This window comes from Talpa europaea (assembly GCF_964194135.1).
Source record: "Talpa europaea genome assembly, chromosome: 14".
In the NCBI taxonomy this organism is placed as follows: domain Eukaryota; kingdom Metazoa; phylum Chordata; class Mammalia; order Eulipotyphla; family Talpidae; genus Talpa; species Talpa europaea.
This window is the reverse complement of record NC_140082.1, coordinates 5,140,096-5,210,884: the sequence shown is the minus strand read 5'-3', so window position 1 is coordinate 5,210,884 and position 70,789 is coordinate 5,140,096. Positions and strand designations below refer to the sequence as shown.

At 49.8% G+C, this 70,789-nt stretch overlaps 2 protein-coding genes across 3 annotated transcripts; one reads left to right on the top strand and one right to left on the bottom strand.

Moving 5' to 3' along the window:
* Positions 1-16,729: 16,729 nt before the first annotated feature.
* On the top strand, positions 16,730-23,003 carry MYL2 (myosin light chain 2). 2 transcript variants are annotated; one of them, XM_084253078.1, is made up of 6 exons: positions 16,730-16,780; positions 18,725-18,800; positions 20,466-20,570; positions 21,021-21,099; positions 21,214-21,262; positions 22,770-23,003. In XM_084253078.1, exons 1-6 carry the CDS (start codon positions 16,745-16,747, stop codon positions 22,866-22,868), a joined length of 444 nt encoding a protein of 147 aa, XP_084109204.1. In that variant the 5' UTR covers positions 16,730-16,744; the 3' UTR covers positions 22,869-23,003. The 2 variants fall into 2 exon arrangements, with proteins under 2 accessions (XP_084109204.1, XP_084109205.1); XM_084253079.1 differs by lacking the exon at positions 18,725-18,800 and having other exon boundaries at positions 20,432-20,570.
* A 1,934-nt stretch (positions 23,004-24,937) lies between these two features.
* Positions 24,938-51,094, bottom strand: CCDC63 (coiled-coil domain containing 63; the record flags this gene model as incomplete). Its single annotated transcript, XM_084253187.1, has 10 exons — positions 51,021-51,094; positions 46,825-47,014; positions 43,589-43,708; positions 39,974-40,155; positions 38,859-39,040; positions 38,303-38,523; positions 34,499-34,573; positions 31,050-31,242; positions 27,036-27,242; positions 24,938-25,089 (listed from the first exon to the last, which is right to left on the bottom strand). The coding sequence occupies exons 1-10, from the start codon at positions 51,077-51,079 to the stop codon at positions 24,938-24,940; spliced, it is 1,581 nt and encodes a 526-aa protein (XP_084109313.1). The 5' UTR covers positions 51,080-51,094.
* Positions 51,095-70,789: the final 19,695 nt, after the last annotated feature.

Genomic DNA, 70,789 nt, shown 5'->3' with positions numbered 1-70,789 from the left:
TGAATCAGATTATCAATGTCTACAAAAAGAAAACCTGCTGGGATTTTCTTCAGGATTGCATTAAATCTGATATCGCCACAATATCGTCTTCTCATAAGTTTCCATTACTTAGGTCTTCAGTTTCTCTTAACAGTGTTTTGTAGTTTTCAGTTGACAAGTGTAGCAGAGTTTGGTGAGGTTTATCCCTAAATGCCTATTACTGTTGATGTTGTTGTAAATGGTATTGTTTTTTCAAATTTCCAGTTTCCAGTTGCTCATTGCCAATATATAGAAACACAATTGATTTTTGTATAATCTTCTATCTGCAACCCTGCTAAACCCACTTAATAATTCTAGTAACTTTTTTGTAGATTTCATCAGATTTCACTATATAGAGGATCATGTGATCTGCAAATTTTACTTCTCTTCCAATTTTGATGTTTTTGGTTTCCTTTTCTTGACTTACCAAAGTGGCTAGAACTTCCAGTACAGTGTTGAATAGAAATGGTGAGAGCAGACACCATATCTCATCCCACATATAAAAATTAAACCAAATATGGCTCATAGACCTAAATGAAAAAGTATAAAATTTTAAAACTTCCTGAAGAGAAAATTTTGTGAGCTTGATTAAGCAAAGATATAGATATATCTTAGATATACCACCAAAAGCATGTCATTTTAAAAATGGTTAATTGGAGTTTATCAAAGTTTAATACTTCTGCTTGGCTCTCTTGGGAAACTCTCAAGAAGCTCAGCCACCATGTTGTGAGGTAGCCCAAGCATCACTAGAAGTAGCTAACATGGCAAGGACCTAAAGTCCTCATTCTACTGTCCTGATTGAGATGCTGGCCAACGGTTAGCCCCAAGACACCAGCCAGCCATGAGAGTAGGTCATCTTAGGAGAAGTGGATCTTTTCACGCCCTGTTGAGCTGCTTCAACTGAAGTCCTGTGGAGCTGAGATAAGCTGACCCAACTGAATTCTATCAACATTGCTGATTCATGAGCAAAAGAATAAAAATAGATTTTTTCCAAGCCATGGGGTAGTTTGTAACACAGTGACCAATAAACAGAAGGCTTACGTAGAGGTAATTAAACATACTATAAAAATGGCCCAAGAGACAAATAAGAAAAAGATTTACAGATGAATGCTTTAAAGTGTAAAACTTCTGTGTATGAAAAGGAGCTAGAAACAAATAAAAGACAAGGTTAGAAGTTAAAGACACTCATTTCTGGGCATATACATGGAAGAATTGAAAGCAGAAATTCAAATAGATATTTGTGCACCCATGTTATTAGAGGCTTTATTCATAATAGTCAAGAGGAGGAAATAACCCAAATATTCATTGATGGATGAATGGATAAGCAAGATGTGGTATATCCATACAATGAAATATTACCCAACCCTGAAAAGTAAGGAAATTCTGATACATGCTACAACATAAATGAGTTTGGAAGACTTCACACTAAGTGAAATCACCTAGTCATAAAAGAATAAATGTTGTATAATCCCACTTATCTGAGGTCCCTACAGCAACCAGACACACAGAAGCTGAAAGAACAGATGTTGCTATGGGCTGAGGGGAAGTTTGGGCAGAGTTTCAGGTTGGGATGATGACAAAGTTCTGGAAATGGATGGTGGTGATGGCTGCACACAATGTGAATGTACTGAATGCCCCTGAACTGTACACTTAAAAATGGTTAAAATTGTAAATGTTATGTTTATCCTTACCACAATAAAAAACAAACTACATTTTAAAACAAGTAGAAAACTGATAGGAAAACTGTTGGTGATATATTTGCAAAAATAACTGATCTATTGCCTTTTTTAACATAGGAAAATGATAGAAACATGCAAGGCATAAGAAAAGTGAGAAGGAGAAATAAAAATGGCTAAGAAAGAACTTTGATGATACAGCCAATCTCCGCAGGGAGTGTTTTTAGGGAGGGTATGGGATAAGATGTATAGCTGGCGAGTGTGTAAATTAGCAGCTTTCTGGAAGGCAGTTTGGCTGCATGCATGAAATCTTTTTTAAAAAGTGCCATGACCTCACAATTGCTCTACAAGGAATTAATTCTAAAAAAGTGGTCAGATAAGATGCAAGGATAGCAATCGAGAATGACTTATAATCAGACAAAGTTTTGAATCAACTCAGAGGGCCATTAAGAAGGGGTTTGTAAAAGCTGGTACATTTGTGAGCTACTGGGCAACCTTTGGAAAGGATGGCATTCCGTTATATTTATTGACATGCAGGGGTGTTCAGGACATAGTTTAAGAGTTAAAAAATGCAGAATACGAAGTACTGTGTACAGTGTGGGGGCAGGGAGTGTGTGCGTGGGAATACATTAGATGTCTAGAAGACAAGTCTGCCATGCTGCTTTCTGGGTGAGGAAGCTCCAGACATATTTTCTTTCTTTAATCTTGCTTGGGTGTAACTTTTTTGGGGGGAGGGCACGGGGGGAGAAGGCGATGAGCAGACAAATACAGAAAGAACTTTTTTAAAAAAAGTTTATGCATACAACAGCTGGGGTACAGACCAGAGATGGGGTGGGGGTGAGAGGATTCACCAGAGACAGAGTGGGGAACAGAACAGGCAGAATGACTGAAATACACTGCTGAGGGGAGCAGCGGGCGAGATAGGAGAGGTCTGCCGTGCCATGTGGGTTGCTCCCTGGCTGTCTGGGGGTCAAACTCATGCTGCAGTGGCTGCTGCGGATTGCTTCACACTGCGGTGCTTTACCCCTTGCACCACCAGGGAGACCTAGGAAAAAGAACTTTTATTTACAACTACAGAGAAGTCCTGGTGGAAACAGAAAATGTTGCCATATTGTCCTCTGGGGAGCCCATCATGTAGATCTTGGCAGATCCAGAAGTGCCATAAGCAGGGGAATCATTTGACAGAAGAAGAAACTGAGGCTCTGAGAGTTTCAGTGAGCAGACAAGGTGGGAGGGAGGACAGAGTGGGCTCAAGATCAGACTTATAAATTCCCAAGCCTATGCTAGAACCATCCTGCTCTGTCTCCCCTGCCTCCCCACCCCTATCTCAGGCTGTCCTCTAGTTTATTTCTTCCTTCTGTTCCTCCTTCCTGTGCCAGGAATGCAGAGGACACAGAGAGGGGCTTCTGGTCTCTGTGTGCACCCCCAGCCCCACTCTGTCTGATCCTACCCTCCTGGGGTCACAGACCAGAGCATGGAGATGTTCTGGACATCGTTGTTTAACAGCACAACCAGTGCACCCAGAACAAAGTTGGACAGAACAAAGAATTCAAGTGACTTCTGCACAATGGAAATCTGCAGCCCTTGCAGAGAACATTGCAGGAACCATCTCTAAGACGCATTGACAAGTGAAGAAAGGCAGAATAGATGACAATATAAATGAGCCCATTTGGTTATTTTTAAAAAAATGTATAACAGGATCTTAATTTGATTGATTGATCATTGTTATGACAGTATTCTTTTTTATTGAGGTAAATTTCACAAAACATAAAATTAACCATTTTAAAGTGAACACTTCAATTCAGCATTTAGTACATTCACAATGTTGTACAACCAACTAGGTATGCCTAGAGCTTAACCTAGCTCCAAAACATGTTCATCACCTCAAAAGGAAACCCTATACCCACCAAACGATCCCTTCCTCCTGGCCACCACCACTCTGCTTTCTGTTGCTAAGGATTTGTCTGTTCTGGACATTCCAAATGCTTGGAAGCCCACCTTTTGACCCCTTTTGTGTCTGTCTTTCACTTACATGTGTCAATAAGGTTCATCCATGTGGTAGCAGGTGTCAGAACTTCATTCTTTTTATGGCTGACTAATATTCCACTGTGTGGGGTAAGCACATTTTCCTTATCCATTCATCAGTGGATGGATACATAGGTTGTTTCTATCTCTTTGCTATGATTGGAATGGTACTGTGTGAACATTTGTGTACACTATTTGTTTAAACACTTGTTTTTCATTCTTTTAGGTATATATCTAGGAGTAGAATAGTTGGGTCAGGTGATAATTCTACGTTTCACTTTTGAGGAACTGCTAAACTATTTTCCATAATGACTGTATCATTTTACATTCCCACCAGCCATGGACAAGGGTTCCAATTTCTCCACATCCTCTTCAATATTTTTTTTTATTTTCTGGCTTTTAAAAATTATTCTAGACTTCCTAATGAGTGCCCATTGTATCATCTCATGAAAATTGATATTTGTTCCCATTCCCTTAATGACTCATGAAGTTGAATATCGTTTAATGTACTTGTTGGCCTTTCATATAATTTCCTTGGAAAATTTATTCAAGTCTTTTGACCATTCAAAAAGCAGTTTATTTCTTATTTTGTTGTTGAGGTGTAAGAGTTCTCTAGCTGGTTTTTATGCGCATGCATGTTTATGGGGAGAAAGAAGTGTGTCAATTCACTCAAAAACATTCACAAATCTTTATTAAGCACCTACTGTGTGTTAGCCACTGGACAATGGTAGAGAAGACAGACAAAAATGCTGGCCTATAAGGAGCTTCTAGTGTGATAATGGAGACATATAATTAAGAAGCAAAACAATAAAACAATATCTACTAAGATTGTGGTAAGAGTGAAGAAGAAAGGAAATCAAGGTGATACAGAAGGAGAGAGGCCAGGGAGACCTCTCTTGGGAGGAGATATGTGGGCTGAGACAGACAGAAGAGAGAACAAAGAGCCATCCTTATGAAGATCTGGGAGAATGGCTGTGCAAAGGCCCTGAGGCCAAATGACTTTGGCCTGTTTGAGGAATAGCAAGAAGGCCTGCGTGGCTGGAGCAGAGAGAGCATGGGGAGAAAGGCATGTCAGTAAAGCCAGAAACGGTTGGGGTGTGGACTGTGTCTAAAAGCTGGACACACAAACCTATGGCAGCCCCTTCTAAGGGAGATATGGGTGTTCCCTTCCTTCTTTACACAGTTCTCTTGTGTTTGGTTTTTATGAAAAAAACAAGTATTGCTCTGGTTAGAAAAATTAATAAGAAAAGCAATGCAAGCCCAATATAGACAAAATTTAATATAGAAATGCATAAAGAAGAAAATTAAAATAAATGTACCCATATGGCCAGCCCCTACAGACAAGCCCTTGAGTGCAGTGTTTATTTCCCTTCAGAAAAGGGATTTCGTATGGAGAACATGCCCCCTATAGCTGCAGGTCTCCTAGGCATGCCCTCTTGGGTTGTGCAGCCTAAGGAAACAAGCAGCTACTTGGACACTGTAAAAAGGCTACAAGAATGGTAATATACATGCCTTGCCATATATAATTTAGGGAAAAAATGGAAAATAGCCTAAATGTCCATTAAAGAGGGAAATGGTTGGATAAAAGACAGGGCATGTTTACCGCGGGTGGACCTTCCATGGCTGTTAGAGTAATGATGGGGCTCCACAGGCGTGGACACGAATGATCTCCTTGTTACGTAACTTAGCAAATACGTGGTTTTGAAACATGCATGTAATGACCCCCATTTCTTTTTCTTTAAAAGATGTATTTATTTATGCATACAAGAACTCAGGTGCAGGCTAGAGGTGTGGGGGGTGAGAGGATCTACCAGAGACAGGTGGATCCAATGAAATACACCACTGAGGGGAGCAGTGGCAAGATAGGAGAGGTCTGCTGCGCCATGTGGGTCGGCTCCCTGCTGCAGACAGCTCCATAGCGCTGAGACTCAACCCCTTGAGCCACCAGGGAGGCCCAGACCCTCATTTATTAAAAAAAAAAAAGAAAAGAAAATGTGTGTGTTTGTACCTTTGTATGCTCAAAAATAGACCACAAAAATACACACCAGCATGTTAATAGCTGTTATTTCCGGGTAAAGGGATTACAAGTGATTTTTCCTTTTTCAATATCTGCTTTTCCCATAATAAATGGACATGACTTTGCACTTTTTAAAAGTAAAAAGGGAGGAACCACTAGCAAGGCCCCACCACAAGGGTCCTTACCCTGGCAACTCCCTCTGCTGGAATCTTCTCCCTCAGATAGCCTTCTTTCTCTTCTTATCTTGGTTCAAATGCCATTTTCTCCAGGAGTCTCCCCGACCAATCTATTTATCTAGTTAATATCTCCCTCTCCCCCTATGATGCTGTATTTCCTTCCTTATTCCATAGGAGAATTTATTGAATTTGACCTAATATATAGTTTATTTATTTTGTTCTTCATCTATGATCTCTTCCCCACCCAAAGCCCTCTAGTCATAGGTCAGCACCAGGAGGGCAAGAATTTTTGTCTGTTTTGTTCCCTGTTAATTCTTAGAGCTGAGAACAGGGCTTGGAGCAGTGTAGGACCTCAGGAACTATTTGAGGAATGAATGAAATAGAAACAGGCAAGTGGTTTTCCTTTTTGAAGACTTCTGTCTTCACCCTCCTGATTTTCAGAAGGGGTGTGGGTGCTATAGATCTGGCAGACCTGGAGAGGGACAGGTGGGAGAAAAGATGTCCCTCTCCCTTCCAGATTTCTGCTCCCTTCATTTGCCAGCGAAAAAGGTAGCAGTGCTGAGCCCTAAATCAGCAGCGCCCCCTGCTGGGAAATTTGAAGAACTGCAGAGCTCAACTGTAACCCCAGACACATTTCAAAGGCTACACCTGGGGATTTGGAAAGAAAAGAAGGCAAGTTATGGGTTGCCAGGCTGGGGCCACCTGGTCGGTGGGGGAAGGAGGAGATTTTGCTAGCTGGAAGAGGGGCTGTGAAGGAAACGGGCCCACTGTCTCAGCAGCGAGGTCCTGATCGCGTCAGAGTTCATCTCCCACACTGCATAGATTTCTCCTGCTGAGAAATGTGGCCAAGACTGAACTTGACAGCCATCAGCTATGACTTAGAGCCAACTCTCCAGGGGGTCTTTTTTTTTTTTTTTAACTTAAGGCTTCCCAGGGTCAAGTCCAGGGTGTTCTCTAGTTTTGTATTTGGCAGGTGTCCTTTTATCCAGCCCGTCTCACAGAAAGAGAATTTGCAGGTTTTACCTAGACTTTTTACCGAAGGCAAGTGTGTTCACAGACTGGGCTTTTTGTTGTTGTTGTTGGTTTGTTTTAGCAACTACTGTTTACAGGCCATGGGGATATGGCTCAGTCCTTGCTAAGCCCTGGGGGAAGACAGATGTGTAACTCACACACATGAACTCAGGTATCTACATGAGGACTGTGGGGAAAGTTCTAGAAGAGAACAAGGTGCTGCGAGGAGAGCAATGGGGTAGACTAGGGTGTGGAAGGGCCACAGAAGGACAAGATATTTTTCAAATTGAAGTAGCACCGCTTGATGGCAATCTGTCAGTTTCAGGTGTGCCTCGTTGTAAAGCAATGTGCGTCTACACTCGAGTAAGTTCACCACTGAGAGCCCAGTTCTGACCTTCACCTCATGGTCCACCCCTTCTCCCAGGGGCCGTCTCTGGGGGGCAGGTGAGAGAGGAGGGCATTTCCAGGTCCTCAGCCTTGTCAGTTTTTCCCCAGAGCGGAGTAATTTGTCCACTCTTGGAAACGTTCTGTCTGTGGGATGCACTGCAGCATAGTGGTTAAGATTCAGAGTCCCAGGTTCGAATCCTGGCTCTGCCCTTTTCATTCATTTCTACTTCCTTTGTCCCATAGAGCTATTATAAGGATTTGATGAGGTAATAGAAATCAAGCAATTACCTCGGCACCTGGCAAGTAGTGAGTCCTCAATCAGTGAACACCCATGCTGGGAAAGGCTCTGAAAAGATCTGCAGCAAATCCCTCCTGGGTCATAGAAACTTGTTATTGCAGAATATTCTTGTTCCTGTACATAGCTGGGAGGAGAGCGTTGAACAGACACTTTCATTGCCTACCACAGACCATTCTGCCATGTTTTTTCTTGCTAACACAACTTTGATACGTTCAGGAGTCAAAGAGTCTTTGATCTCAGGGAAGAAAAGACAGGCTCGGTCTGTATTCGGGCACCTTACCTTGTTCTGGTCAATGAAATGAATGCATTCTCCAGGGCCTCTGAGAAAGAGATTTTCCTCCTTGATAAGCAGCAGACGTATGTAAAAAAAACCTCCCTGCCCCCACCCACACCACCCTGCCCCTTGCTTTGAATGTGGAGTTGTGACAACAGGTGCTGGAAGCTGCGGCTGCCATCTTGGGAATGTGAGGGAAATACAGTAGAATCACGGGAACACCACAAGGATCCCCATTCCTCTCTGTTGCTGAAACCCTGGAATTGCCTTTCCCCAAACTCCTTGTTTGGGAGAAAAATAATCCCTCATTGGTTCAAGTAGCCATCCATGCTTTTCTGTCACCTGCATTCCAATGCTTTCTTCCCTAACGGCCCTCTGTTCAGCATTAAGTCAGCCTGGCTCTCTCCCTTTGTGTTCGCAGTCACTCGTTCACCCTGAGGACAGTCTCTCTGGCATCATCCAGGCAGAGCCATTCCCTTCCCTGGGCCTGTTCCCTTTTTAAAGTCCAGAGGCCCTTGCTGGCCTCACACCCTCATTCCAGAGCAGATTACATGATCCTTCTCTTTTTGTCTTTCTCTTCTCTCCTATCTATTTTTGTCTCTTGTAAAATGCCCTGGGCTCTGGCCGGGATACAGAAGTATTAGTACAAGCTTCCCCTTAATCCCTCAGGCTCCTGTTCCATTGTTCAAAGTCACCAGGGAGAACCAACCAGCTTGGCTTTACCTGGAGAAATGGAGCTGCTCCATTTTGTGCCCCAACCCTATTCTCCTGATTTCACTACCTATGGCCCTGGAGCTTTATTCTGTCTCAGCTCTCAGAGGACATCTACAGGAAGAATAGCCAATTCATGGCACATGACATGCATGTACTACTTCCTGATCCAGTGCCCATGGCAGACATGGCTAATCAATCACAGCACTCTTTCTTATTAAGCCAGGATAGCCATGTTTGATTGGCGTTTGCAGGGGAGAGGGGCTAGCCTCTTGACCACTGACACAGTTGGGGATAGGGGATAAACAATGATGTGCACATTCAGCTCAAGATTCCCCTGATAATCTGTTGGCTTCTCTTTCTCAGATGGGGCTGAGCTAGTCTGAAGACTGGGACAGGTCGGGGTGGTGTGAGGATCAATGACTTCAGCCTCCAGAGATACTGCATGGGACACTTGCCTTTCCTGCATATGTTCCAGACTCACTCCAGGACGATCTTCAGTTGCTTTGGGATTTAGTCCCATGGAATAAGCCCAGAACAATCACCTACTATGTGTCAGGATCAAGAGTCCTGGAAGTGCTACAGGGCAACCCCAATATAAAATGGGTTGCCTGACTGTGGGTCCTCACCCGCACGCTTAAAAGGGACTTACACTGCAGGCAAACATAAAAGGTTAACAAAAGGTTTATTTACAAAGGAAGGGGAATGAGGAAATGTACAACTCAGGGAGAAAAGAGGGAGATAAATTCTTAAACGTGTCATACCTGTTCCGCCGACCTGGAATCCCAAATGATCCACTGAGACCAAGCCTGCCTGGCCAAGAGCATGAGCCAAGTGTCTGAGACCCCACTAACATGCCTGGTTTTATTTACAAACAGAGAAAATGGCTGCTTAACTCTGCCCTTAGGTCCTCGCAACTTCCCTTTGGGGCTCATGGGATTTGTAGTTCCCAGTGTCTTGATGGAGTGGGGGTGGCATCCACAAAGCCTGTATGGAGTTTGCTCAGGACATCCTTTCCCCCTAACAGAAGGATGAATGAATCTTTGCCTCTGTCCTGGAAGGTACTAGAGGAAGAGACCGATAACAAGTGGATAAGACAGAATGCAGTGAATACTGCAAAGGAGCATCATCCAGTCATTCAACAAATAGTGATTAAGTGCCTACTATGTGCCACACACTGTGCTGGGGGAAGATGGTGAGCAAGACAGGCATTCGTCTCTACCCTGTGGAGCTACACCCAAGCAGAGAGTCAGCTGCTCATCAAGTAATCAGCCCAATAAGTACAAAATGCAACTGCAGAACGTGAGGGAGAGAGACCTTCCTCTCAGGGACTGGGGAGGGATGAGTAAGTCAACCTCTGGTTCTCCAATGGGGTGATTTTGCTCCCTAGTGGCCATGGGGCCACGGCTGGAGACATCTTTCTCGCACTTGAGTGGCATCTAGTGGGAGGAGGCTAGGATACTGCTCACTGTCTAGAGCGCAGGCCAGCCCCCAACAGAGAATTACCTGACCCCAAATGTCAGCAGTGCTGATGACATTGCTCGCTCCTTCACCTGGTGTTCTTTCAAAAGGGCCCTCTGGCTGCTGTGTGGCCGCAGGCTGCAGAGGGTCAAGGGCAGGAATGGGAGAGCAGCGGGAAGACTGCAGGAGCCATCCTGGTCACAGGGTTCCACCAGCATGGGCGAGCGCTCACTGCAGGCCTGTGCTGGGGGGGACAGAAGACCTGACACAAATTCAAGGGTGAAGTTGAGAATTCTGGTTGCCCTCTGCGGCTGGACAGTCTACATACTCAGCCCATTTCACTGATGAGAAAGGGGCGGTCCAGTTGCGAAAGGCCACCCCCCCCCCCCATCCTGTAGCTAGTCAGTGGCAGCGGCAGCATTCTACCCCAGCGCTGGCTCCAAATTTTCTTTCCACCCCCACAATCCCCCACCAGACCAGGAGACACCAGCAGGACAGAAAGGACGGTTGGTGGATTTCAGCGCCTCTAAACCATTCTCAGACTTTTTACTGGCAGGGAGCCCACCTCCTGCTCCAAGCAATAATTCTCTAGGTCAGCGCTTCTCCCAAGGGGACTCTGGCCGATGTCTGCAAACATTTTTGGTTGACACGATTCAGGGAGAAGGTTCGCCACAGACATCTACTGGGCAGGACCCGGGGTGCTGCTCAGCACCCTCCAGCGCCCAGTTCCCCACCCCAAAACAAATAAAGATCTGGCTCAACATGGCCACAGAGCAGCCGAGACTCCAGGAGCAGAATGCGAACCCGGGGCAGGGGCTGGCCCTGCAGAGCTGGGTGCTGGCTGAGGACTCGCTGAAAGGTCCTTCACCCCAGAGCCTGGGGTCAGACGACTATTTGGCCTGTCGGTCTTGATTCCTCTCCAGAGCTGGGCCTTGGTGACAGGTTTGGCTGTCAAGGCGCTGCGGTCTCAGCCAAAGGCTCCAGTGGGCAGAGGTGAGAGTGGCATAGCTGGAGGGGGCAGGACGGCAGCTGTGGCTGGAATTGGGCCTCGCCCAGGAGAGCAATGCCTACAGAATGCCAGGCATGCCACCCAAACAGCTGAGCTCCAGGCGGGGCCGGGGCAGGCGGGCATCTGAAGGGCACAAGTAAAAATGGAATTATCTGGGTGTCCCCCACACAGCAAGGCAGGTGACCGAGAGCTAAAAATACCAGGACGGACAAAGCCACTAAAGAGTTGTCTGGTGGCCTGGGGCTGGTCCCTACCTCCAGGTCTCCTGGGGGTGATGAGAACTGGTGCCCAGGTGCCCAAGCCCTGAAACCGCAGGAGCAAGAGCGGTGGCGGAATCTGACATTCTGGGCTCAAATCCCAGTGATGCCAGCACTAGTGATGGGGCCCTGGGCACTGACTGCTCTTCTCTGAGCCTTGGTTTCCTCATCTGGGAAATGGGTCGAATACCAGTACCTTCCTCACAGCGTTGGGAGGATGAAAGAAGATGATGGGTCAGGTCCCCGGCACAGGGCCTGTCTCACAGGAAGTTCTGGGCAAGTGGGCCACATGGTATCTTTAGGGACCTCAGCTTGGGGCGCTCAGGGAGCTAGGATCATCCAACTCATGTGTGTCCTTCCTCCACCATGAAGGCTTCCTTGACAGCTGCTGATCAATGAAGCATAGCAAGAGTCAGGAAACATCTTCCCCTAAAACTCTGTGAGAGTTGCCTGCGGGGTGAGGTGGGGAATGGAGCTGCTCTCATTAGTATCACAAGTATCTAGTTGTACTTTAAAAACAATCTTCTAAGATCAATACCATTGTTTCCACACACTCTTCCTCCCTCCATACTTATCAAGGAATCTAAAGTTTAGGGTGATTAAGTAGGCTTGTCCAGGGCCCCATAGTCGAGGAAGTAGAGGAGTTGACCTGGAACCCAGTTTCCAATCATTGCACCATTCTGGTAGGGTCAGGGTCAAGTGGTAAAAGATCTTAACTGTCAGGCCAAGGAGGGGAGATTTCCTCTCTGGTAGTAGGGAACCATCAAGGGTCCTCATCAGAGCTGGACATAGAGGGAAATATTTGGAGAGGGGGTATGTGAAAGATAGGAGTGGAAAGGCAAGAAAGAGGAGGCTCCAGACCAATAGAGAGCTAGGCCAGACCAGGGGTAGGGATACAGAGAAATGGATTTGCAAGACATTTTAGAGGCAAAATAGATTTTGTTGCCAATGGGACAGAATGAAGCGGTCTGAGGACTTTGGTCTGAGTGCCTAAAAGTGGTGAAGTCATTACTAGAAAATGATTTGGGAGAGGAAGAGGAAAGAGTATGAATTCATATTTGAACAGTTATCTCTCCCCCACCCCGACTCCCCATGTATGGTTGACAGTCAGCACCCAGGATCAGCCCTGTGTGCCCAGCCGTGTCCCAGCATTTTGTAATTATTATTCAACTCATTGAAACCTCACAAGGACGCTTTGAAGCATGGACGCTATGATCCCCACCTCGCAAATGAAGAAACCGAGGCTGGCCCAAGTTGTGCTGCGTGTCCAGCGGGCGCCCTGTCTGAGCGGCTGACTCACGCCCCATGCCAGGCCTGGTCTGCCCAGGACTGGTGGAAGGTGCCGCCTTGCCCCTTGCAGCGTCCCTGACACCCAGCGGCCCTGACACTGGAGATAGGCGCTATCGCTCGGTGACAGAGTCCATCAGCCTCCTGGCTCTGGGCTGGCAGGCGCCTCTGCCTTTGTTGTTCTGGGAGAGCTGACTTCACCTCCCTCCTCGCAGGGACATTGGGTCCTGGCACGCTGACACTCAGCCAGTTACAGGCTGCTGTCCCGAGCCTGCCTGCCTACCTGCCTGCCTTCTACCCTCCCTTCCTCCCTTCCAAAAGATTTTTTTTTTAATTTGTTTATATGTGCAAGAACTGAGGTGTAGGCCAGAGGTGCAGGGTATGAGAGGATTCACCAGAGACAGAGTGGGGAGCAAAACAGGCAGATCCACTGAAATCCACTGCTGAGGGGAGCAGCAGGGAGACAGGAGAGGTCTGCTGCTCCCTGTGGGTAGCTCCCTGGCCGGGGATGGAACTCGTGCTTCAGTGGATGGCGATAGCTTGATAACACTGAGACGGTAACCCCTATGCAACCAGGGAGACCCAGTAACTCTTATTTCTGATATGAATACGCGAACTCTTTCATCTGCAGAAGAGTTTCATGAAACAACCATCGACAGGTGGGAGAGTGACTTAGACTTGAATTCCTGGAGCTTAAGAGGAAGAAACACCTGCAAAGGAAATGAATTCATAAAAATGCCCTTTAGCTGGGACTGGATGAAAACCTTTAAAAAAACACCCAAACTGAAAAGACAGACATATAAGATGAAAGATAAAAACAGTATTAAATGGTCAGAACGTCCCACGATATTGATTCCCCCATTGACTGTTTTACGCCTTTAAAAAAAAAACAATTTAGCCCATTTCTCTGCCCCCCAAATTTTTTGGGTTTGGGGGTTTTCTTTGTTTTGTTCCTGGTGCCACTGCTTGGCTGGGCTCTCCCAGGTACTCAGGAATATTGTGATATGGCCCCACCCCCAACCTTCTGCTTGAATTTGTTTTCTGATTGTTCTAGAAGCTGCTATTCTGATGGTTCTACCCAGTATTTTTACTCTGGCTTCAGCAGAAAGTGTCTGCTCTTGGGCTCCATGGAACTAGTGACTGGATGCTGAGTGCAACCCCACAGGCAGCAGAAAGCAGGGGTCTCTATTCTGTGGACCTCAAGTCTCAGCCCACCCTCTGCCCGCGCAGCTCCCCGCATCCTGCCATGTGCTCTTGAAGTTGAAGCGTCTGGATCACTGGTTCTTTCAGCAGAGCCCAAGGCCTAAGCCACAGCTTTCGAAAGACAGGTTCTGCAGCCAGGGCCTCCTAGCCCCACCAGGGCACCAGACGCCCTGACACACAGGATCTAGCCTAATGGGGTGTATGCGCACCCTTTTTCAGCCTGGGAAACTGAGACCCTGAGAGGTTGAGGGCCCACACTTCTCCCTATTGAGCCAGACTCCTCCTCCAACACCCTTTCCAAAGGTGCTGGTGAATAAAAAGAAGGCCCAGCACCATGGGTGCCCCTCAGGGACACACAAAGAACAGCCACCTCTGGAGGGCCCGAGCCCATCCCACCATCTGAACCAGGGGCTCCCCCCCCCCCAGAGTGTTCTCCACTTCCTTGAGGCTGCAACAACCTTTTCACTTGGGCCATTTATAGCTACCGACTGCTCACACAGCTTTTTAACGAAAATCCATGGTGTGCCTATTAGTTAGGAAAACATTTATTCCAGTGGTGTCAGGGAATCTTGGCCAGAAAAGCTCCTCCTGAACTGTCTGTGTGGAAGTGCCAGTGTGTGTGAGTGTGCATGGTCCATGTGTCCATGAGTGCGTGAGTGTGTGTGTGTGCGTGCGCATTCTGTGCCTCTGTATGTGCTCATGTGCATGGGTGTACTTTTATGTGTGTGTGCACACTTATGCGTGTGGCTATAACTGTGTGTGCTACTCGCATGTTTGTGCACACATAGGAAAGCATATCTTTGGTTTTAAAGATCCCACTGGCAGGTCTCCTGGATCATTCTAACCCCGTGTGACTGGGGTAGAGAGAAAACGCCACACCTTCATTCACAGCTATTTGTGCTTCTTGAGTGTGTGCCCCCCATGCTGAAAACATTCCAGCCAAGAAGGGAAGTGAGTGATGGCCTGCTCACTGCGCCCCACCGGTGGGTAGTTGGAATCGGGGAATGCTGAACTGAGGAGGAAAAAATCCACCAACGAGTGGACCTGCAGTTCAAATATTGTTGTTCAAGGACAGCTGTAATTAAGTGACTTACACAGAAAGTGGTGGGTGCAGCGGAGAAAAACAGAGGTGAGAAGGGGTCTGGAAGATGGGGGGCGCTATTTTAAATAGGTGGTAGAGGCCTCCCTGAGAGGGTGGCACTGGAACAAAGATCTGAAGGAGTGAAGGAGAGGGTGGAGCTGATGTGGGTGGAAAGGCATTCCAGGCAGAGGGAAGCAGGTGCAAAGGCCCTGAGGCGGGTCCCGCACCTGCGATGTCAGAATGTTAACAGTCTCCCCTCGCTGCCGTTTTCTTTCTCAAAATTGACAGGCACAAGTGCCTCCCTCCCGAGCCTGCAGAGAGTCTGCAGCATCTCTCTCTCCCCGTGACCCAGCCCCCCTCTTTAACCTTGAAGGCATTTGTGGGTCTCACGTGTCACCGGGTGGCGGGTGAGCTGCCCTGACTTCAGAAGAACGGCATGGGGGGGGGGCCTTAGGTGGCGTCTGCTCACCTATTTCTGCCAAAAGTGGTCATGAGGTTATTTTTAAACATGGGGAGGAAGTATTTATTGTTCCAGGCAGAGGAGAGAGGGCAGCCTGTGGGATTCGTCCGGGAGTGCAGGCCCGTGTCCTTTCTACCATGGTGAGTAGTGAGGGCTCCCTGGGGTGGGCGAGCAGGGGCTCCGCCTTCAAGCACAGGACCCAAAGGGAGAGAGCGTGTGGTGGCTTTTGAGGGCCCCAGACCCTGGTGGAAAGTGCACTGCTCGCTGTGCGTGCAGAGAGGAACCCCAATCAATGCCCCGATAAACCACAAATAACAGCATCTCCCGGGGACTCACAAAAACAAAATAAGAGAGTTGGCTTTTTTATGGCTTGTCGACTGACCTCTAGAGGAATCGATAACTCCCAGGGCTTGCAAAATGGGATTGAACGCTTTTAAGGATCAAATTGTAATTCTTGTCTCCTGCTCAGGCAGTTGGGGAAGGGAATCTATTGGTTTTCACCTTTTGAACTTGCAAATTTAGAACCTTTCTCCCTGTGTGGTTTGGCTAGGTGTCCCCCTCCCGAAGCAGGCGCCCCCCAAGTCAGGGACAGCGAAGGAGAGTTTAGGGGCACACACCCTGCAGTCAGTCTCCTGAGTCCAACACTGGCTCTGCCTTTCTGTGACTGTGTGACCTCTGGCAAGTGACCCGACCTCTCTGAGCCTCCCCAGCCTCCCTGGGAGAGAACGTGACGGGACGAAGAGGACTGAGCGTGGTTGCGTCATCTGTAGAGTCCAAGCACTTGCTGAAATTGTTTAAAGTCAGGAAGAAGAGGGGTGAGGGGGAGACAGTAACTCACCCCAGTCCGCGATGTTTGCGAGGACAGAGATGTCGTCACCATTTTGGATAAAGTGGAAAATATTGGAGGGGAGCAGTGGGGTTTTAACTCCTTGAAAAAGTGTTGCTTCATCTCAGCATTCCTCAGGGCCCAGGAAACCTGGCTCCCAACACCCAACACACACCATCAATTTTCCTCCTGTGCATTACTGGGCTTTCTGTGAAATGCTTCGGAACCAAAGTGGCAGCATGCGGCTGGGCGTCCCTGAGACACCTCCACCTCCCTGAGTTTCCGAGGTGCCGCTGCCAGACCCACACAATCTTGTATCCTCCAGAGCCGGGGTGCTTTGAGACACGTGATCGGGAGCCCCTACCTCCTCCGGCGCCGCCCCATGAGACAGTGTGGACACCACGGCCCGTTTCACAGCGGCGGAGGCTCCCCAGAGACAGGCCTGACCTCCTTTTCTAATTCCCGCAGCTGACTTTTAATTGATGCGTTTCTTTCCCCCCACCCCACCCCCAGGCACCGAAGAAAGCCAAGAAGAGAGTGGAGGGGGCCAATTCCAACGTGTTCTCCATGTTTGAACAGACCCAGATCCAGGAATTCAAGGAGGTGGGTGTAGCGGGGAGTCGGTGGCTGGGTGGGGAGGCCACCCCTCTCCCATTTTAGAGCGCTTGCCTCCCATCCGTGTTCCCTGTAGGCACCTCTTAGTTTAAGAACTTTATCCTCCAAACAACCCCAGATCCGGTCTGAATATGCGTGTGAACCAGTTTTTGTAACTCTTGCTGGTCATCAGGGGATAGCCTGCTCCTTGTGGAACATGCAGGAGAATTTTTTCAGGAACCCACAAGAGAGAAAAATAAAAATGACTTAGGATTCTAGCACCCAGAGATCATCGGCTGGCCTTTGTTTTTTGGTAGGCACCCTCAGGCCATTTCTGTGTGTGTGTGTGTGTGTGTGTGTGGGTGGGTGGGTGTGGGTGTGTGTTCCACAAAGGTCATGGTCCTCGCTGCCCCTGGGTAGCAGCTGGGGCTTTTCTCTCAGTGACTCAGCCTTGCTGTTTTCCGTCATTTATTTACTCAAACCGTCCAATGGGTGTTTTACTATTAAAAAGAACACGCCTTTGCTTGTATCTCTGGTTGTTTCCTTGGAGTAGATTCCTAGACGCAGATTAACTGGGTCAAAGGAACTTCAGAATAAAAAAGGAACAAGAACCACTGGTCCAAATCGCCCTGCAGATACCTGGACTAACTCCTCCCCGTCATGTCCCCCCACGTCCCCGTCAGCACTGGGCACTAAAAGTCCAGGAGATTTGTGCCAGGCTGAGAGAGGAAAAGCACCATCTCTTGGACTTTATATCTTACCATCTTCGATCCCTGAACCCTAGTCGGGTCTGAAACCCCATTACACCCCAAGGGGATGAAGCAACCCCAAAGACTGGTAAGATGAAGCCACAGCCTTGGGTTAGGCAGCCAGGCGCTGTGGATCTCATTCTCCGGCGGTGTGGGTGGCTCCATAGACTCGTCCACACTCCGTCCACCTGGCCCTGACCTGAAGCCCTGCCAGAGGCCAGCGGGTCTGCGCAAAGGGCAAGTCCTCTGGGGCTTCCGAGTAGGAACTAACTCTCAGCGATCGTTCAGCTCTCAAGATCTCAGGAGTCCTGTGTCCCAAAGACCCCCAGAGACAGAGCAATTCCTGGGACAAAATGTCACATCTGGACTTGAAATGGTGTCCTTCCAGGGAGACGTCTTCACCCGCCTCGGCCCTCACCTGGTCCCCAGCCCGGCAGCTGCGGCTGTAGGGACCAGCTGCCACCCAAGAGGTAGAGGCGCTGCCTGGGCGTTTACAAAGCTCTGGGCGGCTCCCCAGGACTTCAGTGGGAAGGATTACTGTCCCGGTTTCACAGGCAACCTGCGCCTGGGAGTTGGGGGTGCAGATGAGACTCCAGTTTTTAAAAGAACTAGTTCTATAGTGATACCGTGCACACAGCGGAAATGCACCTTTTTAAGGGTACAATTCAGTGGTACTTCATACAGTCACCAAGTGTGGCAACCACACCACCTATTCCAGAACATTTTCATCGCTGCCAGCTGAAACCGCGTCCCCACTGGCAGTCACTGCCCGCCCCCAGGAGCCTTCCCCGTTGGCCTTTCTGGATTCGCCCACCGTTGAGAGTGTGGCTCCTTTCCCGCTGGTCTCTTCCTCCTTTTGCAGCTGAATCCTCTGCCTTTTGTTTATGGATTCAGTGACTGAGGGACTTGCGGGTGATGTCCCACTTGGGGCTCTGAACCATAATGCTGTCGTGGGCTTTCAGGCACAGATTTGGGGGGTCTCCTTTCAGGTCTTGTGGGGCAATGCCTAGGGTGGAGCAGCTGGATCCTACCTCTCCAAGCCTGAGATTTTGAGCGACTGCCAGACAGTTTTCCACCATTGACTTGACCCAATATCCTCCCACGCTCCTTGAAAACCCAGAGTCCCTCCCCGCAGTGGTGAGCCAGCCTCTTGGGCCCCTCTCCCCACGATCCCCTGGGCTGACCAGCCACCTCCCCTTCCCAGGCCTTCACCATCATGGACCAGAACAGGGACGGCTTCATCGACAAGAACGATCTGAGGGACACCTTTGCTGCTCTTGGTGCGTGTCCCCTCTAGACGGGCAGGCAGCCTTCTGCCTCCCAGGGGTGGGGGTGGAGGGGAACTTGAAAGATTAAGAGCTTGTTATTTTCCAAAGAAACAGCTCAACCATTGGCCTTTAATACAAATTTCAGAGGCTAGGAAAGCAGTGTTTAGTGTCTTCACCTATTTTTCTTTTTCTTTTAAAATAACTTTTTTGTGTGATTTTTGAATGCAATGTCAGCACGTGCTGGAAAACTTGGAAAATTCAGGGCCTGCCTGGTGGCGCAGTGGGTTGAGCACAGTGCTGTGAAGCTGTCCGCAGCCTCTGCAGCGCAAGTTCGATTCCCGGACAGCCAGGTAGATAACCACATGGCGCAGCAGACCTCTCCTGTCTCCCCGCTGCTCCCCTCAGCAGTGTATTTCGGTCCATCTGCCTCTTCTGCTCCCTGCTCTGTCTCTGGTGAATCCTCTCACCCCCCTGCGCCTCTGGCCTGTACCTTAGTTCTTGTATAAAAATACAAATAAAAATCTAAAAAAAAAAAAAAGAACAGCTTGGAAAATGCAGAAAAAGTATGAAGATGAAAACATTACCCATCAGGTCACATGCCACTGCTAATATTTCAGCCTCTAAGTCTTTTCTAGGCATATCTTTTTCATACATTGTTGTTTTTTGGGGTTTTATTTGTAACAATTAGTGTTGTTCTATTTAGGACTTAGCTTTCTACAGATATCTCAATGGCCTGAGCAGACTGCACGGAGCTTTTTTCAAAATATACATGTCCCCATCTGCCTCCACTCACCTCCACCCACACCTTCCATCAGAATTCAGGGCCATGAACAATTATAAAGGTTGTACACTGTCCAATTCTACGAGGATCTTTCCTATTTGTAGCTGCTATAGACTTTTGTGCTTAAAGCATAAATTCTCTGAAGAAGAAGGGGTGACTTTTTTGAATTTGCGTAAAGGTACTCTTGCAGCAGGGCTAGAACAGGTAGATCGGAATCTCTGAGGGTATGTGGGTTATAGCAGGTGATTTAAAAAAGCTCCTGCAAGTGATTCTGCTCTGTGTCACCCACCTCCAACTGAGAAGGGCTAATTTATAATAAGAGCATTTTCATTTGAGTAAAATATTCAAATATTTGTATAAAATGGTACAGGTTCTGAAGACACTATTTTATCTTATTTTATTTTTTTTAAAGATTTACTTATTTATGCACACAAGAGCTGGGGCACAGGCCAGAGATGCAGGGGGTGAGAGGATCCACCAGAGACAGAGTGGGGAACAGAACAGGCAGACTGACTGAAATACACTGCTGAGGGGAGCAGCGGGTGAGACAGGAGAGGTCTGCCTCGCCAAGTGGGTTTCTCCCTGGCCAGCCAGGGATCGAACTTGTGCTGCAGAGGCTGTGGATTGCTTCATCGTGCGATGCTTAACCCCTTGCGCCACCATGGAGGCCCTAAAGACACTATTTTAAAACTAGCCCCTCCTCACACTGGGCTGTTTCCAGTTGCCTGGCCATTATAAATAACACTGTCAAGAACATCTCATATGGATCTTTGGCCCCGCCCACTCCATCTCTGATTGTTCCCAGACTAGATTCCCTGAAGTGAAGACAAATGCCTTGTCCTAATAGCTGTTGCTGTCCCAGCTCAGAGGCCCTGAGTGTGTGCTTCCTGCCCTAGGGCGTATGAATGTGAAAAACGAGGAAATTGATGAGATGATCAAGGAGGCTCCGGGTCCCATTAACTTCACTGTGTTCCTGACGATGTTTGGGGAGAAACTTAAGGGTAAGCTTAAGTGTGCATGCACATGTCTATCCTAAGACCTCTTCATCTTGTCATACACATTAAAGCACTGCGGGAATAGATGGGGTTGGGAGAAAATAGAGGTAGGCCAATACTGGAAAAATGAGGACCGCTTCTCCAAGGCTGACCCCCAACCAGACCCCAGGCTGGGCACTTTCTGTGTGTGACTTCACATCACGGCAGGGAGGGGCAGGTTCTGTTCTAATCTCGTCTACAGAAGAAGAACTAAGGCTCCAGGACAGAAAGCCACTTGTCTGTGGTCACACAGCTAGCTGGAGTCAGGATTCAAACCCTGGTCTTTCCAGATCTTTCCAGGTAGTCCTTCCTCCCTATGAAGCAACTGTTCACCGTGAGGGGACTTGGGTCCTGCTTCCTGTGGTACCACAGTTCCCAGTCGCCTGTGGTATGTTTTAACCCTGTCTTCTCTTTCAGGGGCTGACCCCGAAGAGACCATTCTCAACGCCTTCAAAGTGTTTGACCCCGAAGGCAAGGGGGTGCTGAAGGCTGATTAGTGAGTGAGGTGGACTTGCGGTTGGGGTGGACTCTGTGGGGTGGACTTGCGGTTCCCTGGCTTACCCTCCCTCATGCCTGGTGCCAATCCCTGCTTTTCTTTCTCTCTCTGTAGCATTCAGGAGATGCTGACCACGCAGGCAGAGAGATTTTCCAAGGATGAGGTAACAGGGCCCTTCAGATACCCCTCACCCAAGGACTCCATCTCCCTCTCTTCTCTAAAACACCCTCACCCCTCACTGTTTTTACTGAGTATTTACTGAGCCCTTGTCTCATTTTGTTCTCTTAATCACCCTATGAGGTAGGGGCTTGCAGTGTGGTCATTTTATGCACAGAGAAACTAAGGTCCAAGTAAAGTCACTTGCATAAAAAGAAAACTCATACAAATGCTGAGGTCTGGATTCAAGCCCAGGTTTTTCTGATTCCAGTCTGCCTTCCTCACGATGCAGAGATCTGGCTAGAGCATCCATTTCCCTCTAGAGCAAGAGTGGTGTGCAGGGTTGCCACGTACTGTTGACTAGGTTGTGTGCTGCACAACTCTCCTGGCTGCTCTTTTTGTGATAGACCTTGTTGCTTGTATATACACTTATTGCAATAGTTTCCTAGCAGATGGCAGTAAAGTGTCTTGTCATCATTTTCTGGCAGGTGGCCGGAATGGGCCTGGAAAAAGGGGTACTTTTGCTCATTCCACAAAGGTTCATATGAGCAACAGCCCTGCCAATATTATTAATAAACTTTAGTGAGTCTACTTTTAATAGCCGCTTGGAGCCACTCAGGTCTGGTTCCACCAAGTTCTACATTTTATTAAAATTTTTATTTAGATTTCTACTCCCAAATTTAAGCAGTTAAAGTAGCCTGCCTTCACCTCCCACCAGTTTGGGGACTTTGGGCTCCTTGACCTCACTGTGCTTCAATTTCCTCATCTGTAAATTGGGACAATAGTAGAACCTACATCATAGGCATTAACATGTGTTAAGTGCTGACACGTGATAAGGGCAGTATAAGTGCCCTTATTACAGGCTAATATGTATTTTTTAAAATAACTAGCCAATACTTCAATTTTTGCAATTTTTGCCAATACTTTTTAAAAATCAAAAATTGCATCATTTAAAAAAAAATCTAGATTTCTCGTTTCCTTCAAGAAGTCAGAGTCTCTCAAAGAATCTGTCCTTGGTGTCCCCGAGGGCATATTAGGCTGCCCTGAGCAGCTGCCTCTTTGTACACTGACTATGAGTCTCCCATTAGCCACAGACGCCACCAGGCCCACCTTGCTCCCCTTGGCACACTTGTGCCTGCCGTCCCTGCAGCCAGAAACACAACTGTGGGCCAGTGTCTGCCAAGGAGAGCGGGCAGGGAGCTGTTGAGGCAAGATTCAGACCCAGAGACAGTCAGGCCCACCCTTCTACCCCGGCCCTGGGGAAACCCAAAACTGGAATAGCCTTCCCGGAGCCCCAGTGGGCCCTACCTAGTGGGTGGGTTGTGGCCTGCCCCAGGAAAGCAGTAACCTTGAGTCCCACAGCTGTCTGCAGCCGCTGGGGTAACACGTCTTGCCAGGCAGGGATCTGCACGTACCCCAAGCCCCTACTGCCTCTGTGCTGGGACCTGCCCTGCAGACAGCCCCCCTTCTTCCTGCCCTCCCATCATCCTCAGCGCCTTGCTCGTTGGTTGCAGGTCGACCAGATGTTTGCCGCCTTCCCACCTGATGTAACCGGCAACCTGGACTACAAGAACCTGGTACACATCATCACCCACGGGGAAGAGAAGGACTGAGGGAGGGGCCCCAAGACCCTGGTCTTATCTCTGGGGAGAGGGAGGTCTCTGCCCTCCCCTTTCCTGGACTGTTGGCTGTGTGGCTGCCTCGGTGTGTCTACCACCAAGTTCTTTGTAGCCTGGGTGGCTTATAGGTATGTGACCACATGGCCTGGAAATCCATCCAGAGGCCGTGCTCAAATAAACAGGAGCTTGTGTGTTTGTTGGTGGTGTTTCTCTGATCAGTTACCTTGAGAAAGGAAGGCAATTTACTGATTCCCAGTGTATGCGCTTGTGATGGCCCGCTGTCATTATTATTGACTCTTAGTCACTTTTTATTTAACATAGACATTCACAGCCACTCAAGACTGTTTCTATACAGAGCCACATTATTCTGGAATGTTAGAGGACCACAGCCCTTCCTCCACAAGCATTTACAGAGCCTAGCTCCGGTGACATCCTTTCCTTGAGGAAAGTGTCTCCCATAGATGCACTTAGATGGACGCCAGGGCAAACTAAGAGGCAAGCACCTTAGGAATGTAGCTCATTTGGCAAAAACAATGACACCTGTTCATTATAAGAAGCTAATTTCTCCTTTCAGATAAAATTGAAGCTCTCTGTACTTCTCCCCAGGCAAATTGCTGATGATTTCTAGCCCTCTCTGGGGTTCAGGACCTGGGCCTGGACATGAGTTCACCTTTGATATGAGGGAGCAAAGTCATTGTTGAAGCTTCAAGTCTATTTTGGCTGCAAGAATCCCAAGTGAAAAGACAAATCGGTTCACATAACTTGGCAGTCCAAGGCCTTTAGGCATGACTACATCCAGGAGCTCAAAGGAGCCAACAGGACTGACAAGGCTTCTCTGTCTTCCCTGCTCAGCTTTCTCTCATGTTGCTCTGCTCTCAGTGGGGGCAGACTAGGTACCAGAGCTCTCAGCGCCCGTCTAGCCCTCAGCAATCCCAGTGCAAAGAGGCGCTTCCCCCTCTTCCAGCTCCACACCAACCCAAGAGCAGAGTCGATGGGGAACCTGACCCCACCCTGAGCAGGCGCATTGCTCTGACAGGCCAACCTGGGTCCCGTGATTAACTCTCATTCAGGGTTTGAAATCAATTTCCTTCTGAACCCCAGGACCTGAGGGAGCAGGGGGGGACCAGACTGGAAAATTCAGCAGGCTTTCTAGAAGACATAGGAGTGGATGTCAACACCCTAAATTTTCAAGAGCATCTCAGGAACCTGGGACAGCATTCAAACGAATGATGTGATGAAGCAAAGAGCCCAAATGGGGCTGGTAGCAAGGGTCACAGAGGGAATGAGGGGTCTGGTGACGAAGGAGGCAGGAACAGGGGTGAGTTCAAGGCTCAGGAAGAACATGGTCCCCTGGAGTCCAGGTCCACCCCTCCGGTGTGACTAAGGCGGTGGGGAGAGGGGACCCCAAGGGGCACAGAGCCGAGACACCACCCCATGATGACCCTCCATGACCTCCACATCCCCCCACCCCAGAACCTGCCACCTGGGGCTCCTGCAGAGGGGCCAGCAGGAGGCAGAGGCGGCCCCAGGGAAGCCCTGGATCAGGTCGCTCAAGTGCAACTTGTTGTTCAGGGAAGGACGGGCACATAGACACAGACACACACACAGGGAAACACACACACACAGGGAGACACTACAGACCTACACACAGCGATACAATGACACAAACAGATCACACAGACACACACGCACGTGCACGCACATGTCTCCGGGAGGCCTGCTCCTGCTGGCAAGAGTTCTGGGGTGTGCACATGACACTTGCTCAGCGTGGGCCCCCTGCTGCCCCTGGGAAAGCGGGGGCTGTGCTGGTTGCCACCTCTTGGTCCCCACTAGTCTTGGTCCCCACTAGTCTTGGGGACCAGTGACCTCACACACTTTTGACCCCTGTGGCCACTTGGTAAACTCCTGCTCCTCCACCCACCCTGGGGGGCTCCCAGCACCCCGGTCTCTCAGGAAGGAGCGTGAAGATGCCCATGGTAGGGAACAAATCATTTATTCTCTCTGTTTATGGTGCAGAGGCAGCCTGTCTGGCTCCGGCAGCCACTCCTTCCCGGGCTCACGCCTCAGGGCATCAGCGTGACCCTCTTCCTGGCCCTCAGGTCGTCGCCCTTCTCAGGACCGCTGTCCACGCGCTGGTCCCGGGGGCGAGAGTCTCTGGCGCTGTAGTTGTTGAGCACCAGCTGCCGGAGGCTGCTGTGGTCCAGGGGCTGGTCCACTGCGCCAGAGACAGGTGCGTGAGGAGCCTGAGGAGCCTGCGGCCACGCCGAGGCTGGGGGCCCCTGCCAAGCACCGGGCCTCTCTGGGAGGCCTCAGCAAGGGTGTCCACATCTGGCTCAGGGTCCCTTCACAGTGTTGGGGGATGAAGTGTCAATGTTCTCGGGGTTCAGGGAGTTGGGGAGAGGCAGACACACTCTCAGGGATGTCCAGACAATAACTGGTTTTGTTTTTTCCCAGATAAGGATGTGAAGTGAGTTTGGTTTAGTGTCAAGGACCAGCCACCACGTGCAGTAGTTCAGGATGCACACTGCACAAGGACACCTGGCAGACACAGGGGAGTGGCGGGGCTGAAATCCAGGCCCTACCGGATGTCAGGCCCTGCGTGGCTGACCTCAAGCCATGTATACACACAAGGGGCAGCGTTCCCTAATTAACCTGCCCAGGGGGTGCCTCTTCTATTTCTCACAGCCCAGCCACAGAGGCTAGTAGTCTACGAACCTGAAGTCCATCAATATTCCCTTGAGCAGGACAGAAGACAGCAGCTCTAAGTCCCTGACCTGTGAGGACAGTTACCAGCAGCCGTGCCCTGCTGGCCTCTTCCTCCAGGAATTCAAAGGGTCAAGGGGTGCAGTGCCATGCTGACCCCAGGCCCAGTTTTCATTCCTGCTAAGCTTCAGCTGCCTCAGCTAAATCACGCAGCGTGTATAATGGTGTGGGCGTGTGTGCGCCGTAGCGGGCCTCTCCCTCTGCCCTTGCCACACCCGCACACTTGAAATGCCTCTGGGAGAAGTGGGCAGCCTGGTAAAATCTGTTTTTTTCTCTGATTACTAGTCACACAAGGTCATTGTCAAATTAATTTAGAAATGCAAAGTTCTATGCAGACACCCCCCAGAGATGCCCACCGTAAGTCAGCCCGTGTCGGCCTTCCTCGCCCTGCCCTCCTCGTCCTCATCTCCCCCTCCCCCACTCTGTCGTATATAGCCCAGCTGTATATCAGGGTTGTGTGTCCTGAGCATTGTAGGAATTTTAGCAGCATCCCTGGCTCCTAGATGCCAGCAGCACCAAAATCTCCCAACAGTGACAACCATTGTCTGAAGTCCCCTGAGGGATAAATCACCCCTGGTTGAGAACCACTGTGTGTGTGTGTGTGTGTACATCGTGTGTGTTCATATTGACCCATCATATTCTTTTTAGTGGCTGCATAGTACTCCGTTGCATGATGAGTAAATGAGAACAAGTTTAGTCCATATCCAATAGACGGGCAAGTCAGTTTCCAGTTTGGGGCTACGGGAACATCCTCCTACTTTCCTAGGCAGACCCTTGAGTATGTTTTTCTTGAACGAAAAATCCCCACAGGTGAGACGGCAGGCTTAAGGATGTAGCCATTTCTCAACGGCCCTCCCTAACTAGGTGGGGCTGAATGTACTCCCACCTTCCAAACCAAAGGCTGGTGCCAGTGCAGGGGAGAGTCACAAGGGGAAAAGGTGCACGACTGATGGGCTGGGGCTGGGTGGCCTGGGAAGCACCTGGCTTGGGTGGGGGGAGCCAAATCCAAACCGCTTCCACCTTGGGACTGAGGTACAAGGGTAGTCTCTGTGGGCCCAGAGACTTAGGGTGGACAAGACTCCAAAGCTTAGGGTGAGAGATGGGACCAGGGACTCTTGTGCGACCATAACCCGACAATTCGTAACTTTTGGACATTTAAGGGTTCACTGTGAACGGCCACAAAATAGTTGTGATTTGTAAAAATATCCAGGATGGCTAAATTCATGATGTGTGACCCACGGAGAAGCGTCCCCAAGCAAACCAAGTCAAGTGGCCACAGCCAAGATAGTGTCCAGGGGATCTGAGGGGTCACGAAGGTCATCAGGAGGGGAAACCGAGGCTCAACACTGCCGGAACCCCACCCAGGCCTGCACTGAGCGTGGGGGAAAGAGGGCTCACCTTCGTCCAGTCTTTCACTGAGAGGGTCAGATCCCAGCACCGGGGGAGTGACCTTGGTGGGCTCTAAAGGCTTGAGGAGGCCAGAGCCACCCCAGAAAGGGTTGATGAAGGCCCGCTCTGTCTCCACGGCCCCCAACCCCTCTATCTCCACGAGCCGCCTGTAGGACTCCAACAGCAGCAAGTCGTTGGTCTTCTTTTCAATGATGGCTGGAAAAAAAACAAGCAGAACCAAGATGGCTGCCAGGAGCTCTGATTCCATCTGTTGGGGGGATGGCGCCCCCTGCGGGAAGGGAAGGGAAGAAACAGGAGTGGGGACACAGGCTCTTGAGCACCTGCAAGGACAAAGGCTTACCCCTGGGGTTACACCATGCCCAGAAAGGGCAAAATTTGGTTCTCAAGAGGCAAAAAATTGGGGCCTATAATGTTTAGAGTACAGATGTCCATATGGGATAGAAACAGCTATTCAATATGTCTACAGTATTAAAATTTTATGAGGGGAGCAATTAGGAACGCAATGTCTAAAAAGGTCCCTGAGAAGATAACACTGAAAAGAAGGTTGAGAAATACATGGTTACAGTTAAAAAATGGGAGCGATGGGCAGGCTGCCTTGAACTACTGATCTTCCGCAGTGCTTTCTGCCTCAGGCCTCTGGGGCTTTGCTCATGCTGTTCCTTCTGCCTAGAATGCCTTTCCCTACACCCCTCCCTGATTATGCCTGACTGGTATTTTAAGATGGGGGTCAGGCCTCACCCCCTGCATGGGTGTCTCCCAGATGTGCCTAGTTGCGGGGTGTTGCCCTTCCCACTGTATTTCTACACCCTGACAGTCACAATGGCATCCTTCATTCCATTGGGCACCTGCCATGCCAGGCACAGTGCAGATGCTGTGGCTGCAGGAGGAAAGGCAGAACAAAACAACAAAGGTACAGCCCCTGCCCTTAGGACGCTCAGAAGCTTCCATGCGAATGGGGAAGGGTGGAGAGCCCAACACATCAACACACGCATCGGTCACCAGCTGCGCATGGTCTGAATGCAGTAACTGCCAGACGTGATCAACTACTTCTAAAATAAACCACACTGCCCATACTCTGCTTCTTCCTGAGAATCAGGGACTGAAAGTATTTGCGTTTCACTTCACAGAGTCAAAGGGTCACTGAGTCACAGTCAGAGCCAGAACTACCCGTACTACAAATTGGGTGAAGGGTTAAGTAGCAGGGAACAACAGTGGGGGGCTGGCTCAGGTGTGGCAGTGAGCAGAGGCCTTGCTGGAGGGACAGCATCGGAACTGAGAGCTGAGGATGAGGAGGAAATGGGGAGGGGGTGGGGTGGGGTGCCAGCAGGAACAGCCTGTGCAAAGGCCCTGAGGTGGGGATGAGTTGGGGGAGGGTTGGGAAAGAGACAGTGTGGCTGGAGGTGGGGAGCAAAGCAGGAGAGAGGGCAGGACAAGGGGAGATGAGAAATGTGAGGCAGAGCTCTGCAGGCCAGGGGAATCCGCTAGACCGCGGGCAGTAACACTGCAGGCCCGTCTGCTGCCCTCTGCAAGGCCAGCTTGGCAGGTAGGGCCTTGACTGGCCTCAGGGAAGCGGGATTCAGGTAGTTTCTATCACCACTAGCTGCTAAGAGTGGCCGGTAATGCCTGCACTGTGTGCACAAAAAAAAATGTGGTTGACGCTTGCAGGGAAAATGGAGTAAGTCGGGCTGTTTTCTCCTTCCTGCCATTAGCCTCTACGGCTGTCACCTGCGGCCTTGCTTCCGCCCAGGTTTCATTGCCCACACCTGATACCGTGTTGGTGCGAAAGGTGCTTGGGAGCGTGAGCACAAGGATACACGCACCTGTGACTATGACACGACCAGTAGCTGAGAGAAGAGAAGCCAGAGAAGTCAGAGAGGGAGCGAGGAGATCACAGGGTCAGGGAGTCTTGGTTGCTGCCTTCCTCCCTCCCGGCCCCCTGCCCACCCCCCGCCTCCCGCCTCCCTGCCTGCTGTTCTGCCTGTGTCCAGTCCCCCGCCCAGCATCTCAGGCCTGTCAAATCTACCTAAGGCTCCAAGATTCCTCATCTGCTTGCCCGAATCCTCCCTGCTCCTGCTTGCCCGTGCCTGGTTGCCGCCCCATGAGGCTAACACTGGCTTCCTTCCTGGCAGTGCGGTCTTCGGGTATGTGCCAGGCTAGAGGTGCCTCCCTGCCCCCCCCCCCAGTCAAGGGCCTGGGCACAGAATCTCTGCTGAGCTTCCCTGGTTGACCACCCCTCATAGGTGTGGTCACAACTCAGTGGAAGGGGCATGGAATTAAGCACAGCCTGGGTGACACCCCCTGGCAGGAACCCTGGAAGCTTCCTCCTGGTTTCCTCCAGAATTCACCCCCCCCCCCCCGTCCCTTCTCCTTTTGCTGAGTTTCCTTTGTATCCTTTGGCGGAAATAAATCATAGCCATAAATTAGACTATGAGCTGAGTCTGCGACTAAGTCACAATCTGGTGGGAGACGGGTGTCTTGGGAAACCCCCAGACACAGATTGTGTCAAACCTCAGGTTTTATTACTGTATTCTGAGCGGACTGGAAGTCGCGCATTCTTATAGCTTACACACGAATTGCTTGCTTTCCAGCATATATGCCTTTTGTTCTTTTTCTTGCTGTAGGATAAGTAAAATGTCAGGCTTTTCTGCCCTCCCACCATTAGGATGGATGAGGGAACCCTGCGGTCCTGAATGCATGCCTGATGGCGGCACCTGGAGTGGGGTGTGGGCGTAGGTAGATGGGATTCACCTGGGCTAAGACTGGACTTATAAGGGCGGCATCACGGGGACGCCAGAAGAGAAAGAACCACGAGAGAAGCAGAGAGAACGCAAGAGAAGGCCCGAGAGCCCAGCAGAAAGAGTGAAGACATGCTGAAGGGCTGGGAGGCCTGCCAGCCTCCAGGCCCCCCAGCACCCCTGCCTGCCGTGTGCCTGGTAAATCCCAAGAAAAACCTGCAAACGCCACTGAGGACTCTGACTCCTCCTTTACCCGGTCTGCTCAGTCACAGAGATCCTGCTCCGTGCCCAGTCCCGCCGCTACACTTGCCTTACGGCATCGGCTAGGACCAGCATGACATTAACCAGGAGCAGTGAGCAAAGCGATCCCTGCCTTGCTCCTGATCTTAGAAGAAAAATAATCAGCTTCTCACCATAAAGTATGACATTAGCTCTAGCTGGCTTTGCAGATGTCCTTCATCAGGTCAAGAAAGTTTCCTTCTAGTTCTAGCGGATTGGGGGCTGTATCATGACTGGATGTTAAATTTCATCGAATATCCTGTGTCTAGATGATTGGACAGTTTCCCCGAAAGAGATAGCGATACTAATCCCCACCCCTACTTGTTTCAGATGATGAAGCTGAAGCAATGAGAGGTTCAGCAAGTCACTGACATTCGCCCAGCATCACTGCTTGGCAACGGTCCAGGCAGGGCGGGTTCACCGTCATTTCTAGCATTTGAAGGAGAATTTTGGGGCCCTTGGTATCATTTTCACAGGTGTTAATGGCAGGAAGGGGAAAAAGGCCAACTTGAGCCCCCCAAGATATGCTCTTTTCTCTGGGCTTTCTCTGGCCTTCTCTCATGGTCTCCCCCGCCGTGGCCATCACTCGCCCTCTGGTAGCCGCGTCCGTCTCTGAGTAATGCTTCCTTACGTCCCTGACCCCTTGGGCCCAGGTGTGCACTTGCACACACACCCACGCTCAGGTGTCCACGGTCAGGCACGCATACCCCGTACCCATGCGCCTTCTACATTAACAAGATCAAGGCCACAGGTGATAGCCACAGAGGCCAATGGTATAAAGGACTGACCAACTTCACTTACCCTACAGTCACACAGCAAGCAAGGGTAGAACCAGGATTTGGACCCCAGTAGGCTGGCTAGAGCACCCACATGCTTCACCACTAGGCTCACTGCCCCCCCCCCCCCCCCCGCCAAAGAACAAGTCCCCTTGCCCGGTCACAGAAAGTTCTGGAAAAAGTTCCTAAGCATCCAGGCCCCCCCGACTCACCAAGGAACTGGGGAAGGTTGGCGTCGGTGACTTTTCCCGTCTCTCCCAACTGCCCCAAGATCTTGGTGGCGTCACAGTCAATCTTCTTGAACAGATTCTCCACTAAGTTCCTGAGATTCTCCAGGGTCTTGTTGATGTCCCTGTAGGTGCGCTCGTATGCATCGGCCTCCTCCGTGACCTGCTTTAGTTTCTCCTGGTGGCAGACCCAGATTCCCACCCAGGTCAGCCTGGCTCAGCCCACCCATGTGGACTCCGTGGGGGTGAGAGTTCGGAGACTGTCTGGGGCCAAGGTCTCCAAGCTGCAGGTTCTCAAACCTCTGGGGGAACGGGTATGAGATCTATTTAATGGACCTCAATCAGCATTAAAAAAAAGAACAGAAAGGAAAGGAGAGAAAGTATTACATGTGATCAGCAGAAATGGCAAATATTGTTTAATGGGAATTTTTTCACTTACATATATGAGTGTGCATCTGTGTATGTACTGGATTACAATATTCCTTAAGGATTAGAGACTTTAACAACTGGCCCATAGGAAAAAGATACTTGACATGGCAGCCACATGCATACAAATGTGGGTGTTTATATGAATGTGTATCAAGAGAACTTAGCCTCAAATCAATACACATGTATTCACGTGCCATCTTGTTCTCTTTTCATTCTGTTCTGATCTCCCCTGGCAATGCCACTGCAGTCTACCCAGGTCACCTCTCACGGTTAAAAGCACAAGGGCGTAGGCCAGTAGCTCTCAAAGTCGGGACCAGCTTTACCAAAATTTGGAGATGCACACTCTTGGGCTCCAGCCTGCACCAGCTAAACCCTGGGGCCTGGGCATGGGCCTGGCATTACAATTTTAGGAGCTTCTGGGGGATTCTGTTCACCATCAAGACTGAGAGTCTTGCATTTGCCAGCGTGGGATCTCAGTTGTGGCTCACGCTGATGTCACCTGGGAGCTTGCAGAGGCGAACCGCCCTGTAAGGACTGGCCCCGCCCCTGAAGCCTCTCCAGGCACTGCCCCAAGGAACGATCCCAAGGGGTTAGTCCTGTCCACAGCCACCACACCAGGCAGCTTCTACTGTCCCAGCTACTAGAATATCCTGTTTCCAGGGCTGCCTTTTCTCCTACGACACAAGAGCTGTCATCCCATTCCAAAGAAGCATGGGCAGCTCACGTAATGAAAAAACAAAGCCTGATGTCATGGTGATAACCTGTGTCCAGGACCCAAAATGCTGCCCCTCATCTTAACTCACCCTCACACCTGCCCCGGCTTCTAGGCGAGGAGCACTAAGGTCAGAGAAGAAAAGTGAACTTGAGTTCCCTGCATGGAGCTGTCTGCCTACCCCAATTATTTAGCAAGCAGGTGGTGGTGATTTCAGATCTTGCTGACTCACAAGATCAACAACCATAATAGCAGCAGCCACGGTTTCTAAGCTCTTGGGGTGTGGTGGGAGGGGCGCAAGCAGACATACACCACGATATGGTTCCATTTTCACAGCCCTATGAAGCGGGCATGAGTATTAGGCCCATTTTACAGCCGTGAAGACCAGGGCTCAGTCACTTTCTCGAAGTCACACAGCTAAGTGGCTTCTTATGCACACAAGCATTTGTTCCCAGGGCCTGGTTGCTCACTGCCTATGCCGACCACCTCCCGAACCCTGCCTGCCACCTCCCGCAGCCAGACAGGGGCTGAGGTGGGTGGTGGGGGAGGGGGGGTGTCCAAGAATGGAGCAGATGGAGGGATGTGACAGCAGGGGTAAGAAAACAGCTGTGAGCCTATGAAGACAATTTCTCGTGCTTGGAGTACAGAGCTGGGGTGCAGGCCAGAGATGTGGGGGTGAGGGGACTCACCAGAGACAGAATGGGGAACAGAACAGGCAGATTGACTGAAATACACTGCCGAGGGGAGCAGTGGGCGAGACAGGAAAAGAAACCCCCAGAACCCACATTAAAGCCAAACACAAAGAGCTGGTGGAAGGACTTTGGGCCCAGGCAGGGGAGGATGTGAGGCTGCAGACTCCCCCGGCTGCCGCTCTTGAGACCTTCAAAACCCAGAGGTGTAGAGCCACACCAGGCCGTCCCAAGGAAGTCTGCACGCTGGGGGGCCCGGAAGGAGGATGTGAGACCCCAGGCGTGTGCGTAGCTAGGGGTGCGTCTCCTGGGCGGGGGCCCTGCTAGGAAGTCTTATCCCTCCTTCCCCAGCACCCGGGAGCAGCTGCTCCCAGCCTGAGCAGCTCAGTGGGCAGTGTGTGCTCTGCTGCCCCCCAGTGGCCCTCTGGAGAAGGGCACCATCATCCCTGCCAGGTGCAGGCCAAGAAGAGAAAAAAGCCAGAAGGGACCAGGGAGGACTTAGGGGCACAGGTCCTGGGCCAGGAGCTACTGGGTTGGGACAGAACGTTGCCGTCATTACATGTGATCAGCAGAAATGGGTCTATGTCTCTGTCAGACACGTGCTATTCATGCTCCCCTTATATCTTAATTACAAAATCCTGATTGTATTGGGGTGGCAATGTGCCAAGTTGAAAGTTCTCTCTCCAGTTCTCCCTTGTAACCATGAGGGATGCCAATGAGAAGAAAACACTGACTGAGGCTTCAGGGAAAGAACTTTTAACCTGGCTGATTCAGTTAGCAGGTCTTTTTTCACCTTCTTCATTTTTCCTGCCTGGAATGTGTATGTGATGGCTGGCCCTGCAGCAGTCACTTGCAACCATGAGGCATTCTTGGACATGTAAGTCACACAGTAAGGATGGAGAGACAGAAGAGCCTGGGTCACTGATGACATCATGAAGACACCCCGTCAGCCCTGATGTGTCCGCCTGATTTATTTCTGTCTTCAGATTTATTTCTTAACAGAGTAAACAAACTTCTGCCCTGCTTAGGCTACTGCTATTTTAGGCCCCTGTTATCAGCAGATGGATACACGCAAATTTTACACAATGTCCCAATTCCATGATGTTGGTCAAGTGACTTTTTCTCTGAAACCATTTCCTCATGTGTCAAGTAGAAAGAGCACAGCACTGACCTCACAGGGCAGCTGGGGGGATTCACTGAGGTTGCACAGGCAAAGCCTTGAGCCCAGTAGTTGGTCAATGGCAATTGCTCAAGAAATGTTTGTAATGACCCTTATCAATTGAGAGCAGGATAAGAGGGAGAGAGAAGGAAAGCCAGAGGGAGAGAGCTGTCTAGAAGGAATATGTTTAGGATCAAATTACAGTCACAAGAGCCTGGTGAGTCTCCTTGAAGTGGGGGAGTCTTTATAATGGATGGAGAGGCCCTAGGGACAAAAATCTGCGCAATAACCATAGCAGAGGCTGCTTGGGACCAAGGGTCAAACCCTGACCCAGCCAGTCACAGGGGGACACTAATACCACCTGAGAACCAACTGAGAGACGCCTGACAGACAAACAGAACAACAGCGGAGATGCCCATGTCCTTCCCTCCCACCCTGGTCTTACCTCCAGTTTTCCCAAGATGGAGTGGCTGTTATCTCTGCTTTCTTTCTGCTGGGATCGCAAGAGGATGATGTCATCCTATTAGGAAAGAACCAGAACGTGAGAAGTGGCTGTGCCTTCTGCCACACCTGCAGGGGTGGATGTGTATTTCAATGATCCTTTTTGAGAAGCACCATCACCCCTAGGCCCCTCTATGACAATGTTTCTTCATGAAATGGAGGGTGAGGACAAAGGAGAGGGTGGCTCATCCTTTCTGTGGAATCATCTAGAACAGGGTTGTCAGCAGGATACACTGCAATGTGGCACCATCCACTATTGGAGCCACTAGCCACATGTGGTTCCTGAGTATATGAAATGGGGTCAAATACTAATTTTCAAATTTAATTTAATTTAATACAGAAGACCAATAGACATGGGGAAAATTGTTCACTGTCACTTCCAATAAGATATTCAGGCTAAACGTCAGTGAGATGCCATCCCACATCCAGAAAATGGCACATATTAAAAAGACCCCCAATGACGAGTGCTGGAGAGGATGTGGAGAAAGGGGAACCCTTTTACACTATTGGTGGGGATGTGAACTGTGCAGCCATTATGGAAAGCCATCTATATTTATCTTAAAAACTAAAAATGGGGCCTCACTGGTGGCACAAGGGGTTAAGATGCAGCCTATGAAGCTGTCTGCGGCCTCTGCAGCACAAGTTCCATCCCCAGCCAGGGGCTGGCTCAGCAGACCTCTCCTGTCTCCCCGCTGCTCCCCTCAGCAGTGTATTTCAGTAGATCCACCTGTTCTGCTCCCCACTCTGCCTCTGGTGAATGCTCTCACCCCCTGCACCTCTGGCCTGTACCCCAGCTCTTGCATGCATAAATAAGGCTTAAAAAATAAAAATAAAATTGCTTAGAAGCTACTGTTTCTGTGGGACTGAATCCCAGAGAGGGGGGCCTTGCCCGTCCTTGGTCAGACTCCTCCTAACGCTGCTGACAGGTGGTGTGACCACGACAGAGGGAAAGACCAAGGTCGCTTGTATTCAGGAACCATTTCTAGGTTGGGTCAGCTTCAGACTGGCGTCCTCATATCCCTCCGCTAGGGCCCGTCCCCATCATCCCAGAGGGACGAGTCAGGGGCTCCCTGCTGGAAAAGGAGAATTCAGGGTCCTGCCCCTCCCCGGGTGCCCGCAGAGCATGTGCCAAGACAGTCCCTGCAATACCAGTGACGGACGCCAGGGGGAGGCGTGAGGCGCTGAACTGTTGGTCCCAAACTCAGTCCCGGCCGCGCGCCCAGGCGGGCCTCGGACCCGAGCAAATCGGAGCAACGTGGGCTGGTTTGCGGGGTTTTAGAGGCTCACACACCCACACACCCCCGCCCCGCGGGAATGTGGGCCACCGTTGTTAGATTCGTTTTCCAAGAGAAACCAAAAACCTTTGTTTTCACGTGGGATAACCTGATTTTTACATATTGGCAACTAATCATTCCAAAATTTGACGGGTGGGGAAGACTCGGCAAAATAGGAATGAGGGTCGGATCCACGCGGGTTAGCCCCTCCGCCCCGTCCCTCTAGGTAGAGCTGAAGCCGGACGCCAGAGTCCTAACTGGTTTCAATGTGTCGCTCTTTTAAACCTGAACCTAAATTTGAGCGGAGGTGCAAACACTGAGGTCTCAGGAACCACTCCAGGCAGCCCCCTCTCCTGCCCCTTCACCCAGGATCGCTCCATTTTCTGTTTTATATCTGGAGTTTCCTTATAACCCGGTTTTCAACAAAAATGTTCTGTAGCTTTTTTTATAGAAGTTTGGAAACATTTGCTCCATCTAAGTGTGCGGGTGGGGAGACCGAGGCCTGGAAAGGGCAGGAGTTTGGGTTGTTCCTCAGACAAGCTGGTCCTAAGGTCAGACACAGGGATTATTCTCAGGGTGAGTGGGAAGGTCAAGGTCAATGTCATTTTTGGAACCAATTCCTGTTAGCTCTGCTGGGGAGGGGGGTGGGGGGCTGCTGGGATGCAAAGGGAATACACCTGTGTCTGCCCACTGGCATCGCCTTCCAGAAGGAAGAAAGGGGGTCATTCAAGCATGCTCCCCACCCCCACCCACCACACACAGAGTCAAGCAGTCTGCATTTGCTCCCAAATCTACCCACCTCCCTCCCACACCCAGCCTTCAGGACATCAAGGGGTTCCTTGTCCTCTGGCTCAGCCAATGGGACACACCAGGGGAGACTGGAGGGTGGAGGAGAGCATTTGGGGTGCTTGCTCACCCCCTTGACAGGTCACTAGTTGGCCCAGAAAAAAGACACACTGGCCACCTTCTCCAGTCCTGATTCCAGAAACTGCTCCCTGCTGCCCCTCACTCATTCCCAGCCCGCTCTTGCTGGTCCTGCACTCTCCCTTTTTACTGGCCTTAGAACTTTCTAAATAGTCTTCAAAAAGTCCCCGCCATTCAGCCATGGGAGACCTGACATCTGCTCCCGCCCTAGTCCATTCAGCCACCCCCGTTTCTGCCTCCCACTTATTAATCTATCACTAACTAGTATCTGTTAATAAAGTTTCTTCAAATCCATACTTTTAAAAACATTTATCATTATTTGTTTTGCGTTATTATTACTTACCACCCTAAGGAACATACCCATGGAATCACAAGTTTGCTGCAAGCTATATTTTTTCCTAATACCTATTAAAATTCACTCATCACTAGCAGAGCAAAATGTTTTCTCCTCTCTTCTCGCTATGTACTCGCTCCTGGTCAGCAGACTCACCCCACGTTCAGGGAACAGTGACACTGTAAAAGGGACAGCTCCCAGCACAGGGAAGAGGAGGTGACATTTGCACAGGGTCAGGGCTTAGGAGTGGTAAAAAGGGAGGGGAGGCAGAGGGGGCAGAGAAGGCTACCACACAAAGGGGTAGATGCGTGGGGGCAGGACTGTGCTGGGGGTGATGGTGGGGCCTGAGCCTGTAGGGGGTCAGGGTTAAGCGAACTCTGAAGGGGCTGGAGGGCCATGCTAAGGTGTTCAGACCCTGTCCTGTGCAGACAGTTCCAAAGGCTCATTGGGTATGTTTGGGGGAGTAAAGAGGCCCAAGAAATTTGGGAAATGATGGTTCCAACAAAGGTCAATGTGTATCTTTGCTGCAGGAATTGTCAGAGCCTTTACTTGTGCATGTATGTCCAGTCTACAAAATGAATTCATCATTTCCCTTGATTCTGTGGTGTTCTGATAAGCAGGGATCAGCAAGCTTTGACGGCAAAGGGCCAGACAGTAGATATTTTTACTGTGCCCTGGGTTATAAAACCTGCTGTGCATTGTCAGTGTCCCTACTGGGGGGGTGAGGGGACATGACCACATACTGATTGAAACAAACTATAATTTCAGAAAGTCTGGGCCTCTCTGGTGGTAGAGGGGTTAAGTCTCAGCTCTATCAGGCTATCACCAGCCACAGCGGCTTGAACTCCATCAGGGAGCTGACCCACAGGGCACAGCAGGCCTCTCCTGTCTCCCCGCTGCTCCCCTCAGCAGTGGATTTCAGTAGATCCACCTGTTCTGCTCCCCACTGTTTCACACACACCCGCCCGCCCGTCTTGCCTACACCCCAGTTCTTCTATGCATAAATAAATAAAAATAAATCTTTAAAAAAATTTTCAGAAAGACTAAAGTGACGGGGCGCTCTGGGAGGACTTCTGGGGGGTGTTCCCCAAATGACTTGACTTTGAGGCCCTTTTTTCAGCACAGCAGCTCAAGGAGTGTCCCAAGGAACCCACTTTGGGAAAGGCTGCTGTGGGAGCAGGTGGGTCCCGAGCCGGGGAGTAAGCGGTGCCCCAACCTGGATCCTCTGGGTCTTCTTGAGCATCATCTCCATGTCGTTGTTCAGCTCCGTGACGTACGTGAACCGAGCAAAGTTCTTCTCCTCCTTGGCGAGAAAATCGCTGATGAGCTGGTTCAGGTTCCCGTTCTCCGACAGCTTCAGCAGCCGCAGGTGCGCCACCTCGTAGCTCTCCAGGCTCTCGCCCTTGTTCCTCTTCCCGTGCTTCACGGCCTTGAGAGCTAGAAAGGGAGCCAGCAGCGTGAGTCTGGAAGGGGAGCCACTCGGATGCTGCCTTGGGGGCAGGGGCAGGGGCAGGGGCAGGGGGCCCCTCCAGGAGCTGGGGCAAGACCTTCACTCCCAGCCCCTTCACCAGTCTCCATGAGGCATTCGCTGCGCCCCGAAGGAGATGCACCTGCTGCCCGGGAGCTTTCCCTGGAGGACTCAGACAAACAGAAATCTTAGTTTCTGTTTGCATCCTTATTTGCTAATTTTGGTGATCTCACTGCGGGGAGACCTGGCACCCTCAGGTGGGAGGGGGAGAGGGAGAGACTGAAGAGGAGCCTGGAACGTGCACCTCCTTCTTTCTTGGCCTGCTCCTCAAACTCTATGCGATCATTCAGCTTGACAAGCAGGAAGGATTTGAGCTTTGACTCGTGGTTGTAGACGCGCTCCAGCTCGCGGATCTCCAGGTTGTACTGAGAGATGTCCTTCTGCTGGCGGTCCTTCATGGCAGCCATCCGAGCCATGGCCTCCAGCCTGGAACACAGAGTCTGGGCCTCTAAAAGACTTGCCTCTTCTCTGACCCTCGCCCAACCAGTTCAGAGATACTTCCTGCCTGGCCAGTGACCGTTATTTCTTTTTATCATGGAAGTTTCTGGGAGTAGAACAACCTTCCTTACATGACTGACAAGAGCTGCAAGTTTAAGATCATCTCCATGAAATGGTCTATCAGCACCACCACCATCACCACCACCATCATCATGATGATCACCACCATCATCATCATGAACATGGTCATTACATCATCATCACCACCACCACCATCATCATAATCATCACCAATACCACCACCACCATCGTCATCACGAACATGGTCATCACATCATCATCATCACCATCACGACCATTATCACCACCGTCTTGTCAGTTACTATGTCCCAGTCACTCCCTCATCTACATATATTATTTAACCCTCACTGCACCCAAAGAGTCCCCACAACAATGTAGTAGTGATGGGGGCAAGATTCAAACGCAGATCTCTCCGATTCCAAACACTGTGCTTCTCACAACTAAGCTAGTGGCCTCTAGCCCCAGCGAGTGTGAAGCCAGGAGATAACCCAGACCAAGAGAGACCCCGGGGGGGTGCCTGGAGGAGATGCTACGACATCGTAGTTTGAACTCAGCTCCATCCCTTCACCATCTAGTGGATCTCAGCTAAGTACCTTTGCATCTTTACACCTCCATGTCCTGGTCTATGAGATGGGGATAGACTCCAAGGGCAGTTGTGAGGGTTGCAATAATACCTAGGGGACCTGGCACCATGCATGCACAGATTCAGTGCTCAGAGCTTTGATGATGGTGATTGAAGGTTTCTCAACACACAAGCACAGAGGACAGGGTGGCCCAGACTGGGAAGCTGACACTCGGGAGAAAGCTAAGCAATACCAGCTAAGTCTCTCCCTTGCCCACCTCTGATCGTAGGCCTGAGCAGATTGCTCAATGGCCAAGTTCATGGTTTTCTTCTGCATCAGCAGGCGCTGGTGGAGCTCCTGGTAGACGTGGTCATAAGCAGCCTTCTCATACCGGAGGTCCTCAATCTCCTTCCGGAGCTTCGCATTCGTGGCCAGCATCTTGTTAAAGTGAGTGGTGACCTGTGGGGAGGACCGTGCCTCAGAGCAGGGCTTACTCCTGGGGCAAGAGACAAGCTTCCAGAAGGCAGCCAGAGGGTTGGAAGTCTTCCACCCACCACCACTTCCCATCCCAGGTCAGAGACAGGGGTTGAAGTGCTGGGTGAGAGCTCGAGCTGGCCACTAACTGGGTAAGTGAATTAAGTCAGATCTTGTTTACCTAGCTTCCGGATTCCGGCAATTCCAAGAGAGAGGAAAAAGACAAATGACACCATGCAGAAGCCATCAGTCAAATCCTAAAGGTGCACTTTCTACAGAACCACTGAGCTGAGCTCCTCGACTTGTTGATGGCATTAAGAGTTGGGGCGGGTTTATGTAGAGCAGGGTTTCTCAAAGTCAGCACTACTGACATTTGGGGCTGGATAATGCTTTGTGGTGGGGATTGTCCCGACTGGGAAGTTCCAGAAGCATCCCTGGTCCCTGTCCACTAGGTGGCAGTAGCACCCAAGCCCCAACCCGCTTGCCACACCAGAAATGTCTCTTTTGGGGACAAAATTGGCCTTAATTGAGAACCACTGTTCTAGATTAAAGAAACTTGAGAACTCACATTAATATGAACTTTGATTGGATCCAGCTTTAAAAGTCATTTGGGGGCGAGCTAGAGAGATGTTAGCACGGGCAATATTAAGAAAATAGTATTCGTTTTATAAGGTGAAATCATGGTCTCATGCTCATGGTTTGAGAGAAAATGTTTAACTTTTAGACAGGCACACGCAAGTATTTATGGGTGAAATGTCACCATAAGATAATTTTGCAACTTACCTTAAAATATCAGGGAAAAGAAGGATGAAACAAATACAGCAAAATGTGAACAATTGTTCAATCTAAGTCACAGGTGTTCATTGTTTTACTCCCTCCTCTTTTTTGTATGCCTTCATAAATGTGTCTTTACAAGCATAAAATCTTTAAAGGTGATGCAAAGTGTAACATAAACAACGAAAAGAAACAATTAAAAAATATGTATTGCTCTAGGGAAGGGGATAGGTTTGATGAGAGATTTTCAAAGCCTGTTCTGCGAAGAGGTGGGTGTCTGCAGGGCTGAGATGGGGAAGGCCTGAGTGGCAAGATTCAAGGACATACCTGCTCTCGGTGTCAACTCAGATTCCCACAAATCTGACAGTGAGCGCCTCCTTAAATTTTGCATCTGGGGCTGTCTTGGCATGCCTTGCCCTAATCCCAGCCCTGAGTTTCTTGTAGGGTGTGTCCCAAGCCACCGCACAGCTGAAGGGAGTCCAGGGGCAGAGCATTCTTATTCTATTTTTGCAACCTCCCCTTACCCTTAGGAAGATATTAGTTATTAGTCATTTGCCTTTCAGGTGAATTTTACTCCAAAGCTACTGACATGCTATCCCTTGTCCTCTGACTCATCGAGAAGATTCTCAGACTCCACTGAGTCGGTGGCAGAGACTCTAAGGTCTTGGGATCCTCTAGGGCCCTGAAATAACCTTTAGAGGTGGCTAATCAACTAAAAGGCACAGCCAGACACAGCAGGGAAGAAGGGGAGAGGGGCCTAGTTTGAGCCGCAAAAATCGGACCTCTCAGAAATGAAGGAGGGGATAATACCATAGACTTTGAGAAAGAAATGAATTATAAAGGAATATGCCAGCTACAACTGTATACCAACAAATCAGGATAACTTAGATGAAATGGACAGATTCCTAGAAAGAAATGATGAAACTGACTCAAGAAGAAATAGAAAATCTGGACAGACCTATGTCCAAAAGGTGGACCGCTACAGGCAAGTCGTCATTAAATTGTGCTTGCATTTATTCATTCAATGAACAGATGAGTGCTGGCACTTACTCTGAGCCTCATGCTGGGCTAGACATTGATTCTTAATCAAGGGGCTTTTCAGCTGCATCAATGTTATTAATAGTGAAGGTCCAAAGCATCACGGAGGTCCCACGGCCCTGCGGGTTCTGAGTGACTCTCGAGGGGACCCAGGACTCTGCGTTGTAACTTGCATGCTATGTATTTGACTGCAAATCACTGGGCACAAATATTAGAAAAACACTGCCCTGCCCTCAAGCCACTTCCAGGTTACTGGGGGAGGCAGACAGTGATAAGAATCAATTAGCTTCAACCATGCCCGTTAAAGCCCAGTGGTCAGGGTTTCGGAGACGCTGAGAACTTTGTGTAGAGATAGGCTTCCCTCCAAATCCATCCACGTTCCCTCTCTCTTGGCTCGGGTGGTGGGAGCTTCCCTTTCACGAGTCAGAATGTGAACGTGGAATGTGTTTGCACCTGCCGGGCATGCCTTCCCCCCTTCTTTTTGCTCATCTAGGAGAACTTCTTCTACCCAACTCTTAGCCCACATCAGACTGAGCTGACCCAGAGAGGAGGGTGTTCCGAGGGAGGCTGTATAACTCAAGTCCGTGTGTCCCATTCTTCTGGCCACAACAATTGGGTCAGGGATGGACAAGTGACCCATGATGGCCCAATGGGGAGCCTCTCAGGGACTTGTGGCTGAACACTTAGGGAAGAGATGCTCCTTTCATACTGGGGAGCACCCAACAATGAAGTCATCCCCACCCAGAGGACAGATGGACATAGAAAGTACCCTAAAGACATGTTTGGAGCACCAGGATCCAGCTAATCCTGAAACCCTAGTCTCCACCCCCCTGAATTTTTCAGTTCTATGATCAATACATTCCCTCTTTCTGCTCAGGAAACACCTTTTTTCTCCTTACCCAGTTATGCATGTCCATGACGAATGTCTCTCAGAGACCCTCACCAACCACGACCAAAGGGCGCACACTCTACCGGAGGCACGCGCAGATCACCATGGGGGAGGAAGATACAGTGAATTCTGCCTGGTGAAGGGTAATTAGTTTAACTGATTCTTGAAAACAAGGAGTTTTTGAGTCATGGAATGAAGATAGGCATTCCAGGAGGGGTGGAGTTTGGGGCAGAGGAGGGGTGGGGACAATCCCATGTGCTAAGGTGCAGAGAGGAAGCAACAGAAAGGCACCTTGGACAACAATGGGCCAACAAGAATGGGTGGACCAGAGTGGGTGAGTGGTGAATTACAAAAGGCTGCCTGGCTGTGTGCATTTTGACCTGCAAAGCCAAAATGTTTCCTCTATGTCCCTCTGCAGAAACAGTTTGCTGTCAGTGTTCTGGATAAGTCAGGCCTGAATATTCACCTCTTGAAATACATATAATTTTAGTATAAATTTCCTTTTTTTCTCCTTTATGTTATAGCTAGGGCATTGATTTGAAAGACTAAGGAGAGGTAAAGGTTTCTATCATCTATGAATTTCATTTTGGGATTGTAAAGGTGTTAAAGGTCACTGGCTGTGTGTTCACTATTAGTGCACCTTGTCCTGAATTGACCAACAAGTGGGTACATTCTGCTACTGGCTCCACACACATCTGCAGAGAACACCTTACATACGAGATTTAAACGGGTTTCCAAAATGTGGATCTGCTTTTGCAATTTCTGGGGGTTATTGGCCTCCTGTATCTTGAGGAAGATCTGTCTTTGGCTCAGAATTTTTTTTTCCATCTGAACAATCTGAAAGAGAGAAAGAGAGAGAGAGAGAGAGAAATAATCCAGCTGTGTTAACAAATTCTGTATGGAGACAAATTCTACTACAGTTGGAGACAAATTCTACTACAGTTCACTAACTCAAGTGTGCTAATCCAAAAAGCACATTGTTCTTTCTTTTCATGTAAATGGAATTTTGATTTCTTTCTTGGATACTGAATTCAATTTAGCCAGGTTGGGCTAAAAGGAGGCAGAGTTTTTGTTTTTTTGTGTTTTTTTTTTTTTTTTTTTTTTGTGGGACCCTCGCCGGCAGCCGGGGAACGAACCGGCGCTGCAGAGGCAGCGGGCAGCCTCACAGCCCAGCGCTCAACCGCTGCGCCACCCGGGGAGGCCCTTTGGGTTTTTTTTTTAATCTCATCTATGCATGTGAATTTCACTCACCTGTGGATACAAATGCCACCTTACCCTCAAGTTCATGGTGTCCACCAGAACTGGCATTGTATCCCGAGGGACCCTCTGTAATCTGTTGGAATTTTTTTTGCACTGCAGTGGTGGTGGTGGAGGGCAGGGTGGGGGCAGGCATCAGCTGCCTTTCGTGGGTAGGTAACGAGAAGCCACACATGCTGTGTGAGATAGTGTCAGACCTCTAAGAATTAGCCCCTGTCCCTTGTGACTTCTCAATGTCCCTCTGGATATGATGCAGTGAAAACCCTTTTAATAATTTTCTGTACCTAGAATCAACCTGTATTTTATATATAAACCCAGGGTGTTTTTCATTCTGTTCTAACAGACACTTAATTATCCACAAATAAATCAGAACATTCCTTGATGTGTCTGAAATGTTTCCAAGAATTTGTCTGCATATGAAAATTTGTCTGCATTTCACCAGCACAACCCAGCCCTGGGGTTGCAGAGTCAAGCCCCAATCAGTCTGCAGGATGGAATCCTCAGTGATTCTGCATATCGAAATTTCAGGCCTCTGATGACATCTTTCATACCAGGGTCTGAAATCTGTGGCCCTCAGTCCTCTCTGGCTCACTGCCTGTGCCAATGCTTTATGCACCATCTCTGGGTACCTTCCTACTGCTATGGCAGTGTGGGGTAGCTGCAATGCAAGCTATGTGACCTGCAAAGCCAAAATGTTTCCTCTATGTCCCTCTGCAGAAACAGTTTGCTGTCAGTGTTCTGGATAAGTCAGGCCAGAATATTCACCTCTTGAAATACATATAATTTTAGTATAAATCAATTTCCTTTTTTCTCCTTTTGTTATAGCTAGGGCATTGATTTGAAAGACTAAGGAGAGGTAAAGGTTTCTATCATCTATGAATTTCATTTTGGGATTGTAAAGGTGTTACAATATTAGGAAAAAAAAATCAAGACATGAAGAGCAAGGATGAGAAGGGGACATTTATGCGCCATTCTATCTGCAGCAAAATGACCCATAATTCGAGAGGTCAGGTTCCCTGGTGGGTGGTTAGTGGAACATGATCATGGAGCCTTCTAGTGGGAGAGGGAGTGCTCAAATGTTCTACATATCTTGATCTTGGATATCGGTGATCTTGGTGTGTGTGTATATATATATATATATATATATATATATATATATATATATGTACAGTAAGTCCTCAAGGTCATCAGTGGGTTCTTGGATACTGCAACTTCAAGCAAAACGATGTATAGCAAAACCAGGCCCTTGAATAACACAGTTTTGTTCAAGGGAGATCAGGATTGATTGATTTTTCCTCCCGTTAATAATAATACAATGTTGAATGAAGTGACATATTCAAGAACCTGCTATATGTAAAAATTCATCAGGTTGCACCCTTAAGGAGTGTGTACTTGACAATGTATTATTAGTAACAGGAAAGAATGAAGGAGAGTGAGTCCTCCCCTGACCCCTGAACTGTCACTAACCCTCCAGTTCTTCAAGGTCCCTACTCACACTCATACCTGGTAAATTGTCCCTTCATTTAACTCTTCTCAAAGTGCCTAACCTAGAGCACAATTGATTTCTGGCCAGGAACCTAACTAATACGGAGGACTGACTATAAACTGGGAAGAGGGCATAGGATAGGGCTCCCCCAGGAAGTCACATTTAACTGGAGACTTCAAAGACAAGCAGCCAGGAGAGTGGAGCATGTGCAAAGGCACTGAGGTGGGAAAAGTCTTATCATATTTGGAAAAAAAAGTCTCCTGTGGCTTCAATAAGAAAAGTTAAGGAGGGAAGGATGTGTGATGAGGCCAAGGCTGGGGGGTAGGCAATGGCTAGATTATACAGGGCCTTTCAAGCCATAGTAAGTGATATAGCCATTCGCACAGACCTCTCCTGCCGCCCGCTGCTCCCCTCAGCAGTGTATTTCGTCAGCCTGCCTGTTCTGTTCCCCACTCTGGCTCTGGTGAATTCTCTCACCCTTCCGCACTTCTGACTGTACCCAGTGCTTGTATAAATAAAATAAATCTTTTTTTAAAAAAAAGATGATACAGCCATTAACACTGTCCAGATGTCTCCAGTTGTTTTGCTTATAGGATCCATGGAAGGTTTGCACTTCCTAGATCCATTTGTGGTTAGAGAGCCTTGCCTATTTGGGACATAGCTATCAGGGTGTCTTTATGGGTTTGTTGGACTATTTTGAGCCAATGATTCATGAGCAGAAGTGATGTGTCACTTCAGGCTGAAACATTCAATTGCCAGTGTTAGACCCTCCAGAACTGGCTTTGTGCAAGACGGTGGACAGGATGAACAGGAGTCCATCAGCCTGGCTCCAGAATGAGAAGATAGAAGAGCCCCTAGCCAGTCCATGGCAGACATATGGCATGAACCAGGAAGAAACTTTTATTGTTTTAAACCACTGAGTTATGGAGGTGTTTTTGTTACTGCAGCATAACCCAGCTTCTGCTGACTGGTAAAAGGATTTGGCGATTTGTTCTAAGTATGATGGGGGGAGGGGTGGTTGTGGCACCAGAGACCACAGTGAGGTAATAGATCCATGGGTCTAGAAGACCAGGAATCATGAGATGGTAGAATCATCAGTGAGGTGGGGGGAAGGAAAGGGGTCAAATTTGGCCTATGGCATCATGGGTACTTCCACCACGCCTTCCCCTTGCTCTGTGTGCTGGTTGACCCTTTAAGAGAAAGACCACACCTTCCCATCCAGGTCTGCCAACAGCATTTTCATGGATTTAATCAGGGCCTCATACTCCTCCTTGGTTTGCATCAGAAAGCGCAATTCCACGTAGTTTTTATCATTCAGATCCAAGTTCCTTGAGGAATTGATGAGACTCAAAAGCAGGGTGAGCTCGTCCTGTTCTTCCTGCAGGGTCTTGATTTCCTTGCTGTGGGAAAAGCAGCCTGTGATTACCCTGGAGTCCTCCAGTCTACCTTGATCCCACCGGACCAAGTGGAAGGGATTTGTCAAAAGTCTTTGGTCTGGGGTCTAAAAGTCAGATCATCTGTGACCCAGTTCCCAGCAGCTTTCACCCCTCCACTTGCCTCGGGTGGTCATTTATTTTCCTAGGGAACAATTTGCAAATATACCTGTCAAAACCCATTACCTAGACATAGTGGGAGCCCCAAGTCCTCTTTTGCCAGCGGCTCACTGGCATCTGTCTGATTTTTCACTTTCTTGCCAGACTTTGCAGCCAATTATCTCTGGTAATGAGAGGCAAACCCATCAGGCAGGATTTTTCAATTTTGTGTCAACACAGAGATGCGCTGTAACCTCTAGCCCCTACCAGTTTCTCTACATGGGGTGCTAATGATTTATTAAATTGCTGGCACAAGTCTCCTCCTTTCTCTCCCTCTGTCTACCCTGGAGGAGAGAGGAGGTGGGGACATGAGCAAACAGGAATTTCAAAAAGGATAGCCCAGGCGACTGCACAACAACTGAACAACGGGAAATGGAACAGAGGCTGGGTTTCTGGCAAATTCTGGGTGTCCGAAACCAGCTGCTCAGTGTGGGGGGTAGACCAGCTCCCTCACTCTTCTTTGGGAAGCTTGGGAAAACGCAGAGGCCCAGGCCCCTACCTGGAACCTAATGAGTCAGAATCTGCTCTGTAACATGATTCTCAAATGACTGATACATTCAAGTTTAGGACAGCAAAATGTTCTAAAACAGAGGTCTGCGTACCCTTTTCCAAAAGTGCCAAAAATTAAATAGTTTAGGCTTTGTAGGCCTGGTGGTTACTGTTGTAAGCACACAACAGAGTGACCATAGGCTTCCTGTCAATGAATAGGCATGGCGGTGTGCCAATAAAACTTTATTTACAAAACAGGCAACCAGCCAGACTTGGCCCAAGGGCCATTGTTTGCTGACCTGGTTTCTTTTTTTTTCTTTTTTTTTTTTTTTTAAGATTTATTTTATTTGGGCCTCCCCGGTGGCACAGCGGTTGAGCGCTGGGTTGCGAAGCTGCCCGCAGCCTCTGCAGCGCCGGTTCGATCCCCAGCTGCTCCCCGGCCACCGCAGGAGGGTCCCACATGGCGCGCAGACCTCTCCTGCCGCCCGCTGCTCCCCTCAGCAGTGTACTTCGGTCCTTCTGCCTGCTCTGCTCCCCGCTCTGGCTCTGGTGAATTCTCTCACCCTCCTGCGCTTCTGACAGTACCCAGTGCATGTATAAACAAACAAACAAACAAACAAATAAATAAATAAAACATGTCTCTATAAAAAAAAAAAGATTTATTTTATTTATACAAGAACCGGGGTACAGGCCAGATGCGCCAGAGGGTGAGAGGATTCACCAGAGACAGAGCAGGTAACAGAACAGGCAGATTGACCGATGTACACTGCTGAGGGGAGCAGCGGGCAAGTCAGGAGAGGTCTGCTCACCATGTGGGTTGCTCCGAGGCCAGCAGGGATCGAACCGGCACTGCAGAGGTTGCGGACAGCTTCACAGCACTGTGCTCAACCACCTGCGCCACCAGGGAGGCCCCTGCTGACCTGGTTTCTAAAGCATGCAGTCGGAAATGCCGTCTACTGCTCTGTCCCATTGCATCCATTTCAATGTGGCTACTGCAATGAAAGACCTAAATATTTAATTGTATTTAATTAATTACAAATGTAAATCACTCTGTGTGTGTGTGTATGTGTGTGTGTGTACAACCAGAGAGTACTCCCAGTTCTAGAGCACCTTGTCTTCTAAGCTTGGCAGCTGGGACACCCCCTCCAACCTCCCCTGCCCCTCTCCAGGGGGTCTTTGTTAGGAAGGAGAGAGAAAAAGGGCACATTGGTCCAGTCAGGCTTCCAGAGGTGATCTTAAAGCAGAAAGGTTTGTCTGTTGTGTAGAGAGGGCTCAGATGGGGTGAAGGAAACTCAAATTCTCAGAGTGGTATAAATGCAGGGTCAGCACTGGGAAAAGGCACCTCCTTCAATAGTGTACCCTAAGCACCTCACCCTTTTTGACCCTTTTTATGTGTGTTTCACTCAAAAAATCTAAAATCTCCATTCTTTAGTTTGCCTCTCTTTCAATTCCATCAGAGTGAAAACAGATGAAATGGATTGGGGTAGGGTAAGGTGATAATAAGATTCAAGAAAAACTGTCAGGTGCATCAGGAAGGAGATTGCCACTGCCTCCTAGCGGCCCACTGTGATCAGGGTCGCCAGGGACAGATGTGCAGGTTGTGCACTGCACAGTCTGAGGGAGCTCCATCTGCTTGGGAAAAGATAACTGATTTGACTTATTGCACTTTGTGTTATTGTCTTATTGTACATCATCCCTCCATAATGGTGATTTTGTTCCAACAGATGTCAGTAAAAAGTCTTGAGAAAGGATGACTTTTTCTAGCTCACATGAAGATCCCATATGAAGCAGCTGTGGCTCTGAGTGAGTTGAATCCATGCAGAGTCTAAAGAACCCCTTCTCCCCATCTGAACTCCACGTCTCATCTAACAGTAAGAGTATCTTTCTAATAATGCGGTTTCTGCCTGTGTAAACATTATCGATATGGCTAAGGAATTACATTCCCTTGGAGAGAAGCTACAAAGCCTGTTTAATGTTTGTATACTCAGTCCCAAGGAACATCTTTCTATTGCTCAAATAAATGATGCAGACTATAATTTCTAGGGCAACCAATTTCAAATGCTCTGTCTTGCAAATTCCATGAAGACACACAAGCAGGAAGTGCCCCTTGGGGTACCCAAAACCCAGTAACTTCTGCTTCTCCAGAAACACCCCATCTCCACTGCCAGCAGCCTGGGATGATAACCCTGGCCACTTGGCCACAGCTGATTGGACCAGGTAGTAGACAGCTGACCCAAGCTGAGACGATCAGATTCTCCCTCTCCTGGGAGTTTGGGATTGGAATAGTCTCTCTCTGTGGCCCTTGGTAGCTCCAGAGTTAGAGATAGCCCCCTCCCAGCCACCATGGTTGAGATCCAGAGAGAGAAGAAAGCCCACATGTAGAAAGAAATGGGAACCAGAAGCAATTTTTCTTATTTGAATCCTGTAGACACTGGTGCCCTGCCCCCTCGGAGTCCCAGAGACACCCCAAATTCAATAATATCCCTCCTGTCCACTGAAATGACCCCAAGGGGGTTCAGCCTTGGGTCCCTGGCCCGGGGTGAGACGGAAGGATCCTTACCAAGGACAGGACAGGACTCCAGGACAGAACTCTGCCGTTTCCGCTGTTTTTATAGGGCTGGTTAACAAGAGGTTGAACAGGCCCGGCAACCGTAGGTCACTCGTGCCATAAATTTCCTTGGCCTGTTGTTTTTATTACTATTTTTTCCCCAGCCCGTGCTCTGTTTTTTACAGCTTACCACGCTGGCTGTTGCAGAAGAGTTACAGACCTTGAGACCAGACTGGTTTAAACTGGAGATGCGGGCACAGAGCCTCCGTGAGATGCTGGCCCAGGGGATGCTCGCCAGCCCTGTGGCCCACAGAGCTGCAGCTGGTGGCTCTCACAACCAGCTACACGAAGGCCCACTCTGGTCAGACAAACAGACTTTAGCCAAGTCCACTCCTGGCCTTCTCAGCCAATAAAGTTTGATTGCTTCATTCTCAACCCCTGGTCCTAAAACCTAGCCTGGCATCTCGGAGAGTCTCTCTCAGGCCCACAGAGGTCTCTCTTTCCCCAAGCCTTCACTAATGACTCAACGCTGACTCCTGTCTGTGGAGCCTCTTTTGATCTTGGCCAGAGGGTCTCAGGACCCCTCTCGGTCCATCCCTCTGATTCCCAGCAGGCAGAGCCGGGGACAGTGGCAGGTGGGCTCCCCATTTAACCGCCTTTGAGGTTGGAGGTGAGATGGCACTAGAGGCCTTTGTACGTTGACAAAGACAAGCCCCTTGACACCAAACCCCAAGTTTGCTCCAGGTTCCCTCAGCGTAAGTCCCCACTGTTACTTACAGCTGGCTGCTGAGCTTCTGCTGGGAGCGGAAGTTAAAGGACTTCCGGCTGTCCACCATCTTCTTGAACTGCTGCCTCAGTTTCCGAAGCTCAGCCTCTGCCAGCTGCTCTTTGGCCTTCTCAGAAAGTTCTGGGTAATATTCGGAGTCTTTTCTCCAGATCTACACGGGGTGAGACAGTGGGGCCACTGAGCCTCGGGTTAGGTGACAAGTTCAAGAGCAGCGAATAGGAGGAGGGGCTGGGGCCAGGCTGGAGGTGGAAGATCATTCCTGGGTGATGTCAACTGTTCATCTGTTACATGGAAAACCGCCCTAGGTCGCCTGAGTGGAGAGGAAGCGGGGCCTCATTACTGCACACTAAAGAGGCAGCCTGCTGTGTGACCTTGGGTGAGTCCCTCAACATCTCTGAACCCCCAGCCTCTCGTCTCTTCGTTGCTGGATTAGAGTAGCCGATGTAAGCACTGGATGGCCCACAGCAGGTGCCTGGCCACGGGAGTTATGACCCACCTTCGGCATTTTGACGGAATCGCGTCTTCCCTCTGTTCACTGTAGCGGGGTGGCCCAAGCCAGCGAGTGCTCCTTTCTCTCTCTGACTGCCCTGTCCGTGAGGGGGAAGGAAGAGAACTTGTGAGCCGCCCCAGTTGGTGGTGCAGGCCGGGTGGTGCCTTCTCCCTTCCCCACCCACTGTTCACTCCCTCCTCCCACGGCTTGGCACCCAGGACCACACACAGATGGCGGCCCCGGGTGTGATGAGAGGCTTCTTTTTAAGCCATGCTTGTCTGAAACCCGTTCCTCTCACGAGTTATTATTAGGAGCCAGGCAGATGGCGCCAACGTGCCAGGTGCCCTCTAGCCCCGTGTTCCCAAAGAAGAGGGACCCAAACGGCGTCAGGTTAAAGGGGTTAAAGCAAAAGGTGCCCGTCTTCAACTGTGGGGGGACACCCTCCCCGTTAAATGGGAGATATTTTTGTTATCTTGTCATCACTCGGGACTTCTCGCTGCCCTGTAGGTATTCACAGGTGGGGATGACAACGTTAATCTTAGGGGCCCCACAGAACTGCGAGATCCTCCTCACACCCCCTACCCACACCCTCTCCAAGGCTTTGGGGAAAAATTCCTAAAGCAAAAACAGTAGCTTTGCCACCCACCAAGGGGTGCTGCAGCACCGCAGTTTGAGGGTTAATTGTGTCAATCACCAGATCTCAGGCCAAATTCTTCCCCAGTCACTTATTCTTTGGGCAAGTTACCTCAGCTCTCTGGGCCTTGGTTTCCTCATCTGGAAACAGGAGACATTCTAGAAGCTACCTCACACACTGAGCATGTAAGGCCCTGAGCTTGGCACATAGGAAGTGTTCAGTTAACAATGGCTGGTACGTGGACTGTTTTGTGTGGGCCGGGGCGAGGGGTCCAGCGTAACGAATGTTTTTGAGGGCTTAGGGTTACCCAGCATTCCTCTCTACCTTGTAACAATAACCTGACTTGTCCATGGGAAGCCACACCCGCCTTCCCTCCTGGTCATTTTTACACGCTGGCAATGACCCCACCAGCCTCAGGATTAGAACTTGTAAATTTGGAAGAGCCAATCGAGTGCTAGATTCCTGGTCAATCTGCATAACCCCAGCCCCCTGGTCTAAGTGATTATTTCAGGGATGGGCACGTAATATTGACTAGTCCAAGCAGATTAATAATGGAATTTAGGTTTACACTTGAACCTAGGTGAGAGAGGTTGGGAGTGGCTGGCTGCCATCTTGCTTTTGCAGGGAGCCTGAAAATAAAGTTAAGACAAAATGGATACTGAATATTAAGGCCATCACTCAAGACCCTGCATATAGCTAAGGCTGAAGATAGCTCTAGGTCACATCCAATTACATTAATCAATATCATCTCTTCAGATGAACTGAGATACGTTTTCTAGAGATGAGTTTTTTGTCGCTAGCAGCCAGATGAGTTCTCATGTCTGAAGTCAATTCATTTAGCACACACTAAGCCCCAGCTGTGACCTAGGCATTCTGGGAAATTCACAGTGGTAAGTCTGCCTTCTAGGTATTAGGAACCCACCCAGGATAACACAGGGGAAAAGACTCCACAAAGGAGGTGACTTTTAATTGGGCTTTGAAGGATGAATAGGAGTTTATCAAGCAGAGAAGAAAATTAGGGAAGAAACTCTGGGTAGAGATAACTTCCTGAGCAAAGGTCGAGAGATAAGTGAATGAAAGGTGTGTTCAGGGGATACTATGTGATCTATGTAGGGGTCAGCACCCAGGGGCAGTGATTGGTGAGGTCTGGGAAAGGCTGGAGATTCCTTTAAAGCAGGTAGGTAATAAGATCAACCTGTAGGAGATCAGTAAACTGCCTCCCCAACAGCCAATCCCCCTTCATGTACCCAGGTCTATATTCTTCACAAATCCAGGAAGGGCCATGTGATGAGTTCTCAGCAGCATGGGCAGAGAGGATGTGTGTGTGTGACTACCAGACCATGACTTTTAAGAAATGGAGATAAATTTTCCATCCTCTCTTCCCCCATCTGAGATCTATGAGAGTTGGAGCTATTGGTGGGCAGAACTACAACACAGGTCCCCCAAATCATCTTAGCATAGGACTAGCACCTAACAGGTGGTCAAATTTATGTAAATCATTCTGTGAATAAGAATTTTCAAGTCTTGGGCCTCCCCGATGGTGCAGCAGTTGAGCGCTGGGCTGTGAAGCTGCCCGCAGCCTCTGCAGCGCCCGTTCGATCCCTGGCCGTTGGGTGAGGGTCCCACATGGTGCAACAGACCTCTCCTGCTGCGCCCGCTGCTCCCCTCAGCAGTGTACTTCGTCAGTCTGCCTGCTCTGCTCCCCACTCTGGCTCTGGTGAATTCTCTCGCCCTCCCGTGCTTCTAACTGTACCCAGTGCTTGTATGTATAAATTAATTAATTAATTAATCTTTAAAAAAAAAAAAAAGAAAAGAATTTTCAAGTCTCAATTTAGCCTGCCCTTGAGTTAACTGGTTGTGTTGTGTATTTGTCCCCAGGAACTGGAGCCTCCTCAGTTCTGATGTGCTTTTTGACACATATTCACACACACTCAGCCAGTCATCCCCCTGGACAAGGGCTTCTCTCCAGCTTCCGGATGCTAACATTGGCCTCTTCCTTTCTGTCCACACCCCCTGGGTTGCCCCCACTCTATTCCACCCCATTCTCATACCTGGGCCTTCGGAAAGCTGCCTCCATCGCTCCTCCAGGGGTTCTGGCCCCTGGGTCCCCACCATCTCTCATTCAGGGGTCTCAACTCCTGGACCACAGTACAGATTCAATCTGCCATCAGTTCTGTTCAGCACACAGTGTGGGTTGTGCACCCGCTCTCCTGCTGCAGGATCCACTCCTCCCTACTGCCTAACTCCTCCCCACATTGTCTGGAACTGCCTGGAACCAGCAGCCATTTGAGTCTGGGAGGAACTCCTGGGAGGAATCTCAAAGTTGACCACTTCCAGGAAGCAGTGTGTGCCTGGGAGGTGCTGAGCAACCCAGAGGCCCAGGTCAGGAAACACCTGGCCTATCTCCCCACTACAGTATCCAAAGTCCTGAGCACAGAGTGTGCGCTCAGCAAATACTGTTCAAAGGAAGGAAGAGCGCTGCCAGGCGGGAACTGTCGCTGCCATCTAGTATTTAATTAGCCAGAGCCGGGCAAGCAGGCTGAATTCTAAGAATCTACCTTGAAAGGAAGAGCCTGACTCAGGGAGGTCTCTGCAGGCTCCTGGGCCAAGCCACTCGGAGATTATAAATGCAGGTCTGAGACGGCTGGAGCCAGGGCTGCACAGCCTGGTGGAGGTTAAACAAATGCCTGGGGCACAGCCAAGCCAGGGTGCAGAAACACACACACACACACAAACACACTTTTTAATTGGGATGGTTACGGGGGAAGGAGGTGGGGCATAAGGATGTCTGACGGACTTTCTTGGAGTTATTTCACACACTCTAATTTATTCAAGTTTAACTAAGGGAGAAACACGAGACTCCAGATTGAAGGCAGTTGAGAACCTGGACGGGCGGGGGTGGGGTGGGCGCCCGACACGCCTTTGCTTTTCTCCAGCAGGGGGCGCTGTGGAGCAGCAGGTGCAGCGGCGCGGAGACTCACCTGGGCGCTCCGGGCGCGCGTCGGTCCTCGCAGGGGGGACCACCTGCCCGCGCTCGCGCCGCGCCGCCCCGGCTCCACGGGCGCGTCCTGGGCGCTCTGGAACGGGCGCCTTTGTGACCCGCACAGACGGGGCGTTCTCCCCGGGACGGCGCGGGCGCGTAAGCGGAGTGAGGGCAGCTGGCGAGAGGAAAGCTTTGGGGGCTGGGCGGGCGCCACACTCGGGGAACCCCTTTCCACTGAGAAACCAACTTCTGGGCGAGAGACTCCGGTCCTCCCCGCAAAGAAAGACACGATTTAAAAGAAAAATAACTTCTCTGGGGTTGAGAGTCTGCCCATCAGTTTTCCTCGGGACCACCCTTCCTTCTGTGAGTGGCCAGGACCCAGTCTGACCCCCAGGGGCTCGGCGGGGCGAGGGCGCTTCCCCGCCCCCCCCTCACCCTCGTGGGTGGTTTAAAGATAAACATTTTTCTTACAAATGGCCCCGAAGCACAAACTGGCCACTTCCTCTGGGACTTGAGCTGAGAAACAGCCGCATGGTCAGGGGAAATGGAGGGGGGGGGGGGTTCTGGGCTAATTTTGAGTCCATGTGATTTGCGCCCTGGCTACCGGCCTCCCGAGTGGGTTCCAGCTCAGCCATACTAAGATCTCCGTCCTCTAACCCCTCAGCTCTGGGAACACGATGAGTTTTCAAGCGCACCCCGTTTCCAGGAAGGGAACGTGCTCCTTGAGGAAGATGTTCTCCCCGGGCTGCGGCAGCCCTGTTGTCACCACGAGGGGAGCTGGCGTGACAGCATCTTGCTTATGGGACCTGGGCCCCAACGAACATTTCTGCAAGGAAACATATGAATATTCATAGCCCGGTGGCTAAATAAAGATGATGAGCCGCTTCACTTCAGGCCTTGGTGATTCACACCAAGTATTTTGGGACGTGTTATCATCCTCATTTTACAGATGAGGAAACTGAGGCTCAGAGAAACGGTGACTTGCAGCAAGTGGTAGAAGCAGGATTTGAACCCCGGTCAGTCTGTCTCTAGAGGCCTATCCTTTAGCAGACCCAGTGAAATCACAACCCCAACCCCAGCAGTTCTTCCAGAAACTGATAGCAACCATCTCTCTGGCATTTAAAGGACCGTCCTAGCTCCCAGCTCCCTACATAGCCCAGTGACTCATACATTTCAAGTGTCAGCCACTGAAGAATGATTAAGTTCAATTAGGTTCAGGATTTGTTAAAAATAGCCTTTCCTCCGAAGAATTTACTCTCCCTGCCTTTATGGGTACAGATCTCAGCAGCCCCCATGCAGAGAAGTGCAAGGTTTTTTAAATTAGAACCTGCCAGAATTGATTCTGCTAAAGGGATCTTCAGCTCCATCAGCGGGGCTTGGAGGGAGTGAGGTGTCAGCTTGCCAGAGCAATGAGCCAGCGCTGAGAGATGCTGGCGCCGCCAGAGGCTGCAGAATGCAGGAGGAAATGGCAGTCAAGCTGCAGAGGGGCGGGCAGAGGCCTTTGACCACAGACCAAGAAGTGGGCTGCACAGGGCTCTGGCTACAAGGAGCTCGGCCTCTCGAATAAACTCGTTAGGACTGGGGGGCCCCCAGCGTCTGTTCCCCCTTCCTTCCGCCATCCTAGTTTGTTCAGATGAGGATCTTCTCCCTTCCAGCCTGGTTTTCACCTCCTGGGTGGAGCTCAGTCACCCTCGCCCATCACAGCCGTCCATCGTCCTGGCCAGCCACTATACCGGGTCCGGGTTGAGCCAGCCTGGGCAGGGCACACAGCCTCAGCCTCCCCTCGCTGCTCCCCCCACCCTGCCCACTGCCTGAGTGAAGTCCCTTAAGGTCCCTTGACCCACCTGAGTTGGATTCCCTTTTCCCCTGGGGTCCGGCGGGTCACAGCCCCTCCCCCACCTCCCCAAGCGAGGGGCCCTCCCAGATTCAGGGCGCCAGTGGCTCTGCCTCCCTGAGAGCACGGGGACCTGCCCGCAGTGAAGTTGGCACTAATTCCACCGGGGAGCGGAGCCCCAGGTGTCTGCGGTGTTGAGAGAGTGAACACCTGGACCCTGCCCCTCCGCCCACGCGCTCCCCGCCTGCCTGCCATGTCCCCCCCTCCGCAGCTGGGGACAGTGGGGTGGGGGGAGCCCGTGGGCGCTGAGCCGGGGAGGGAGGGAGCGGGAAGGGAAGACCACTGCTGGCCTCAGAGCAGCCGGCGGCCATGAGGTGGCCCAGGAGGCAGCAGTGACAACCAACAACTGGGTCCCTAACAGCCTGCGTGCCCCCCCCCCGCCCCTCAGGGCTCCAGGGACAGAGCATGGCGGCCTCCTCTGCAAGGGGAAACTGAAGCTGCAGTGTGGCTGATGCTGCCTTTGTCTCCCCGACACCCCCTCTCTCCTTCCTTCTTCCCTTCATTGGGGATGGCGGGTGACCGGCTGGAAAGGCCACCCTTGACATGAGTCACTGCTGAGCCGGCTCCTGCTGAGGCCTGGAGAGGGGCTGGCCCTGGAGACAGCCGCCACGGAAGATGTTCATCACCCCGGGCTGCCCTGCTGTGAGGGGCCACGCGCCCGTGCCAGGGACATGGCGGGACACGGGGCGGGACACAGGGCAGGATACAAGGCAGGACACAGGGCAGGACACAGGGCGGGACATGGGGCAGGACACGGGCGGGACACAGGGCGGGACATAGGGCAGGACACGGGGCAGGACACAGGGCGGGACACGGGGCTGGACACAGGGCGGGACACGGGGCAGGACACGGGGCAGGACACGGGCAGGACACAGGGCGGGACATGGGCAGGACACCTGAGTGAAGCTTCCTCCTCAGAACTTCCAGCCCAGCCCTGCTGCCAGCTGAAGGCAGTTCAGTGGGTGACTACAATGGTGAAAATAATCAAAACAAGCCCAAAATGGAGTCGTCTGTGCCAGGACCCCACCCCGGCTTAATACCTGTTGCAGCCTCAACCTCTCCCCAAAGCAGAGTCCTACGCCTGGCCTTCCTGGTCAGCCCCAGAGAGGTCATCTGCACACGAGCAGCCCCTGCCTTCCCCCTGAGGGGCCCCTGCACCCCTGGACGGGGGGCCGCGAAGTTCACGAACCATTCAATAAAGCCAATTCCAACTCCGAATTTGTGGGGTTTGGTAACACCATCCGTCGCCACGTGGGACAGAAGAGCCACCCAGCTTCTCACATCAGCCCAGATGTGGGAGAAATAACAAATGGTAGTTTTAAACCACTGCCTTCGTGGCTTCTTGCTGGACCCTGTTGTTGATGCCTGGAGCTGAGTCAGCTTCCTGGGACTGAGGCGGATGCACCACCTTGCTGAGCAGGAAAAAGGAAGAGAGCAAAGGTCTGGGCCCGGATGACCCTGTGGAGTCGACAAACTAAACCTGGACGCTTCCACCTTAAGGCTCTTTGTCATGTCAGATTGAATGAAGTGTCTTATTTCTTAAGCCTCAATTAATCAGTTCTTCTGTTGTGGCTGCCAAACCCACTGACATAATAGATTGGTTGCAAATATGGAGCAAGATGATACTCGAAGGTCACTGGATTAAGACTGTCTTTTTATTCGGAGGCTTTGATATCTCGGGGTTTTGCTGACACTGGAAGGCGCTGCCCCTCCAAGGTCAGCTAATTCCTAGAGAGCTAGAAAGGCTCCTGGGGGTGCACTTTTCATACGACCCCAACCAGCGCCCAGCTGGGGTCCCCCAGGTGGTGGCCCAAATGCTGTGAGGGGGTAGCAGTGTGAGGGAAGGGGACACACAGACGTTGCGGAGGCTTCCTCGCCCCAGGGGCTGTGCCTCCCGGTCTCGGGATCCAGTCTCTTCCACGCTGTGGTTTCCCACATGGGATAACTAATCCTGGGTTGTTCAAAACAGGCCCAACGTGGTGCCTGTGTCTGGGGGTCCGAGGAGCCGGCCATCGCTCATGTAAGGGGCTTATGTTCAGACTGGGGAAGCCAAGTCTCCCAGCCCCAGACTCGGGGCCCTGCCCCAGCACAGTGCAGGGGCCCCTGCGTGGAGAGGGTGACAGTCCCAGGAGAGCCCAGGCCTGCGTGTTCTCTGCCCTCCGGGGGACATTCTATGGGCAGAATTCTGAGCCAGGCCGGGGACACGCGTGGCGTGGCCCAGGCAGCTAGAAGGTGGGAAGCAGGCGCTGAGGCCGGAGGGTAGCGAACAGCCAGGCAGAGGGGTGGGCCGAGGGGCAGGGGCAGTATCTTGGTGAATATTCTAGATGGCTGAGCTCCAGAACTGGCCTCTCCTACCCGGCACCTGCCACCTGGAGTTAGGGGCAGGATCTGCCAGTTAAAAGGGCTGAGTTCATTAAATACCTACCTTTCCTTGTACCCCCACTCCCAGGATTCCAGAATGAGATCAAGAAGAGAGCCCCCCACCACCACAGCGCACAGGGGTGAGGAACTGGGGCTTCTGGAGTCTGATCTACGGGAGTAAAATCTCAGCTTTGCCCCTTACAGCTCTGAGGCCTGAAACAAGTCACTCCCCCTCTCTGAGCCTCAGTCTCTCTTCTGAGAAATGATAGCTACCTGCCTCATGCACACCTCAAAATTGGTGCTGAGGCCAGTGCACGGTAACTGCAGGATAGCTTGCTGGTTATTTTTATTGCATATTATTGTCAAATGTCAAGCAGCGAGTAAGAGGCGCATGCAGGGTCCCAAATCTAAACCCAACCTGCCTGCTCTATTCTGTGACTACAGGGTAGCATCGGATCTTAACTGCATCCTGAGAGACGGCATGAACCTTCCCCGAGGACTGCACCCCAATTTTCTATTTCATTTCTCTGAGGCCCCTTAGGATGTTGTTTTCTGACCACCCACACCAGGGGGCTCAACCTCAAAAGCAGCTTCTCTAAATGCTCCCGGCAAGCCAGGCTGAGGTCAGTAAGTGCAACTTTCATTTTCTGGGTCCCAGGCTTTCTCGAAAATTGTCCTCTCCTCAGAGAGATTTAGATTAATCCCCTTATCCAACAGCTCAGGATCAGGCCAGCCATTAGGCCACCTGCTTCAGTCTGGCCAGAACGGATTACCTGCGGTGACCCCAAAATTCACTCATGCACACCTGTTCCGGAGACATTTGCTGATTAACAGCAGCAGGAGGTTGGGGAGGTGGCGTGTTTTTCACCTTCTGATTTGGACATGGAGGTCAGGCCACGTGATAGAGGGCTGTATTAATTCCTTCCTCACCCCTATTCCCCCAACCCTCCAGCTTCCTCCCTGCCCTGAATTTGCATCATGTGATAGTCCCATCAGATTCCACATAGTTTAATGTCCCAGAAAATTAAAGCCGATCAAGTCAATGGTCAGTGAGTTAGACATTGCAAGCTGCCAGAATGTTCTGAAATTATCCCATTCACGAACATCTGTTGGGTTTTCCTTTCCTCTAGTAAGGGCACCCAGCCCTTGCCACTCCCTGCAGGGGAGCCACGCGGGGGGTGGGGGGGGGGTGGACACGACTTAAGACGTCTCCCAAAGGACAAAATTGTGGAGACTGGCCTGTTTCCTATTTGGCAAATCGGTGGTGGGCAGGTTCGTGGGGGGTTCCGGAATTGGGCTCAACTCCCACTTCTGCCCTGTGCTACCTGTGCGACTTGGGTAAGTGACCTAACCTCTCTGCGCCTGTATTTCCTCCTCCAGGCTGCCTCTGCACAACTTCAGGAGATGCCATTCACATCGGTGCACCAGAGGGCGCCACTTGCACAGACTACCAAGTGAATGCTCACCCTAGGGACCTGTAAAGAGTGACTCTGGCAGAGCTACGTCTCAGAGCTTTGTGGTCAGCGTCGACTACAGCAAGAATGAACACCCAGAAGTCACCCCAGTAGCCTTCCCCGTTTTTACAGAAGGGAACACTGAGATTCCGAGAAGCTAACTGCTATGTCCCAGGTCTCACATTAAGTGAAGGAGTGAGAATTTGAATCCAGTTTCTTTTAATCCAGAACCTACGTGCTCTCTGGCCTGATGTCTCCCGAAAGACCTCCAGTTTGGCTAGCCACACACTTCTTCACAGCCAGTCCACCCCATTCCCCTCAGGACACATCACCAGGAGTTATACCTCTTGTTCAACTATGGTCTCCCCCCTCTCCTCTGCCACCCTGCAGAGCTCCAGGCAGTCCCTTACTTGGTTCTTAGCATCCTCTAGGTCATTTCAGATGCTTCTTCCTTTGTTTCCAGATCCAGACATGGCAAACACTTATTTCTCCCAATCTGATTCCATAGCAGACATTACTAATCAATCCTGGCACATTTCCCCCATCAATCCAGTACCAGCAATCTAGGTGGCCAGCCATTACTGACAGATTCAGGAAATCCATCAAGAGAAAACCACACTTGTTACTCCCTCTGGAGATTGTAGACTTGAGAGCAAAGGTAGAATCTTAATCAAGTCTGCCCCCTCCCTGCTCTAGAATGGCAGTAAGCATCCACTTAATAAGGACTCAAGAATTTTTTCGGGAAGGATGAGTTTGGCTTTCCTTCTCACCAGCAGGTGACCTTAGGCGAGTCCTTTCATCTTTCTAATGTCAAATAGAAAAGGAAGCTAAAAAAAAAAAAAAAATTAAGGGACTCTCCCAAAGTCACACAACTGGTAAAAAAAAAAAAAAAAAAAAAAAAGAACTAAATTATGTCAAACAGAAACAATGAAACTTCCTTCACTGTATGCTATAGGAGGCATGGCTCTATTGAAATTCTTCACACACCACCTGCATATGGTCTGCACTCAATAATGCCAGACTTTTTGATAGAAGAAGGAATTAGCCTTAGCCTTGCATACACTGTTCCAGGGCAGGGATCCTTTCTTGATATAAGAACGTAGAAGGTACAGAAAGCCCAAATATTGGTCACAGACTTGTGAGAATGTACCCTCTGGCATATAGGGGCAGAATAACCCAGTACTTTCTAGAATTCTGGGCCAGACTCAGCAGCTGTGAGACCACATGCTTGAGAAACCAGTTGGCCAGCTAAGAAGCAGAGGTTGGAATGCCAAGCTCAAAGGGTCCCTCTGACATTCTAAGCTGCCTTCTCCTGATGTCCCTGTGGCTCAAAGCAAGTAGGGGGGTGGCATGTTATATAGGGAGTTTCCCAGTCAGCTGTGAGACCTGGACTACCACTCACCTGCTGGGAAGACAGGATCCAGGAGGCTGGGCTCTGGCTCTGAAACGGGTCATGAATTCCTTGGGAACTTACTGTCCACAGTTGCTGGTGGGTGATAGCCACCATGGATCTCAGTCCTGCCTCCCTCCTTCCTTCTGATTTCTAACCTACTGCTTGAAAACATGAACCATGGATTCAAATCCCAGCTCCACCACTTACCAGCTTTGGGCAAGTTGCTTAAACTCTCTGTGCCTCAGTTTTCCCAGCTACAAAATGGAGAGAATAATAGTTCCAACCCTCACAGTGTCATCTCCTAGTCCTTGGCCTTTCCTACAGCCTAGAAGGGAGACCAGCAATAAATGGTTGTATAGTTAATTAATTAATTATCGTTGGGCTAAACACTGTGGCAGACCATGAGTACATTTAAAGGGAGTTCCTGATCTATTCTTGCCAAAAGGCAGGGGACCTGTTTCCCAGGGAAAGTGGAAGTTTGTAATTGTGTCCCTAGTGGTTGGCCCATTTATTGTCTCTTCACCAGAAGGCCTGGATCATATATATTTTATTTACTAATGTTTACCTAGTTTGGGGAGGTACTCAATAATTATGCTTGAGTCAATGGATGAATAAATGAGTTGATATCTGGGGCCAGAAGGATGAATAGGAGTAAACCAAGTGAAAATGTCCAGCACACAGTAGGTGCTCAAAGAATCTTGAAATATAGATGTACTTCCAGGGATGAGTCCACCCATCTTGTCATCAGTTATAAGTTCAAACTCCTTAGCCTACCCTTCATGATCCCTTAAAGTGAGTCCCCAAATTGCTTCAGTTAATCCAGTTACATACTAGTTTGCTGTTTCTCAGTCTCAACATTTCTGACTTTAAAAAAAAAAAATCAGTTTTACTGGCATATAACCCTCACATCTTACAATTCACCCATCTAGAGAGTAGAATTCAGTGCTTTCTACTATGCTGTCTTGTGAGGACATGATGGAGCACATGGCAGCCTTTTTAGCAACATGAGGACAAAGGGAAGAAGGAAATACACTGAAGTTGAGGGGTCATGTTGATGGTGAAAACCTGAGTCGTTGATAACGTCATTGAGCTGTTGAATCACACTGCCCACCCTCCCTCCTCCTGAACTTGACCCCCTCTCAAAACCTCCCAGGACCTGTACTCCAAGATATGACAAAAGGATGTAAAGGGCTAATCAAAAATTGACTCCTTACCCAAAAATGAGTTCATATGTGAGCTATGTGTAATAACACCTTGGGAAAGAAACTGTGAATGCTACAGAGTTATACAATATACCCCCACAATTACAGGGGAGCTGGTTAAGAGCTAAGTAGATGTAGGTCAGAAGCCCAGCTTGGCCACTATGTTTGATATTGAGGTCAGCTCAATAAACAGAAACAGTTTAAAGAAGCAGCAAGCTTGTTTCTCTCCTATGAAGGGTCCAGACCAGGCCTGGTTATGTTGGTCCGCAGTGCCGGGGCCCCAGGGTCCACCCATCCAAAGGCATCTTCATTCAGGGCCCCACCTCTCAATCCCAAATGGCGGCATTTGTATTCCAGACGGCAGGTAAGAGAAGGGACAAGGAAGCAAACACACAGAGAGCACATCTGCCACTTCCTAGAGTTCTCCAGAACGCGAACTTTCTTTCACTATAACTCAGCCAAAAGTCCACACCTCCCCGCAAAGGAGGCTGGGGGATTCCAGGTGGCCATGTTCTCTGCTAAAAATCGGACTCATTTTCCCTTAGACGAGGGGAACTTTGGAATGGATGCTGGAGGATGTGCACGGTCTTTGCCACAGTTTTCCAGGCCTCAATTTCATCTTCTGTGAATAGATCTGCTTCATAAGGTCCTTGTGATAATTAATTAAGATAATGAGTAGAAAGAACCTAGCAAGTTGGCAACACATGTTAGCAATTATGATGATGATTAGAAAACATCCTGATAGCTAGTAAGTGGGAAGAAAAAGAAGTCAATGTTTTCTGTGCCAAACAGGGGCATGTCCCGTTCAAACAGGCTCCTGAGCCAGTACACCTGGGCCACCCCTGATGCTGGGAGCTGCCCAGACCAGAGAACCTGGCTCCGCCGCACCGCCCAGAGAGCAGTCAGAGGTAAACCAGTGTCTCCCTTTGCTCCCAGGAAGCGAGTCCCAGCCCTCAGGAACAAACTGTGCCTCTGAGAGCTCAAAGGCCTTTGCATTAGCTTGCACATTCATTTGCTTCTCCAACTTGTTTTCAGAGGCCAGGACGAGGCAGGCTGGTTCCTGGGCAACAGGGAAGCATCTGAAGATGGTGGGCGGGTCGGGGAGTGGGCACTGCCACTGCCCGCTGAGGAGAACCCTGCCAGGCAGAGCTGAAATCCTGGGCCTTCTCAGAGGGAGTGCAGTGCTCAGACTCTGAGCTTGGACAGAAACTTTTCCCCTTCTTAGAGGGGACAGTTTTTATTCTTTTCGATTTCAAAGTTAGCACATTGTCATGTGTGCCAACAGAACAGCAAGTATCCAGCAGGTCCCGGGTGTACCCTGGAATTCCCCTGGGGGTTCTCATAATTTAGTTTGCATCCGGGGCTCTAGTAAAATGCCAGCGACAGAAGCCAGCCCGAGAAATTCTGAATCTATAGGTCAGGGTGGAAATAGGAATTTCTTCTTTAATGTTTACTTATTTCAAAACAGTGAGAGAAAACATCCTTATAGGGGACTGGGTTTATTGCAAGTGCTTTATAAATAATAGCTAGTCTATCCTTTGCCTAAATATTGTTATTACTCCACTTTACGGATGAGGAAACTGAGGCACAGAGAAGTGAAGTGATTTGCACTGTCTTGCAGCTAGCAAGAAGCAGACGTAGGATTTGAACCCAGGCACCAGGATCAGCAACCAGGCCCCATCTGCCATCTCCTCAACTTCTGCTTGAAGTAACCCTGAGGGCATTTCACTTAGCACCTCTCAGACCTCCGAACACCTACCCCCTTCACATTTTCCTGTAGGTACATAAGGGCATTGGGAAGGAGAGCCAAGGCATTCAGATCAGGGTTACCAGGGGTGTGGGGGGGTGGGGAGGGCACTGGGTGACTGGAGACAGGATGGAGGGAAACTTCAGGAATGCCTTTTAGTGCATTTCTACTTGTTTTTCGGTCAGGTGAATATATTTCCCTCTCAAAAAAATGAATACATTGGACCTCCCTGGTGGCGCAAGGGGTTAAGCACCACACTATGAAGCAATCCGCAGCCTCTGCAGCACGAGTTCGATCCCCAGCCGGCCAGGGAGAAACCCACACGGCGAGGCAGACCTCTCCTGTCTCCCCCGCTGCTCCCCTAGGCAGTATATTTCAGTCAATCTGCCTGTTCTGTTCCCCACTCTGTGGCTGGTGAATCCTCTCACCGCCCCCCCACCCCACCCCCCACATCTCTGGCCTGTACCCCAGCTCTTGTATGCATAAATAAATCTTTTTAAAAAAATGAATACATTGATTCTTGTTTTGATGGGGAAACGACACATAAAGAATACATTTTTGAAGCCCTATAGGGGATGAGACACAGGTTGTCTGTTTCATAGACAGCAGGCAGTCTGGAGAGCTGGGCTCTGAACCACATACCACTGACTTCAAGTTCCAGCTTTGCCGCTAACGTGCTCTGGACCGGTGACTAGAAACTTGAACCTCTGGGACCCTCAGTTTCCTCAGCTGTAAATGGGGCTAATAATAGGGAGTCTGTAATAATAGCCTCCCTCCTAGGTGAGATGTCGCATAGAGGGCCAGCAAAGGGCTGGCCTGTGGAAGCTTGATCAAAGCCTGCTGCATAGACATTTATAAATGGACTGACTCTTGATTTTCCACTTGATGGTTGAGTCTCGAGCCCTTTTCTATATCAGTGTCAGCAGATCTAGACAGGCTGCTGATTCTGCGTGGAATACTTTGGAGTTGTCACTTCAAAAGCAGATTCCTGGACTCCACCCTAAGTGCTGAGTCAGAGCGGAGGGAGGGCAATCTGCATTTCACAAATACCTGCAAGTAATTACACACTGAAGTCTGAGCAGCCAGGACACACCTACCTCAGTCTTTTTCATGGCAGACACACCCTTATTAACCAGGTTCTACTGATGGCTGTTTTCACTTGTTTACATGTATAAATGATGATGTGTGAGCGTCTTTGTAAGTCCGTCACAATATATTCTTGTGACTGTTCATTACCAACAGTGGAATTGCTGGACCATACTTTCTCAAACTTGTTTAGCACACAGTTGCTCCCAAGAGAAATCTTATGCATGTCTTCATTTCATTTCCAATTGAGGTCCATTCACATTTTATTAAGACCCTGAGGCAACTTTCAATGAAAAGATAAAAGAAAGATTGCCAGGCATGAGAAGATTGGGTAGGTAGGTATCTCCTGGCAGCCAAGGCAAAAAGGGAAACAGGATGAATCACATTGCTCACACTTAATGTCCAGTGCTTTCCCCAGTCAAGCAAGGTGGTTACCTCTCCTGAATTTGTACTTACATTTGTAATTTACTGTTATACTTGTCAGATTGTACAAGAACTATTCTTCTATCTCCCCCATTTCACTGAGATTACTTGGTAATTCCTTTAATTCCTCTTTGTAGCACCAACCATTCATTCAACAAACATTTGTAAGGCTCCTACTAAGTGCTATAGCTGTGTTCCAGACAGATCAGCTCCTGCGCTCAGAGAGTTTACAGTCTTCTATTGGGAAGTCAAGTGTTAATAATTGGCACACAGAAGTATAACTATGAACTGAGATGGTGCTAAATAGGAAAGGCCCTGGGACTGAGTGGCAGTTTATAACCGGGGATCTGACCAAATTATGGAAGACTTCCTGGAAGAAGGGGCATTTGAGCTAAGATAGAGGGATGTGTGTTACTGAAGCAAATAGCAGGAAGGGTATTCTCAGCAGTTAGGAGAGGGGCAGCTCCATCATGGGAGGGGAGGAGACTGGAGGTGGAAGAGACAGGTATGGTGGGCTCCAGAGAGAATTTTAGTCCTTATTCTAGTGACAGGGACAGCAAGCAGGTGATGGGATCAGATTAGGAAAGACAATGTTGGCTTCAGTGTGAAGGATGGGATGGAGGTAGTGAGAGTTGTGACCCCTTAGAAATGATAGCAGTACCAAGTTCTCAGGGGAATTTTACCTGGCCATCCCAGGTACCCCCAAAATATGTTTGGAGAAGTGACACTTCCTTGAGCCTAAAATGCTCACATACCAGCCACGCTGTCTCCCCTGTTCCCTGGGGAATACAACATCTGGGTTGTATTTTTTTCCATTGCCATTATTTTCCTCTTCTATTACATATTCATTTGTTCATTGTTTACTTGTCTTGCTGTCTGTCACCCCCTCTAGCAAGTAAGCTGCAGGGAAGAAGGCCATGAATTACTAAAAAACGAGAATGCCAAGGAACTGTTTCAAATTAAAAGGGACAGAAAGAAATGATAGCTGAAAGCATCATGTGGTTCTGGGTTATTTTTTACAAGGAGGGAACAATTAGGGAAATTTGTACTGTGGATTAGATAATAGGGCTGCATCCACACCAACTATCCCGAGTTGATAATTATGATGTAGCTAAGCAAGAGGATTTCCTTGTTCGTAGGTGATAAGCACAGGTAAAGAGGCATGCTTGCAACTTCTCAGATGATTCAGGAAATAATATTATACATGTTTCATACAGAAAGAGAAACGATAGTGCAAGTGTGGCAAAAATCTGTATAAGGGGTATACGTGAATTCTTTGGACTATTCTTTTTTATTTTTTTTATTTTATTGTTTTATATAGAGGCATGTTTTTTATTTATTTATTTGTTTGTTTGTTTTTTGTTTGTTTATACATGCACTGAGTAGAGTCAGAAGCGCAGGAGGGTGAGAGAATTCACCAGAGCCAGAGCGGGGAGCAGAGCAGGCAGAAGGACCGAAGTACACTGCTGAGGGGAGCAGCGGGCGGCAGGAGAGGTCTGCGCGCCATGTGGGACCCTCCTCCGGTGGCCGGGGAGCAGCCGGGGATCGAACTGGCGCCGCAGAGGCCGCGGGCAGCTTCGCAACCCAGCGCTCAACCGCTGCGCCACCAGGGAGGCCCTGGACTATTCTTGCAACTTTTCTGTAAAAGGGAAATTATTTCTGATTTTTGAATGCAAATTCCTGAGTCACACGTCCCCAAAAGCCCAACTCCCTGGACTTTCAGAATTGCCCAGAATCTGCATTTTTGAAAATATTTATTTTATTTTATTTATGCATGGAGGAACTGGGCTATAGGCCAGAGGTGTGGCCGGGGGGGTGGGTGAGAGGACTCCCCAGAGACAGAGTGGGGAGCAGAACAGGCATATCTACTGAAATACACTGCTGAGGGGAGCAGCAGAGAGACATGAGAGGTCTGCTGCGCCTTGTGGGTCACCTCCCCGGCCAGGGATGGAACTCATATCACACTGGCTGCCAATAGCTTCATAGTGCTGAGACTTTACCCCTTGCGCCACCAGGGAAGCCTCAGAATCTGCATTTTTAGCAAGCTCCCCAGGGGACTGTGGCGCTTGGGAAGCCTGGCTGTCATCCCAGCTCTGCAGAAAGCTGGAGCCAGAGGCACAGCCCCTGTGGCTCCCACCTTCCTTCCTGACCCCACTGCTGCAGTAAACAATCAAGGAGGCACTAATGGGGGGATTGCAAGCCCACCCAGGAGAGGTCGCTCCAGATGTTTGCCAAGAACAGAGCTTTCTCCAGCCTCCAGCCTACTTATGATTACATGACTTAAAATACAATTTTCTCAGGATAATCTGCAGGGGGAGGGAACTAGGGCGAAGAAACTGCCAGCAGAGAAGGAGCCAGCCAAGACAGGCTCCGGGGTGCCCTGGAGGACTAGAGGCTCCTGCCTGTGTGTTTCATCGGCGATAATGATGACATCCTTGGCTTTAATCCTCCACAGTCATTTTCATTTGGGGACATTGGCAGCAGCTGTCATTTCTTAACACATGGGAGGCACCGACAATTCAGCCCAGCGTGGGTGTTCAAATAGGCCAGGACTCACCAAGACAGGGCTGCCTCTCATAAGTGGGGCCTCAGAAAAAGTGACTACACCCCAAAAGGCAAGTAGGAGAAAAACATCACAGATATAAGTGCCATACAGCTTAGCCAGAGGCCTGCAAACTGCCTTGACCAGACCCCACCATAAGGAATGTGTGTGCCCACAATCTGGTTCACTCTTACACACACACACGCACACGCACACGCACACACACACAAGAACATGAACTTCTCCATGCTCCTCCCCAGAAAGCTTGTTGCCGCAGCTGCTGAGAGTGCTGTCTGCATGAACCTCTAGCTGTCAACCCCTGGGGCTGAGCCCCTCCCTCACCTGGAGGGAGCCACCATCACACCCCTTTCCCGGGGTGACTGACTGGGGGGATAAAGAGCTGGCCATCTTGGCCCAACTCAGGACAATTGAGAAGACCCATTTGAACAGCTGGCTTGTCTGTGGGGTTAGTCAAGGTTATGGCTGAGACACCATCCAGCTCAAGCTCTCCCCCTGCCCCCTTCTGCTTCCTTCCTCCCTTCCACAACCGCTGATCACAAGGATGCTCCCTAATAAATCCTCAACGCTAAATTCTGTCTCAGGATCTGCTTCCTTGGAGAAACTAAGCTGAGACACACATCATTAAACCAAGAGTTCTGCAAAAACAATACTTACCTTGTGTCGTGTAGCCTCACATTACCCGTGCTATTTCTTTCTTTTTTAATGTTGGTCGTAATCCACTCAATTGATTTCATCTCTCACCCAGCTATGGGTTGGCGAGCACAGGCCTGGACTGTGTCCCTGGAGCATGGGGATGGTCAGTGTGGTCTTTGGGTTGCCCTTGCCTGAATTAACATGAATTAAATAAAAGGAGTAGCTTTTATGTAACAGCAGATTTGGCAGTAGAGTTAGTTCACAAGTCAAAGTCCCAAGTTTTCCCCGTGTTTCTTCTCCATCACCCTTGTTCTGGTCGTGTTTCCTCATCGTCACAAGACAGTTGTCGCTGTACCAGTATGATGCCTCAGGAACACACTGCTCCTGTGGCCTGAACGGGGTCATTAGCAGGAGCCTGGGCTTGCTTGTTGACAGAGGCAGGGGTCTAAGACGAGACATGTCACGGTCCAAACCCAGAAGACACTCGGCGTCACTTCTGCTGCATCCTCTTGGCCAAAGCAAGTCACGTGATCAAGCCCATCTTCAAGGTGGAGAAACAGACATCACATCTCAGTAGGAAAAGCTGCAAAGTCCATTCACTGCAATGATTCACTGCAGGGTTACAGAGACGAAGCACACCCCAGCCAAATGTCCTGTGAGCCCTTGTTCAGATCCAGCTTTGAACAAATCAGCTGTAGAGATATCATTTTTGTGGTCAAGTGGAACAAAGACTAATATTAAGTGATCACCAGGAATTGCTCATTTTAAAATGCAGTAATGGTATTGCGAATTTTTTTAATGTGTTCATGATTAAAAGTAAATACTGATGTATTTGTGGGTGAAATTATATGATGTCTGGGATTTATTTTAAAATATTCTATAAAGAAAGAAGAGGA

What these genes read in the sequence shown, in the direction of transcription:
- MYL2 (XM_084253078.1), top strand. Translation starts at nt 16,745, where the DNA reads ATGTTTGAACAGACCCAGATCCAGGAATTCAAGGAG. An exon ending in AGATCCAGGAATTCAAGGAG is followed by an intron (nt 16,781 to 18,724) that starts GTGGGTGTAGCG and finishes TCCCCTTCCCAG; the next exon opens with GCCTTCACCATCATGGACCA. An exon ending in GTTTGGGGAGAAACTTAAGG is followed by an intron (nt 20,571 to 21,020) that starts GTAAGCTTAAGT and finishes CTTCTCTTTCAG; the next exon opens with GGGCTGACCCCGAAGAGACC.